The sequence below is a fragment of the Ambystoma mexicanum genome, chromosome 3p (genome assembly GCF_040938575.1).
Source record: "Ambystoma mexicanum isolate Mex_15411 chromosome 3p, UKY_AmexF1_1, whole genome shotgun sequence".
NCBI lineage: Eukaryota > Metazoa > Chordata > Amphibia > Caudata > Ambystomatidae > Ambystoma > Ambystoma mexicanum.
The window spans coordinates 80589513-80661601 of NC_090925.1; positions in this window are offsets into that span (position 1 = coordinate 80589513).

Sequence of the window (72089 nt, forward strand, 5' to 3'; positions counted from 1 at the left end):
CCGCTCCTTTTGTGTTAGAGGACCTTTCAGACCCCCTATTTGCATGGGTTCCCCGGAGTCTACTCCTTTGGAAGGAGTTGGCGACTTGGAAAATACTCGAGCATCAAACTTGGAACAGTCGGCCTTCCTGTTCTGCAGTCTATGATCTATTTGCACGACCAAGTCTATATAATCCGAACAGTCTTGTGGGGGATTCACTACTTGGGCTAAAACGTCTTTGAGCTCTCCACGTAGACCTCTATAAAACAGCGTAATCCTTTTGTCCTCAGGCCATTGAGTTTCCACTATTAGTCTATTGAAAGATGCAATATAAGCCAAAAGGTCTTGATTACCCTGTCGCAACGAAAGAAGCTCATTGTCCAAGGCCTGCCCCTGTGAATGTCTTGCGAACAGTTTTTCCATACTAAGCTGAAAGGCTTGAAAATCATGGAGAACCAGATCATCTTGATTAACTAGAGGGATCGACCAGTCTGCAGCATTGCCACTAAGGTACGAAAGTACAAAAGCTACTTTAGCTTGCTCAGTTGGAAAGGCTGCTGGCCGGCATAAGAAGTGCAACCGGCACTGATTGATAAATACTGCAAACCTCTTTGGGTCACCAGAAAATCGTTCCGGCGGAGCCAGAGGTACATTCCCAGGTAGGTTGATCTGCACTGGATTCATAGAGGATGTTGAAGGAAGATTTGCCACTGATGCGGGTAACGGGGTCTGTCCGGCTTGTGACTGTAGCAATTGTCTAGCAAGACCGTCTGTTCTCTCCTTGGAAATAATTAGTTCCCTTCTTAGAGCATTCGTTTCCTGACGAGCTGCATGCACTTCTGCCCTTAGTTCCCCAAGTAACCGGGCTAGGTGGTCAGTATCCGAGGTTTCCATAGCGCCTGGGCGAGAGTTTTGCGGTAGGCTTTGCGTTCTGTAACGCTCACCTGATTCTCGCAGAGGCGCCGGTCTTGACTGGGCAACTACCGTATCTTCAAAGGTGATGTGTAGCACCCGGTTGGCTCTTTGGGCTGGACCTCTGTGCACTGTATGCCTGACTTCAAGAGTGAGATGTCTGCAGATAGAAAATATGGGATTAATGAACTGGGGTTATTGGGGTGTCCCTATCTCTTCCCTTTTTTGCTCTCCTGTAGACCCCCAAAGGTTAACGCTCTCACCTTAGGTAAGTGAATGCCGAGCTCTCCATCTGCCTCGGGGCAGGGTGCTGTAACCAGTTTCTTCACTGGGTAGGTAGCGCAGGCCTCTTGACTTCAGAGGACTGCTGTCCGTCGTTTACTGCACGAACGGTAAGTTTCGAGTAATTCTATTGTCTTTAAAGTCTTTAGTAATGATGTCTCTTGTTTTGCAGGGTTCCGGCGATGGCGGATGACGGGCTGAAGTGAGTTGAAGATGGAGTCTGTGTGATGAATAGAAGCACCTGGAAGCACGTAAGTAAGCGCTTGTTGCCTGCTTCACGATGCGCTCTAACTGTCTTTTTATTTTGCAGGTACGAGTTCGGAGCGGCTGCAGGGTGCCGGAATACCCACTGGGTTAGATGTGGAAAGGAGTAATGGCACGTGAGTATTAAAGTTCCCCAATGTCTTTAAACGCACCTTGTTTTGTCTTTCAGATGTGGGATGCAGCGCCGAAGGCCTCCGGAGCGTGCGAAGAGTTGGTAAGCTTTTGTCTTTCAGACGCCGGAATGCAGTGTGAAGACCTCCGGAGCGCACGAAGATTAGGTAAGCCTTTGTCTTTCAGATGCCGGAATGCAGTGTGAAGACCTCCGGAGCGCACGAAGATTAGGTAAGCCTTTGTCTTTCAGATGCCGGAATGCTAACCTGTTCTTTCTTGTCTTTATAGGTGTTGCTGAAGACTGGATTCAGGATGGTAAGCCTTTTTTCCTTAGGCCCAGGATCCGATGCAGAAGACACGATGAGCGTTCTGCTGCAGAGGATGCAGAATAACGCAAAGCAAGATTCATCCACCGGGTGTGGTTTAAATAGCCTCCTGTAGTGCTTAGGTGTCTCCTTCCACAGCCACGCCTAGGTAAGAAAAGAGTTCCTGCTTTCCAGAAGAGTTCCAGTGTTCTGAATCTAGGGAGTGGCTCCTGCCCCACCCAACAGGAAAAGTAGTTCCAAACAGAAGAGGATCAGAGGCTCAACTGGCAGGCAAGTAAGCAGCATGGTCTGCTGCAGGTAAGTCCACCCAAGCATTATGAGCCCGGCGCTTCCAGGGCTGGGACTGGGCATATTTATGAGCCTGGTGCCACTGGCGCCAGGACTGGGTCCAAAAGGTCCCAATTGGGACTGGTTGGCACTCGGAACCTGGGTTATGGATCTGCTTCCAAGGGAGTTGGGAAAACCCTGACCTTTTGGAAGCAGAGATCATGACAGTGAATGAGTGGCATATGGTGTAAGCATCTTTGAAGTTACCCCACACATCATGCACACACATGTCAAGTTCCATTAGTACTGCTCACCTGGCAGTGTTTTGGATCATGCCAGCCTCTGCCTCCTCCCTTGGGATCCCTTCATCTGTGCCCCTGGCATGGGCATGAATGCCTGCCAGCTTGATCTTGGCCCACTGCTCTTTGCCACCTTCATCACCTGCATTCCTTTTCCTGAATGCCATGTTAATGAGCCAGATGACACAGGATCCAAAGTAGTGGCCTTCAAGTGCCCTCTGCACTGTATCTGTGAACCTCCAGCTTTGCTTGGGCTTTGTTGAGTATTTGTGTATATGGTGGATGCACGGTCCTGGCTCTACTGTACTTTGCACCAATGCAGGTTGCATCTGATGCAATGCACCTGTTTTTGTGTCGCACCATCATGGGTCTACCTTCATGTGTGGCAATATAGGGTTCTTCTGAAGTGATGCTCAATGAACAGGTACATTGCGTGAGATGCACCATTACCTGCATCTTTAATTGAGCTTTTTTTTAGCTTAAATGTGTCCTCGCTTGCGGCATGTGCATTCTTCTGTAAATTCAAGTGGTGCAATATGATGCGCAATAGCCCAAGCGCATCTTTGCACTATTGCGCATCTCATTGTGGGCCACCTTTTTAGCGACTCTTCCCCAAAATGTCTAAAGGACTAGTGGGTTGCACCTGGATTTTTCTTTAACCTAGAAACCAAACTTAACTCTTTCTTTGCAGCTGATTTAAAATGTGTAATCTTTGAAAATAAATTTGGCCAAAAAGTTATATAAATTGGAAATGTGCAGAGGATGCAGTATTTTATGTTCATCACTTTGAGACATGCACAGGTCACCTTATTCACAAAGGTGTACTGCACATTTCCAGGGGGCTCTGCAGCAGCACAAATGTTGCATTGGCTTGCCTCAATCCATAAATTAGTGTTGGGTGCATGTATGGCACCCACTGCACCCCTAGGAATGCTGGGAATGTATGTCATCATTATGTTAATCCTCTTTCTGAACCACACTTAAGAAATAAAACCATTAGACCCATATCGCCTCCCTAGAACCTAACCAGATCCTTGGTATTGTTTATTTATATAGCGCCTATACAGAGGCAGGTGTTTCAAAGCTCTTAATGCTTTTTTTCTAGCAATGACCTATTTATATGGGCAGCAGACTCCGTGGCCATGTTTCCCCAATTATTAAAAAAAGACAGAGGATCCACTGCCCGTGACCTTCAACTATCTCCACTGTACATGTTGCACCAATTATTTACAAAAATATCCACAATCCCCCTGGCAAGCACATCAGATCCCACTGTGTGCAGATTAAAAAGACTGTGGCTAGTCCGAAAAGTGCACAGGCTTTTCTCCCTCTTTCCCCTCTTTTTATTCCCACAATAATGTATCATGCTAACAATGGATGGCTCGATAGATGCTTTCTGTCAACATCATTCTCATCATTCATTCCAGCAGTAAGGGCAATTCCTGCGGTTACTGACCATCTGCCAATTTCCATAGTAAGGGGAAAACATTCATTGATTAATTTTCACCCTTTTTATAATGCCTTTTGTCATAATTATAGTCCCAAAGCGATGTTGGCTTAACACCCTCTGAGGCGCCAAAGTCCAAAATATGGGACATTAGAATGTGCTGTTATGCATGTGTGCATTTCGGCCACTAGAATTATGAGAGGGTGGCCAAGACCCTGCTAGTCATCCATGTCTGAATAGCATGTGGATGGGTGGAAGGAGGTACACTAGGAGTTAAGCAGAAGGGTCTGTGTGAGAGGATAGACAGTTATGTGCGCAACTACAATTTGAATTTTGTGTCATGAAAGGTAGCTGCTTTCTTATGGTAGGGGTGCTGTGCAAAGGTGTTTTAGTTGTATGTGAAAGCAGATGTCTGTGGGAGTGAGGCGGTGACTTCGGCTAAGTTCTGAAGTTGCGGAGTACAAAAGGATTCATTGGGTTAGCTATACATTTAAGATTGTTTACCCACTGGATTCCAGCTAGATGCCGGGAGCTGTACTTAATCTCACATTCGATTTAAGTGTAATAAATACCAACCCTATTTGTGGATCTTGGAGTGATATAGAGCCCATCCCCAGGTGCTTGTAGTGTGATAACGTTCCCACCTTAAGTGTCTAGGTGCAGCGACAAAACCCGCCCTCATATGCAACAGAGTATCACACATTGTCAAACTCCAAATGTATGAATCAAATGCAACTATTTGTTTATTTATTGATCCTCCTCCTTGTCGAACCAATTGCTTCCATCTAAGTGTAGCACATTTCCTAACCCCCAAATACAGCTCAGTGCCACACATTTCTTATCCCCATAATCCATCTAGGTGTAACATATTTCCCAGCCCTCAAAATTCCATTCAAATGTGGCACATTACCCGCCCCACAATTCATCTAAGTGTGGCACATGTCCTACCCCCAACAATCCGTCTAAGTGTATCACAGTTCTGAACCCATACAATCCATCTCTGTCAAATCTCTTTAAAAAAAAGTCTGGCTGGATTTACACCAAACCAGCAAAAGACACACTTGTGAAGCTTTGTGCCCAACTTGTTTCATATTTGGTGCAGTTCTGTGCAGCTGTGTTTGCACCAAGGAAAATGTGTGGGAGTAGGCCAAAAATGCATTTGTATTATTATTAAGTAATTAACCATTTAAGTGAATTATCACCAATACTTTCTGTTTGGATGAGCCTGAGCAACAGATTTTATTAGGAAATCTTCAGACAGATACAGGTTATATGTGTGTGTTTGTATGTGAATTCCAGAAGTGAATACTTATGCTGTCCTGCCATTACGATAGCATCCTTCTTCCTAAGCTTGATGGACTCATCTGGAGATTATGACATGTTGCCAGTAATTAACTAAGGTACCATCCTGTTCTCTTTTTGGAATCCACGTTTTTTATATTACCCTTGACTAACACGGCACAAGCAAACTGAACCAAAATATGGAAGATACCACAATGTGCCACATGAAAATGAAGCTGACCAAGCATTTTGAAACAGGAAGCACAGCCTGGTCGCGACCTGCTCTTTTTAAGCCAAATGCAAAAGGGAGAATATCATACTGAGTGAAACGATCATCAAATACCCTCTGTCTTTGAACTCACTATTCTCACAGATAAAATGCATTGGGAAGCCAGAGGGATTACAGAAAACCCTTATTGGTATCTGTGTAATGGAGGAAAGGTTGTTTTGCCCCCCGTACATTCAATACAAAGGAAACTTAATACTCATGCAGTAGTGGGGAGACGTCCTCCTTGCCCTTCCCTGGCTACACAGAAGAGGGGCTACTGCAAGACATATTAGAACTCCATGTTGTGTACCTCAAGACTCAATTTTTGGCATAGGCTGCATTCCGAGCCCTGAGCAGCCTTCTCTCCCCTTTGCAGTGCCACGCACCGCGAACACTGACAGCCCCCACCTCCTCCCGTGTCTGTGCCATCCAAGCTCATTTCTCACAGATGCTCCTGCGCGAATTGTTGCAAACAGAAACTGTATTGTTTTATTCTTCCTCTGAGCTCATTGCCCTGTTATGTGACCGGGGGAGAATTTCGACATGTGGCCCCACCGTCCACAAAAATCCGCTCCTGCTCCTCACACCCCCACCTTTGGAAGTTACTGCTGGTATAACCTCTTGCCCCTCCATGGTTTCTTTGATGTAACAGAAATATGACCCTTCCCAACTGACGACCCTAGAGTGCCCTCAATATAACTGGTCTCATGTCCTCATATATCCCACGAACCAACACCTATCAATCCACTCACTCAGGCACCGGAGCGCCATGGTAAATAAATCCTAGATCAAGCCCACCAATAAAGCACCTGGAGGGCAAGACCCTCATATCTGTCACTTCTACAAAGACCCAAGGCAGGGATGTGTAAATAAGTGTCTACGATTTATAGGTGCCCCCACATTCTACAGCATGGTTTATACTCTGCATTATTCATTGCATGTCTGGAGATAGTATGTAGCTTAGATTAGACAGAGTGACCTCTCCTTATGGAAAAGAGCCCAGCTGACCATGTGCCGATTGGAATAACAGCCCTGCGCCAGCCAATCATGTGGAGCCGGCCCATAAACTGCTTTACTATATCTTTGGTTTCCACCAATCCCACCAATCCCACTGCAGCTTAATGTATCTGTAGGGACGCGTCACTAGTGACGTTTCCAAAGTTTATAATGTACTGTTCTTGTATTGTATGGCATGAGCGCTCTCGAGGCAGTAGAGTCCTCTGCATGCATTATCTTTATACATCTTTGTTTTACTCACAGCCTTTCTCTTGGTCTCATTCCCTACTGGGGTGTGTCCTTTTATAATGAGTATATGTTTGTATTTTGGGGAATAACCACCTTCACTTGGTGACCCTGGCTACGTGATTGCGGGTGCCCTGAGAGAAACCCCTGTGCCATTCTGTGAGATCCTGGATGCCCCCATCAAGACCACCACCATCTACCGCTGACCAGTAGAGCATATGCACCAGAGAGGTTCCAAGAGTCCCGGCATTTGCAAATAGACGACTGTTCTCTGGTGCTGGGCACAGCTTGATTGAAGGGGGCGACACCCTGATTGTGGATAGACTGTGAACGGAGGCTCTCGGATAACCTCAGAGTATTGGTTGTGAGAAATTCAAAGAAAGGGTAATTAAAGGGGGTAAAAAAGAAAAGTGTAACAGTGAGGGAACAGTCTGGCAGTTGGATTAAGGGTGCATGGGATTGTGTGAGTGTTGACTAGTGCACTTTTCTTATTCTTTTCTTTATATGGCCATTAGGTTTTTTGTTACAGAGATAACGAAATAAGAGGAGAATACGGGAACCTAGCTCCGAAAGGGGGTGGAAGGCGGGGCCGCGTAGTACTGTCTCGACCAGACCATGGATATAAGTGAAAATAAAAAGGAAATATGTAGGAGTCTTGTATATTGAATATACTCGGGAGATATTAGAAAACTCTTTTTCTTGTATGAACAACTTTCTTAGAGATTGGCCCAGGAGGGGGTCAGGGAGAGGTGAATGTGTGGGACGAATGTGGGGGAAGAGTCTAACAAGTTTCGTAAAGGGGTAGGTTTAAAAAAACATGTTACAGACATCTGTTCTATATTCTTTGTCATTAGTGAAGTATGTCAGTTCGTTGAGTGTATCTGTGAAATGTTTTTTATGTTTCATTTGTTCTGATTATTCTCATGTTATGTCCCAAATCGAGCAAGGTGTAAGTGAAATGTTATAGATTTTTTTTTTCTTTGGCTAAGTTTGATAAGAAATCTAAGGTTAGTTGATGCACTTCTAGTGTAATCACCACCCACACGTACACAGGCAGTGAGCAAAGTAGAAACATGGGAGAAAATACACCTTTGATGCACATTTGTCAGCACCTCCTTCTGGACAGTGAAAAGATAAAAACGTATCATGACCAATGGCTCACGGAGATTAATGGGGAGGGGGCATCCCAGGTATGTCCAGAAGTGGGATCATTCGATAAAAGGGTATTGGACCTTGTGACAACATATTTACTGGCCAAATACAAAGGGAAACAACTCCAAAATAGAAGGGACGTCTTAGATCTCTGGAGGATGTTTGAAGAAAAGCCTCCTGTAAATAGCACAGAAGAGGAAGCACCACCAGAGGCGGTATCCTGCCCAGTATTAGGGGGGGGAGTGAGGGAGGGGAGCCCAACAAAACATACCCCCTGCTAACTAGGCCTGCAGAAGGTTGCAGTGAGCGATCATATTTGCCACAGCCTAGTGCGCCCTCAAAACCCACTGCAGAACATCCACCCTTATGATACCAGAGGTTTGTATCATCCCACGTGTGCACCACCAGTAAACATTGCACGCCTAACTAGGGATTTAGAAGCACAACTAACCACCACACAAGCAGAATTAACCCGGCTGAGAACACTGTGTGATAGAAGTCAAATGTTGCCAGGGGGCAGGGAGACACCATCACCATATAAAAAAAACAAATCCAGTTTGACAGAGGATGAATGGGAGTCAGAGGAATTTTCTTCCACCCTAACAATACGCCAATAAATGTACTATGAGTAGAACACGGGGGCGACCAAACAAGTGATGAACAAGGAAGTGCAGCATCTGACTGGGAAATAGAAGAATGTTGGAGCACTTTAGATGAATATGGGGAAGTAGTGGCAACAGCAGGCTTGCCACTGCCGCTTCGAACACAGCCGGAGAAAGGGGAACCTGTGAGGGAAAGATGGCAGGGCAGGCTCAGGAGCAGGGTAGAGAACATGGTACTGACAAAAAAGAAAGGATTAAAAGTAACAAAGACAAAGGGGGAGACACAATTACAGATGCCCCTCATTCACAAGGGAGCAGGAAGGCCTCATTATGTACCTTGGGCGTTGATGGACAAAACTAATCTGTTAAAAGCATTGCCTGTGCTGTCGGGAGGGGCGAGTAAGTGAAAAACACTGCAGGGGTCCCACTGGCCATAGGAGATGTTAAAAGTGTGCTAGTGTCCGCCATGGGTGACCAAGCAGACAGGGTGTGGGTGAAGGCAGGGTTCCCGGGAGTAACAATTGATTGTGACTGCCATGACGGGTCATCTTTCAATAACGTAAGGGCCCAGGTATAGGATACACTGCAAAGAACCTTCATTGACACCCCTGATTTACACTATGTGATGCAATGCACCATGGGGGACGAGGAAGATGCTGCACAGCATTCTTCGGGTGCAGGACATGTGGAGGGTGGAGACCAACACCGCTTGGGACCAGTCACCCTTCCTTTTTTATTTAATTGTCAAAAGAGGCCTCCCGAAGGAGATACAGAAAGCCCTAGATAAAATTGCCGGGATAGACGCCAAGGGTACACCACTGTATGAGGATCAAATAAAGGGCGAAAGAAATTGGTGGATGAATTGAAGCTTGTGCAAAACAAGTTGGTGAAGGTTGCGGTGGTAACAGCAGCCTTACCCTCTGGGAGGAAGGGGGAAGAGGAGCAGGGGTCAGTAGCTTTACAGGCAAGGATGGCAGCAATGTGGTCAGCAAATGGACAGGAGCAATGGGCTGGAGGGGAGCAGTACAAGGGGTCCCAATGGCAGGGAAGTCCTGGAAGAGGAAGAGGTGAGTACAGGGAACAGAGAGGAGGATTTGGAGGGCAAGGGCCTCGAGGAGGGGCACAAGGCATATGCTGGTCCTGTGGGATGTTTGGCCATTTTCAAAGAGAATGTCACACTCGACCCATGGGGTACTATCAGAATGCACAGTGATTTGGCAATGAGCAGCAGTTCGGTCATCCCCACCCAGGCAGCCCGTATGGATTGTCCATGGGAAGGTGCAGACAACGAGAGCAATGTGACAACAATTACCAACAAGGGCCTCAAGAATCACAGCAAGGACCCCAAGCCCACAACAGGGGATGCAACAACGGTTAACATGTCAAAATTGAGTGGGAAACACACACACACATGCTTTTGTCAAAACAGCCAATGGCTCACCGGCACCTTTTAACGGGACAGCCATGGTTGGGGAAAGCATTTGCTCCTGTCCAGGATGAAATACCTGTTACACTCACCTGGACCCTACAGGGGTGTCATTCGGACCCGGACAGCTGCGGTCTCCATCAACGTGATGCGTAGTACAGAGATGACTGTCTGGACTGGCCCGCCTAGTCTTCTCTGCTGGACCCGAAGAAGTATTTTCCTGTAAGTGGAGACAGGGATTAGACACCTGTGGGTTTTAGTGATGGCCTCCCAACTGTTCTCACTCACCCCCACTAATCACCTCCGATATCCCCTTAGTAACCTCACCTTATGTTTGTAAAAGATGAGCTCTCCATCCTGCGTGTCTTGCAGGGGCGCGTAGATACCAGTTACTTCACTGGTTTGAAGGCGTTGAGAGAGTTCCGGTAAGTATTGACTCTGAAGTCCCTGGCGGGATTGGTAAGTATCAAGTTCAAAGAGTTCAATGTGCCCGATGTTCACTCTTGTCCCCTTCCTTCTTTAAGTTGCAACTGAGTTTGTGAGAAGAGGGTCTCGTAGCTGCTGCTGGCATTCAGGTAAAAGTCTGTGTTACTCAACGCTGTCCGGTAACTATTGCATGAGTTGATGTGTTGTTTTTCTTCTTCTTTACAGATGCGGCATATGAAGATATGGAGAATAATACCGCCAGTGGTAAATCAGGTAAGTCTATGGTGGTAAGAGTTATTTGTTGATTCCCTTGGCTCACCTTGTTATTCTTGTGCCCCTAGGTGCCGGAGTACGGCGAAGAAATGATGGAGAGTGCCGGATCGAAAGATGCTGTGAGAACTGGTGAGTATGGCGCCGTGCTGGAGATGGCGAAGCGACGCATGCAGGACTGATGTACTTTCCAGGTTGGGAGATGAAATGGATCCGGAATCAGGTGAGGAATTTGAAATAAGTTTGTTTTCTAACCTTGTCCTTTTCTTCCTCTTTATTCTAGGAGCTCCGGATTCGAGGCGGGCGTGGCAGAAGACTGGATGCTGGCTGCAGGCACGCGGGCGTGGCAGAAGACTGGATGCTGGCTGCAGGCATGGTGAGAGTCACGCTGCTGGATGCAGAATAACACGAAGCATGTGCTGCTGTTCGGGCGTGGTTTAAATAGCCTCCAAAGTAGTCCCAGGAAAGAAGTTCCCCAGGACCACACCCAAGTAAAAAATAGTCCCTGTAGTAAAATAGTCCGATCCAGGCCTCACGTTGGCTTGGATTTATTTGCAGCATGGTCTGCATGAAGTAAGTAATGTCTATGAGCCTGGTGCCTACGGCGCCAGGACTGAACCCAGACAGCCCCTAGCTGGGGCTGCTGGGGTTTCTGTAAAATTCTGGATGCCTGCTCCCGGGGCTGATGGGCTTGATCTGGTTGCCCGGGGGTAGGCATCATGACAATACCCATACAGATGAGGACAGCCCACAGAGAGCACTTGCGTGTCCAGTCCTATCAACTACCCTAGGTCCAGACGAGGAACCACTGGTGGGTAAGAGATAGGAAACAAGCAGTTCATCTTTATGGTGGACTCAGGGGCAGAAAAATCGTGCCTCATGGAAGGACGGTTTCCGCTGTTGGGCAGAATTTTGGAAACGCAGGAATTTTCTGGGGCAATTTTAAAGGTTCCCTACACTAAAGATTTGGATGTAACGGTGGGAGGAAAAACAGTGCGAGCGCCCCTACTATACAAAGAAGACTCGCCAATAAATCTGCTAGGGAGGGACCTCCTTAGGAAACTCAATATAACCATCTTGTTTACAGAAAGGGGTGTGGTATGCTCAACTCCAAGAGTATGCCCACTCAGGGCAATGCTAATGATTAACTCCATAGCCAATGAAGTAGCAGTAAGGGGGAGCCCAAGGATACAGACATGTTTATCTATGGAATGCTGGTTCTAGCAAGAGTGGTGCCACAAATAACATGGAGAGAATGGAGAGTGCCCTCTGATTTTATTTTCTGCCTAGTGGCGGCCCCATAGATTCTACCGGGTACCGTACTCTCTTTAGATTTACAGGGAGTGCAAGTATCGGCTGAACGTATTGTGGCAATAGGACTGAACACGTATGAATGCGAATGGAGGACAGTGTTATGCATAGACCCAAATGTAGCACCACGCGATTTAACTGATGAGGAATTGTTAATTGACGATGACCATGGTGGGGAAATTATAATGGAAATCTGCATGCCATGTGACATAATGATTCAAAACAGATGAGTGACCAATCCTCTCATGGCCATTGTCAGTGCACCACCATCAATTTTTGATGACGATATGCAACAGGTGCCCGTAAACTTATGGGCCACAGGCCCCCATGATTTAGGCATCTTACAGGAAGTGACACCAGCAAAAATAAAACTCAAACCAGGTGCAGTTCTGCCTAAGGTCAAACAGTACCCCTTATCCAGGGAAGCAGAGGAAGGAATAAAAGAAACCATACATGCACTAATGCAGCAAATTATCATTGTACCATCAAATTCGTCTTGTAATACAGCAATCTATCTGATTAAGAAAGAGAGGGGCGGGGCTTGGAGGATGATACAGGACTTGCGCCCACTTAATGACATCATACAGAAGGAGTTCCCTCTTGTCCCAAACCCTGCGTACATCTTGTGCAGCATTCCAAAAGAAGCAACGTGTTTCACAGTGGTGGACTTGAAAAATGCGTTTTACTCGGTACCACTTGACCCCTTTCCCAATATCTGACAGCATTTACCCTAGGGGGGAAAAGATATGAACATTGCAGATTACCTCAGGGCTATTGTGAGAGCCTGAGTATTTTCAACAGAATATTGCATGAAGATCTTGGCAACATTGATGTTCAAAGTGCAGTAATTCAATACGTAGATGACCTTCTGATTTGTAGTGAAAGTGAAGAACCATGTAGAGCAGACTCAGTAACATTGCTGAACATATTGGCACAGAAAGGATATACGGTGGATAAAGGGAAATTGCAGTACTGCCTAGCAGAAGTACTGTATCTGGGGCAGTTAATATCCCAAGATGGAAAACAAATAATCCCAGACAGAGCTTCAGCAATACGCACAACAATAATGCCCAAAACTGTAAAAGACAAGCACAAGTTTCTAGGCATGTGTAACTATTGCTGAGCATGGATACTTGATAATGCGCCATACACACTCCCCCTACTTCAAGCACTCAAGGAGGCACAAAAAGAGAGCACAGAACTAACATGCATGATCACAGCATTTTACCAATTAAAAGATCTAATTTCAACGGCACCAGTTCTGGCAACCCCTGATTTATGACTGGGAATTCTACTTATTTTCACACTGTAATGGCACACTCATGAAAACAGTACTGATACAAAAACACATCATTAGGTCATAAGCCATTGGCCTACTACAGCTGCGCTCTGGATTCCGTGATGCAAGGACATATTGGGTTTGAACAAGCTCTAGCAGCAGATTGGGTGACAAAGGGGAATGATTGAAGACCGGTTCGGCTCCCTTACATTCTTTACTTGCTAGACAGACTGTGTATGTGCTATGTTTAGTTTGTTGTCCATCTGGACTGTTGTATATATTTCATGTTTTGTGAAAATTCTCTACTCGCTAATTGTGTTTATGTACATGAGTTGCATCAATTTAGTTGGCGGGCAGTACATTTTGAATATATGTATAAATAAATGATATATTATTTAATTTCTCTTAGTTGCTCTGTTATTAGTATGCATTTGATGATTGATTAATTATGTGTTGTAGGCAGTGTTGTCAAATCTGAGGCATTAGCTCAGTTCAGAGAATAAGTCAAATTGGCCACACATAATACTTGCTGGGAAAAACTCCCCTGGGTTGTGTTCAGATGTCACAGGGCAGCAGAAGTATTGGGGGAGGAGTTTCAGGGGTATTTGGGGTAACAAACCAAAAGCATTACGCTCTTGTATCGACAGATTGCACCAAGAGAAGATGCAGCTAGGAAATGATTGACAGATCCAGTGATTTTACCAGCCCAACAGTTGTATCCAGGGGACCAGGTCTACATTAGGAACTTCATAAGGCGATGGCTTGAAAATCTGTTGCAGGGCCCGTATACCGTTGTTTATGCCACCCCTTCCGCAATTCATGTGAAGGAGTTGCATTATTGGGTTCACTTGTCTGATGTTACGAAAGCAACTGGTACCACTCCACCTTCTTGGGAGAATGAAGAACCCATTGAGTAATGCAACAGTACACTTAGCATCCTGTTTGATCACAATGCTGCAAGTGACCACTCCCAATAACTTGATGAAATGTGTTGAGTGTTCTGTATGCTTTTCTGTTTTATCAATCCCGCTGCAGTATTGTCTCTCTATGTTTATTTTATATGGTTGGGGCATACAAAGGGGGGTATGGGAATGGCACATATGTACAGAATTTGGAAATGACACGCACCAGGAGGGACACTGAGATAGTGATAGAGTAGAATCAGCATAAGGACTTGAATTTGGATACCCTAGCAGATCTGCATAACCCAGAGACAGAATAACATGTGGTAGAATCACGTATGTGATGTGTGGAGGGCGAGGCCCAACGAGAGCTGATATGTATTCTCTTTGATTTCTCACATGATGGGCACTCCTAAGTTCTTTATACCTCAAGAAATGCTGCCTCCTATAGCCCAATGTTTAGTAAATGTTGCCCTGTGCAGTGTGTGAAGTGTGTTACACTTCAGGCTTCCCCGCGGGCCTCCTTACAGAATACGACTTCTTTACAAGCTCCTCTATGGACCAGATACAGGCTGCCATGGCGCTTGTACAAACTACAATGGACTCCGGGTCAGCTGACACATCTTGTACGTGGAAGACGTACGCCAAGACACGCCACCTTACGGCTATAAAACCACTGTCTTCCAAGGGGCTTGTTGCTGCTAATTAGCGTTACAAGCTACACGCGGTTACGTCCGTTACTTCTTCGTGTCTTCCTCCAGGATTCCTCATCTGAACTCCTGGTTTTGACCCTTGCCTGACTATTGGATTGGCTTGTCTCCTCCTTTATTCTTGTCGTGCTCGTCTGGCTTTTGACTCAGAACGTTACTGGATCCGGCTCCCTTCTGTCTCTTGCGGTACTTCATTCAAGGTGGCCGCTTCTGCATACGGAACCAAAGCTGAGAACTTGCTGTCAACTATCCGGAACTTATTCTACATCTACTCTGGATACATGTTTGCTCAGGTACATACTTAATTGGCAATTCCCATTTCTACTACTATTTCTCTCCACGACTTGTTTGGATATTTGTCTCCTGTTGGATTCTGGGACATTGAGTGCTATCCTGTGTACTTGTTTTCAAGTGCATATAAACGCTCTGCTGAAACTGCACCAACCCGGCACTAGTGCGACCCTCGTGCTGTCTGGGGCTACTTCCGTATACTAACATTCCTGTTTGTTATTTTCTCCTTTTGTTGTCTTCTGTGTCCTGGATTCCTTTCCTCAAAATATCCTTATTCAGGTTAGTTGTTTCCTTCCAATTCGATATATATATATATAAGTTGAAACTGATACTTGAAAGGCTCTTTAGACCATTCCCACTCATTTTGTGTTATATTCCTTGTAGATCCACCCCGGGGAAGCTCCACCCCAATACCTATCTAGGTAGTTTCCCATTTAATTCAACTGTTCTGATTATTTTCCTTAACTTCAACACTGTCCAATACCTTTGTATTCCTTTGCAGCATTGGTATTGGCGGTGTGTGTTCTCCCCGCCCTTTTATTCAATTGACACCTCTGTCTGTCCCAACTGAAACAGCAGAGAGGTACATTGTGGAAAAGAGCCCCTCTTTGAGGAAGCCTGAGTCTTGTAGTCAGGGGAGCTGTGATGGAAGGCTGAAATTCGATTCTTGTACCACCATCATCTCCAAGGTCACTCCTCCGCATCTTCGGCCTATTTCGGAGTGGTGAGTAACATGTGAAGTGTGGAGGGCGAGGTCCAATGAGAGCTGATATGTATTCTCTTTGATATCTTCAGAGCAAAAGGCCAGGTAGTAAGCCGAGCCACGCAGTCGCTCTTCTATTGGTCCCAATCTGGGTGAGAAATTCCCAAAAATAACCACTTGAAAAAAATAATGTTGTAGATGATTCTGTATAAAGTTAGAAGAATTCAAATGCAGTTGTGGTAAATTATCACAATGACGCCACCCACAGTTTCAAAATGACTGATTTATATCAAAAGATGACATTTTCAAAGAGATAGTCACTAATAACTTCTTATTAGCATACAGAACAATTGACTTTGTATGCCAATGCATTTCTGAGAAAAAATCTCCTTCATCAGGGCGAGTCAAATACTATATATACACAACACGTTTTCAATGCATCAAAACAGGTACGTATATCATGAATGTGAAAGAAAATATAACACATACCAATCACCAATGTTTGAAGTTGAAGTTGTGTAGAGGCCGCAAAAAAGGAAACCAAATAGCGGAAAAAGTAAAATTGTGAAAGCAAATAAGTGAGATCGAAAAATAAGTTAATGAAAGCAGAGGTTACCTGAATGTTTGTGTGACATCTCATAAAACAGGAAGACTCATGTGTTTGGAAAAGGAGCTGAAGCTAAATAAGCCACCAAAATTGGCGTTATACTCATATTCAGAAATACCTTTGGCATTAAAGCCATCCAGGATGCTCAAATCCCTTCTGCTGAATCCCTGTCTATCAAACGACCGCTATCACCTAACCACACGCCAACAATACACCTTATTTACCGACCACCAAGTCCCATTTCTTCTTTTATAGAGGACATTGCATTACTCATAACCACAGACACCAAACCCAATTCACAAACCATCCTACTTGGGGATTTTAATCTTGGTTTTAACGACCCTAAGAATATTAACGCCCATGACCTAGCCAACACCTTATCTGACTTGGGTCACACCCACATTATTCATGAGCCCACTCATTTCAAAGGCAGAACATTGGACTGGCTCACTCACCTCATTTGCTCTATTGATCTCCTATCCAATGACCCATGCATTTGGTCGGATCATCATAAAATAACCTTTTCTATCAAAGCCAACACACCCCACCCGGCCCCTATCATCGCCCCAGCCACCAGCACAAGAAATAAGAAAGACATTATACCTGACAAACTCCTACCCATATTACTCCCCATCCTGAACAATATTGACTCAGATGCTGACCCCACAGTTTTAATGAATACATTCAACCAGGCTATTCTCAAAGCACTGAACACCATCGCCTCCCTAAAATTGCGGAAACCTAAACCACGGCGTCACCTTAACACTTGGTTCACGCCGCAGTTAAGAGAATTACGCAAAACTATGAGAACCGCATGAGGCACACTGGAAAAAGTACCCTACAGCATCCAATAAGACTGAGCTAACCCTAGTTTCCACTAGTTATAAAGAAGCCATCCTTCTTGCTAAAAAAGACACCTATAACAAAAGGATTATACAAGCTGAATCCAACACAAAAGAACTCTTTAAGATTCTGAAAGAATTAGAATCCCCTATTCCCCCTATTGACAAATGTGTTACTGACGCACTATGGTGTACTAATATTCAGAAGGCCTTATTAGATAAAATAGCTTGCATACAATCTAAAATCAACTCGAAAAAATCCTTGCTACTAGCTGACCCTGACTACAAACAATTACCTAACAAATCACCTACCTTTAAGTCAACATGTAAACCTTTCAGCTTCTCACCCCTCTCAATCTGGGAAGTAGAAAACATCATCAGGAAACTTAAACCATCAAATTGCCCAGGTGATGCCTGCCCTGCCCCGATCATCAAAGCAGCCGCGCATGATTTGGCACCATTCATTACCAACCTCATCAATGCCTCCTTCAAATCTGGTGTAGTACCTGACAACCTAAAAGACACGTGGGTCATCCCACTTCTCCTACTCTTGACCCAGCCAACCCGTCTAACTACAGGCCGATAACGACCGTACCTTTCTTACTAAAAATACTGGACAGAGCAGCCTATTTACAAATGCCAATGCATTTGTAAATCAAACAATCAAACAATCTCCTGGGACTTAGGCAATCCGGTTTCCGACCGAGACACGGCACTGAAACTGCATTAATAGATCTCACTACCCAGATCCAAATCCTGAAAGACAACGGCAAACTTGCACTCCTCTTACTGCTTGACCTGTCAGCAGCTTTTGATTTGGTCAACCACCAAACACTTTGTCACCACTTGAAAACTGCAGCACACTTTTCAGACGCAGCTACGGCTTGGATCAGTTCCTTCTTGGCGAACAGAACCATGAGGGTCTTCTCTCCCACTGATTCAGCCGAACCCTCACCAGTACCTTGTGAAGTCCCGCAAGGCTTGTGTGTGTCCCCGACGCTCTATAATGTATTCACAAAGCCCCTCTTTGATATCCTTGACTATCTGGGTGTCACGTATACTAATTACGCGGACGACACCCTGATACTCATTCCTATCTCGGATAACTATGAAACAGACAGCAAAACCCTTCATGAAATATTCTCAGTAATACAAGCATGGATGGCACATCATGAACTTTGTCTCAATGACAAAAAAACTTAGTTGATCATCCTTGGCACTCACGCCAAAATCTTAATTCTGCATTCAAATCTTTCACTATAGATGGCAATCCCATCCCCGTTTCAAATAATACTAAAACCCTTGGTATCTACATTGATGCCACCTTATCCTTCTCCAAACAAACTAATGCAGTAGCATCATCAGCCGCTTACACCTGCAAGCTGATCACTGCATGTAGACCGTTCATCTCTTCACCCAATTGCATTACTCTTGCTAGAGCATTAGTCCTATCCAAAATAGACTACTGTAATGCCCTTTACCTAGGCACTAGCCAAAAAAATATCAACAAACTGCAAGTAATCAAAATAATGCCATCAGGGCTGCCCTCAACATCCCTAAAAAGGTGCATATCTCGGAGACTAGAAGCAAATTACACTGGCTCCCAGTAGAGCACAGAATATCCCTCAAAACTTTGGCCCTCACACACAAAGCCAGGGACAACCTTGCACCAGCATACCTTACCAACCAACTTACACCTCACACATCATCAAGACGACTCAGAGCAGCACAAGCTAACACTATGTCCATACCGAGATTCAAACTCCATAACTCGGGTGGAGCCAGCTTCCCCATACAAGCTTCTAAACTATGGAACACACTCCCCGCGCTTTTAAGGGCAGAACATTCATTTAACCTATTCAAACACAACACTAAGCGTTGGCTTCACAACATGGACTCTATGACAGCCTAACCATCCTGATCCCAGCATGACTGACTGCTAACAGCACACTCTTGTAATTAATGTATTTATCTTAGATTACGTTTGTATGTATTTGTAATACAATGTATGTAACTTTCGGTAACTGTAACATAACCCTTGTTTATTGCACCTAATTGTAACTGTAACCAGATCTAACTTACGCAACCGTATGCCCCCGGGCCTGGCTGCACTTTATAAATAAAAAAAAATACAAAATACAGAAGTGTCTGTGAGGCAGAAATGTAAATGTCAAAGTGTGCCCAACCAGTGTGAGACAGATATAGTGCAGGGCTACTCTAAAACACGTACCCAAAATGTTGTAGTAGCAAGCACTTGCTTGCTGCGTCCAGCCAGGTTAGGAGCGTGTGAGGAACACAGAGCTTCAGAATTGGGTCGTTGCTAGGCAACGGAACTACTTTCGACCTCACCTCGCGGAAAGGAATTTCTAATGAGAAAGTGCGATCCAGGAGCATGGAGTCTCCTATGTTACCGCGTTGCCAGGCAACAATACTAACAAGCTGCTGAGAGCCGCAGTGTGCGTGTGATACATGCACCCCGCGGAAACAATATTTCAAATGTGTGAAATCTGATGTCAGGTTAGAAATATCCAAAAATGGAGAACATAAGACAACATAAGACTATTATTGAAAATGGAAGGTGTGTTGTTTTCCAGTGATAGAAGGGAGACAGGAGCAGTGAGCTGTGAAGCAGGGGGTTTACTGGGGTTTTCAGAGGATGTAGCGCACGTGTCAATCAAAACTCTCATAAGATATGGGGAGATTATGTGCTAAAGCTGACATGGTTGAGTTTGCTTCCTAGGAAATGGTACTATACCTGTAGGGATGAACACTCTGCAAAAAAACCCTATTTATTATTGATCTAACCAAAGGCACAGCAGCGTTGATGGATGTGTATTGGTTGTGTGGACAATACGTGTGCCTCCACCTCCTGCCATCTTGCAGGGGCATCTGCTCATTAACCACTTTGAATTCAGTGGTCCTCTTATTTCCTGACTGCCATCTCAAAGATATAATCATGCCACCCCCAGGAGAAACTAAGCCCCTGCCCCACAAGCATGCCCTCCGTTCACCAAGGCCATGTCACCTGAAAAGATCTAATTATTGGTCATCTGACAAACTGAAGGCAATCCCAGACCAATTTTGTCTGTTCGCTAGGAGAGAGACATTGTTAGACTCTGTCCTGGTGCCAGGTATCCAGATAGCAGCAAACTTATTATAAGTGACTGCAGATCACCTGGTGGAAGATGCTTCAATTAGAAAACTATTCTATTGAGACTGAATTATGTGCTGTAAGACTAATGACCCTCCAGAACAGATATGTTCTGGATTTGCTCACAGCTATGGAGGGGGGCATGTGCAAAAAAAATGTCTTACCTTGCCACATGTGCATCCCCCCAAATGGTGCAGATAAGTGGTTCCTGACCCATGTGATAGGATCATTTCACAATGTGGGATGTTCTAACCCACTAGTCCACGCCCTGCAACATCACTGTGCATTGCTTGCATCAGAAACATCAGAATCGGCCGTGGAAAGCATGGTGTTCTCTAAAAATCACCCAGAAGTGCGCAGGAGAACCTGAAAAATAGGCCTCCAATCCGCTTTTGCCCATTTCAGTGGTAACACAGAAGACCACTGTCAAAACCCATCATTTGGCTACCCACAGAGTCACCTGACACTATTTGAAAAAGCAATGCTGATTGCAAAAGAAACACAGAGCTGTTTGGAAATCTGTTTTTCTTGGTTGTCAAATTTGCAAAAATCATGGTTCACAAACCACACAAAAGACCCAACCTCCTTGTTGGGTGTTAAACATCATTCTACTTCAAGAATCGACATAAATACAATGTTAGCAGGAGTACATTCATCAGCAGAAGAAAATCCACATTTAAAGATGCTTGCTTGAAAGAAATATGCTGAAAATGGTTGCAATACCGTTACTCGCCTCAGTCAGAAGCTGTCGATCTCTAAACCTGTCATTTTAAAATTGTACATTGAATCAAAATATGTCAAAGGAGAGACTTCCTATCAAAGGCAAGATGGGTTGTTATAATTCAATGCCTACATTTTAAGAAGGCTGAAATTAAGAGATTTGTGGATATTTGTTAAAAATGTAATTTGTATTTTAGGACAAAACTGTTAAACTTGGTTTTCAAAGTGAGTTAAAGCCAACTACACTGGGCTTCAAAGACATTCCACACCCTTTTACCCAACAAAGGAATCTTTCCCCCTGCTCTCTGCTAAGAAACTGGCATGCTGGTGTGAAAGGAACTGGGAGGGGGACTTTGGCCTGTTGTTCTGCTAGCAGACAAAGGACTCCCTTGAACTGAATGGAAATGCTTATTTGGGGTGTCAATAGAAACCAGCCCTGGCAGGAAGAAGCTCAAGTTACTCTCTAGCTCAGCCAAGACCTTGGAGGCGGGCCAGATTGAAAATGTGGATTTGAAACTGAAGTAACTGTATGTTTGAGAAAAAGACATAGCAGATTGTGCTGAACTGGTAAAAACATGGAATTTAGAGGTTATTAAAATGAAAAGATCGCTCATAGTTTAAGACTAATCTGGAATCTGTGCGATGTTCAGAGACTGAACCACGAAAATGTTAAGATTATAGCAATTGTGATAATGTTAGGAATATGAAAATTTACAGGAATATACTCGGATGTTATGTGCATGGATATAAGAAAAAGTGTACAGATCTGACACTTAATAACCGACCAAAAGCGTGAAAAACTGTTTTTTGTGAACCAAAGCTCTCCCGAAGATAGGACTTTGACAGACACGTGCCTTAATTAATCTGTAATGTAAATATGTAATATTAGCAAGTTTGGGATATTGTAAATATGTTTTTTTTTTTGAAAGATAAGATATATTGTACAGAAACAAAGGGGAGGTTTTCTCCCTCGGCCATAAACATGACACATCATGACACACTGTTCCCTTCTCAAATCAGGGGAGAGGGAATTCTCTGACCTATCAGATTCTTACAGGGTTGGGCATAGTATAATCAGCCTCCCCACCCACTTGAAAAATACATAAATAGGGACTGCTAAGGACAGGCAACAGACACACATTCACACATCACTGATCCACCGGTGAAGCGCTCTGCAGGAAGAAGAACCCATATCTAGACTCCAGAACCTAGGTCCAGACTCCAGAACCCTGAAGCAGAGGCTCAAACCAAAAAGCTGAACCCTTCTCAGCCGGCCTGTAAAATCTTGCAACTTGATTTAACCCCAAACTTCCACGGGGCCTAACCCATTCAACAGCCTGGCGGTGCTGTTTTGGCTGCTTCTGGCTAAGAACCCTTGCTAGAACCCCGTTATCCATATCAGTCCAGCAGAGCTGTACCCAGAACCACCCGTCATATCCAGTCCAATAGGCCATGCAGACCAGAGTGCCTTGCTGAGAGCAGAACTAAGCACCTGAGACATGTCCGGTGGCGAGCGAATTCCAGCCAAATCTTTGACCAGATCTTTGACGGGCCCATTTCATTCCAAAGCCATAGTTGTGAGTATTTAGCATAGAACTGTCCATAGCAAATCGTTTAGTATTAAGTAATCCAATCCAACCCATTCCAACCAATCCAGACTGCATTATAGAACCTCTTTTGTCTATCCTGAATCCTTCTCTAATACATCTACTTCTGTGATAATTGTAGTGATAAATAGTCTTTGTGCTATATATTTTTGAAGAAAGGCAAGCGTCTCAACAGGTCTAACCAACTGGTGGTGCCACTGGTCCGGCGGGTGCACTGTCGTGTAGCTGGCGGCTTCATAGATACTTGATATGATATGATATAGTGTAAAGAACCTGTTTGTAATTCAAAGCGCAATCTCCCATTTGTAAAATCTTGACTCTTTTTGAGAAAAATCGACCTTTACTAAAATCTCTGTAACTTTTGAACCCTACATGCGTTGGTCGTGCACTGAAAAGTTTGCCGCAATTTCGCTTTTGGCTCAATTTCACCACATGTAAAAACAGCTATTTCTTGCATCCAACCTCTGAATTTAGTTTTCAATCTGCCAATCATTCAACAATCATTGCTAGTGTCTGCCTGACCTATCCAAAGCCACTTCCACTAGTCCTGAATCCAATTTAGTGAATTAAAGTCACGTTTAGCATTTTTCCCATTCATTTCAAATCTAATTTAAAAGCATTTGACCTGTTTTAAAAATCATTCCTGTTCTCTCTAAGCTTGCTGTGGGAATTGGGACTGAACTTGTACTTGTTGATTGTTATTCCTGAAACCTGTGTGCCCTCATTCCATCTCTTCATATTGCGTATTGGGGGGTGTGAGTAGTAGCAGGGGGAAAGAGTGATTACCTTGTCTTTGATTGAATTCATATCAGGTTTTATTTCTGTGTTGCATTCATTTCATATCATTGCATTTCATTGAACCCACACAAAGTTATTCTCTGCTACATTATTCTTCCTATTCCTACTCCTAATTGATTAAAGAGATTGTTGATTATTGTCATACTACCCATTGTTGAACATGTATAGATATTTAAATATTATTCATATTCATAAAAGTGTGATCTATATAGTGTTCAATTCATCAAATAAATCTATTAATTTGCAAAACAAACCTACTTCTTGGTTCAGTGAGACCGGGGGGATTCAAAGAGGGGGCGTGATATAAGGGTACATCATCCAGAAATAAAAAAACTTTTGACATAAAAATATATAAATAAGGGTTTCCATTGGGCATCCCATACTAAGCATTGACTTAGGTGGGGCGCTGGGTTGAGCCCACTTATAACAACTTGAGCATTGCCATGGAGAAGGAAGCAGAAGTAAATGCTGATGACTGGTTTGATTTGATATTCTCATGGGCTCTGTCATGGTCAGAAATAGTAGTAAAGTTCCTGGTTCCTATCATGGATTTTCTGCTTGTGATTTTTTGCTTGTGTCAGATGATGCTGTTCGCAGACCCTTCCGAAGAGTGTGACTATGTGTCTATCACAAGGCACATGTACACCCAGACTGATAAGTGGGCTGGTGTTGTAAAGCCAAGAATGGTGAGGGTACAGTAGGATTTCAGACCCCGGGTATATTGTTCTCCCCTCCATCTGACCCTGAGAATTATGTGCAATGTTGGGCTAACTTAGCAGGGGATGGGGCTGTTGTTTTATGACTTGCATTCTGGAAGAATATGCCCAAGGGGTGTATTTTCACCATGTGTAGAGGAAGGGAAGCAGCCGGGTGAGTTAATGGAGTATTAACTAAAGGGGGGAATGTTGGGATGCATATTGGGATGAATGTACAGTGTCCCAGCCAGGCAAAAAGGTTTAGGCTGAGAAAAAGCGACTAGTAAGTGCCATAGTGTGAGCAGTTTCAGTTTTGCATGGCAGAAGGTGCATGTATCCCTTGTAGTTAGTTCAGATACATCACATAGCAACACAGAATGAGCAACAACTGTATTAATGTTGCAGTTGCAGAGGTTATATATAGGGTAGTGGGTTATAGGATCTGTTGCTAGAAAAAGTACACAAAATTACATTTTGAGTGAAGTACGAGTAGGGAGCTGAGTAGGTGGAGAGAGAGATGATGAAGTCAGAAGGGTATTGTGGTAAAAGCAATGTCATCAGGTCGACATGCCACAAGTGCCACCATATAAGACTACAAGGCCCTGATGTGGAGCTGCTGCACTGTTTAGCTCAGTCCCATGCCAGATTCCCTTTCTATCCCCCAAGAGAGAAGCTGAGGTCAGAGGCACCAGCACAGTGCAGATAAACACTAATTGTATCCAGCTGCAGAGCTAGAAGGCATTGGGAATGGAATGTCAGATGTGGGCTGTGTAGGTCGGGAAGCACGCTTTGAAGGAAAGATTCATGAGAACAAGGGACAAGGGTTTGCAATGCCAACAGGCCAGGTGAAGATTTAGAGCACTACTGCCCTCACCTAAGGAGTAGTCATTCCATTGAATTACAAGTAGACACATAACCAAAGCAAAGTTCAAGGTCGAAGGTGCAGCTTGTGTGTCTCACAGTTTCTGGTATAATGAGAAGGCCCATTGTCTTATTAAAGCAGTGTTGGCCTCACCAGTTTTTCTTTTAAAGTGCCTGGGTAGGAGGGTTGCACATCATGTGACGGTTAATATTTATAAGTGTATCAATATACCTGTTAGCTAATCAAGTACTATGACTCAATAGTGACGATGGGATTGGGCTCAGGTAAGGTGTGGCCAATCGGTCCAGGGACTATAGGGGGGTATTAGCATGTCATATAGGTGGTAGCCAAAGAGAGTGGTGGAATGACATTGTAACCTATCTATGATAGTTTGTGGTTTTCCACTACATAACCTGTAACTTCTTGGGACATGACAAGCTCTGTGTCAGTTCATTTCTACGGGACAGCCTGAGACTTTTGCATATAATAAACCTTGTTTTCCCTTGCAAAGCGGCACAGTGGCTGTGTGGCCTTCTTGGATTATTTGCATTGTGCGTGTTTTTGGTCATGTCTCTTTTCACAGTTCGAAGGACAAATTCCTTTATAAGGTTCCAGAACTCGGAGGTGTCTCGTAATATCCTATTCACGCTAGCATCCCGCGTGACACCCGAGTGGGCCGGGTATGCCCTCTCGTGGGTTCCATGCCTGTTGGGCCTAGAGACCCCAGCTTCTCCTCACTGATGCTGCTCAACAAGGCCGAAACATGTCCGGGGATGTTTGTGGTATCACACAGAACGGGCGTGACCTAGTAGTTCCGGCTGGACTGCCCGTTAGGGGGTGGGAACAAGCCTGATTTGCATATGGCCTTTCCCTTTCTGTAATGGCTGGGCAGGCGAAGAAAGATTTTCTGGAGGGTTGCCCAGAGCATTTGCCAGAGGTTTAAACCTTCCATCCATCACCGCTTCGTTTTGTTGCACCTTAAACACCTGGCCTCTTGAGTAATCTAAAGTAAGACATTACTCAATTGTTGATACATATACTCAATGTAGAATCTCTTTGGATTAAAACCATTTCGTTTTGTAATGTGTAAGAGAAATAAAGTTTAAGCAGTTGAATGAAATGCATCTATATAACATGTTGACAGATTTGTGCTCGCATTAATCTCCATGAGTGCACAGACTAAGCAAACTGTCAAAAAGAGTTGCTTATGAATGAATGGTTGAAAAGCATCTCAGAAAGATATTTCACAAGCCAGGAATGTGAACACTGTATCCTGGTGTTCATTCTGCGCTGCAGGGGCAGGTGTGATTCTGCTCTTTGCTGTCTTTATGGCATTACAGCAATCACTGATTACAGGGAGGCAGGGATGGCATGTGGTGATTGCAGGTAGTGACGTCACAGCTAGATTGTAATGAGGAACAGATTAACACGCTTTGTATAAGGGTTTCGATACCCGTTTTGTTGTGGCTGTTTTATAAAGTTATTTCAGGATACACCGTTTTATGAGACTTTTAGTGGTGTGAGGCTACATGGCTTTTACAGATGTGATAAGATCACCCACACGATTTTGCATCCTATTTTAAAGGCATGTTGCATGAATGCATCATTAATTATGTCTAAATCATAAGCAGACAATGGTGGGATGATATCATCTTTTTGGAATGGTTAGGAATGCTGTGACTATTTCCAGATGTCCCAGATGTCGCTATACCTTCAGGAATTGCTGCGAGCAGATGAGTTATCGACCAAATTCGCATGTTGCATTGCTGTATGGAACAGGATGAGTTGCATTCACATCAACAGCAAGAAAAGTAATGTAAAAAGACAGAAAAGCTCAAACAGATGGACAATGTCGCCACACAGAGTACAACTGTTAAAGTGTTATGTGCATTGATGTGAATATCCAAAGACTAAACAATTACGTTTAAAATAAAACCAGTCAAGTAGTCATCTCTGCACAATTGCTCTATAGCGACTCATCAATTTTACAAATTAATATCAGCACAGTGAAATAATATACTGCCCACGAGTAGTGCTCGGAGTAACTATAACACATGTAATTCCAACACTTAAAAACATGAGTAATCAGGCACATCACACTACATACGACTACAAACGAAGCAGCTAGTGGGTACTAGGCAGGGTTTCGCAGACAAACTCATAGTTTATTGCATGTACGATTGGCCAGGGTACAATCATGTTCTCTTGTCAGTTTTGACTGCAAAGCCACCTTTACGCCAAAACAATTGCATTGGAGTACAGCCCGGAGGGAGATAACATGTGATGAAGAGCACACAGCTTGTGTGTGTTGTTGGGTGTTTACCCACCCATTCACTGTCCAGGACCATGCTGACCCGCATGGCAATTCCCACTTACTTTCTGCCTCTCCCCTCCAAAAACACATCCTCCTGCGATCTGTTTGAGCTAGCTCTATCAAACAATAACATCAAACGCTGGTCTGTCTGAGCAGTCTGCCGAGAGTTACTGGTTTAAGGTTCAATTGCAGCTGTAATTGTGCTTGTGGTGCACTAAATATGTCTTCACCAGGTGCATCTTCAGCCACTTAATTTATGTGTTTCTTGCACTGAAGTCCTCTTAAAAGCAAACATCAACACAGCCAACCCTTCTGGCTTTTGTATAGGTATGAGATAAGATTATGCTGGGCACTGTTATCCACACCCTGTTAATCACACAATATTGCAGTGGTTATCTTCTTATGGCCTGGTAGTGCCATTATGCAATATCTGGTTGGTATGCGATAATGTGGCACTCGTGTGTATGTAGGATTGGTACAAGCGCATAGGAAAATTAGACTGTTTAGTTTTCATCAGTCATTACATGTCCTTTGAAATGTTTCTTTTACCCAATAAGTACATTTTAAACATACACAGCGGCTTAAAATCCACAGATGAAAAATATATTGAAATACAATCAATGTAGTGCATGAAGGGAGAACAAACAGACTGCCTTTTATGATTGTTCATATATTTCATCTCATGTTGACCACATAGTCTTTGTGTGATTTGGCCAGAATTCCTTAGCAATGTGTACCTGAGCAGGAAAACACAGAATGGAGTATATATATATATCCTCGGGGTAGAGCAGTGGTCTTCAAACTATGGGGATGGCCTTCATAGGGGGGACAGTGGGATGTTCAGAAGGAGGGTGGGGGTGTCGCATGAGGCTTTTTGGGAAGTGATTACGGGGACTGTTTTTATTAGAAAATGTAAGTTGTTTATCTTGTGGGGGACCAGAGACACTATCTTACAGAAGGGGGTGTCTCATGTGACGAATCTGGGATATTCGTCCCTTCTCCTGAAAGGGCCAGCCACCCTCCCTTTCAGGCTAGAGAGGTGAGCTTGCTAAGCAAGACCCTCCCTATGGGTCTGGGCAAGCGGGACCTCACTGGGAATGACACCCCTCTTGGGCACAAGGACTCCCATTCCGATTAAGAACTCCCAGGCCACGGCAACATTCTGCCTATATCGGAGTTGGGAAGACTGTGATAGCTCCCGTTATGACTATAACAATCAATGACACTTCTTTCACTCCTTTGGCTTCGGGTATTGCTGAACTTCATCCAAATGCCATAATAAAAGAAGACAGACACCTTTCTTTTGTTTCTGATGATGTACATAAGAGCAGAAAGCACAATGAGTCAAGAAGAGACTCCTACGGTAGGAGGAGAGTTTTGTCTGTGCAGAGGCGTGCCTCTGTAGAGACGATGTCATGGAGAGGTGGAGCCGTGCAAGGCTGCAGAACCAGCGGTGCCATGGAGGAAAAGGGAAACGCTAGCTGGAGGCTGAAAAGCGGGTGTCGTGACCGAGCCAGCAGCTCAGATGGAGATGAAGGGACAGCCGTCTCAACCGGTGGTGCAACCACAGGAGAGCAGTGGTGGGCCCAGCACAAGGCAACTGACAACGAGACTAGAGAGAAGGGTGCCCAGATTGCTGCACTCCACACACCAAATTTTGTGCTGAGATGACCAACAGCAGGGAAGCAAACGCTACCGAAGCGAGAACGCCATGTGAACTTTGATTTCCTCGAGAGGATAAACTGAAGAAGTAACATGAACCAAAAACGCCTGAACACAGAGAACCACAGCTGTGAAAGCTGACAAAGGTAGGAGAGTGGAGGGAGCTGAACAGGCATACATACTACGTAAAACAGTTTGAAAGAGATTTGAACACGTTATACCAAGGCTGAAAAAGCCGACGAGAGTACTAGAGCCTGAGTGAATTGAATGGGCACATCCCCATGTGAAACAGAGAGAAATAGAAACAGATACTTTATACCAAGGATGGGAAAGCCGACCAAGGTGCAAGGACATGATAACGCTGAACTGGCACAAACCATGTGTGGAACAGGGTGAAAGAGATACAAATGCTTTATACCAAGGCTGAGAAAGCCGAAAAAGTTACCAGGCCCTGATAAAGTCAAACCGGAGTATGGCCTTTGTAAAACATTTTGAAAAGAAGATGGAACCTTTGCAGCCAGGCTGGAAAAGCTGAGTAGGTTATGGGGACCTGACAAACCTGAGGGGGCAGACATCAAATGTCTGTTAAGTCAATTGAGCACAAGTATGCCTACCAAAGAGTCATAGGACTTTAGGGGAGTCCAAGCACCACACATGTATGTCATGAAGAACTGTTTTACAAGTGAACCTTGCGTGATTTGAACACTTGTCTGAATCTGAGAATAGTGACCTGATAAGAATCCTTTTCTTATGATGAAGAAAAAACCGTAAGAAGGATGTTTTGGCTTTTGATCACTAGAGCCACCTGGAAAACTTTGAACTCTATCATTATACTCTAAAGGAACGTTGAGACTGAAAAGAAGTCACTTAAGTGATTGAGCCAGGCAGATGTCAGAGGATCTTTAATGAAAAATGCCTGTCTGGCTCCACTGCAACGAGGGATGTTCCCTGGCTTCTAAAACAAAACTAAGGGTCTATCTAAAAAGAAAAAGGAGGCTGGAACAATAGCCTCTGTTATTGTTCCAGCCTCCTTTTTCTTTTTAGTTAAACCCTCAGTTTTGTTTTAGAAGCCAGGGAACATCCCTCATAGCAGTGGAGCCAGATAGGCATTCTTCTTTAAAGACCCGTGAACATGACCCATTGAGGTCAGAGTCGATATTCTGGTTCATCACGCACAGTCTAAAAAAGTAGAATACCACTGCAGTAGAAGAACGAGAGGGTCTCTTGTCGAAGGCATAATAGTTACATTCCTGGAAGATGTAGTATCTACAAACCAGATGCTTCCACTAAAGTTGGAGCTAGTGTTTTTAAAGATTCAATACATTCAATGCGTGTTTAGATTTTGTGAACTCCATCCTCGACTTCTGGTTTTACTTTTTATGACTTGAAAATGCCACAGCATAATAGGAATAGCTGGGACCTTTTTTAATACCATGACGGTTATGGAATCAGGCAATTTCCAGTTCCCAAATGTGCCCTTAGGCATTGAGGGGCTGAAAACTAACCAACTGCATTCTCTTTTATTATGCTATTTCTGAAAACACAAAACAAGACTGAATTTTTCAAAAGGTCCACACTTCCATTTCAAAGCGTGGCACCCTATACTAGAAGATCATAAGAATGTCCATAGCCTGAGATTGTAGCAAATCTCAATTCTTTCCCTGGAAGAAATTCTTGAAGTTTTTCTTTACCACCAATTGCCTCCAGTGTCATCTCCCCCTTCTCATCCTGTTTAAATGCCTTTTACATACTGTCCCAGATGTCAACTATCGGTAATTCACTGTTTCATTCCAGTATCTACTCTCAGTTTGACACTGGCATGCCTCCACAGTTCCCTCACACCGGTTCATTCATAAATATAATAAGAATTTCCAACCATTTAATGATAACACAGAATGTCAGGGATGCTCAATTACATTATACATCCCCATCCCTTTTTCTGGAGCCCCTTTCATCACCACTTCACTCCTTCCATATGCAATGTCTCAGTATGCATATTGTATTAAATAACACTTCACACTGCCCTGTATAGCAAATTGTGACATAACCCAAAAGGTTTAGCACAGTATGCATGATCTTATTACACAAGACATAAATAACTGTGCAGTGACATCTCTATTATAGCAACAGGATGGCTATCCCCTTCTTCGTGGACATGGGGAGAGTGAAAGATCAAAAGACCAAGGGAAGTAATCACAGAGAACAACAAACACATTTAATGTATATATAATAAACTCTTGGGGGTGGACGAGAGGGTAAGCTTGGTCAGTGATAATAGTTATATATTCATATTTTATTGATATAATACGTACAATTGTGCAAAAATAGACAAAGTATCCATCCTAAAATGTATACAGACATCGGGTAGTTCTAAAAACATTCCAATTTGATATTGCATGAGTAAGCAATGTATAGTTTATATATAAGAGAGGTTCTCCTATGTAAGTGGCCCTCAAGAATGGGTACTAAATTGCCATTAGTAAAGCTAGCCCGCTGCCGTATTATACCTATTCTTCAAATAGGGATGTGGCTATATTTCTCTCGGATTATTAATTTCATGCTAACTCAATGCATAGATGCTAACAGAAAAAGTGCTCAGTGTCATAAAGTGCTGACAAAGTCATTAAATGATGACAAAAAAGGTGCTGAGTGTCAACTACAAGTATCTTGCATGAATAGATAGACTACATGTCCTAAAATATCGTGTTTACTGTAGTTTCGACGAGTACTTATATCTAGTTCAATAATGAACTGATGTTCGTCTTCCTCAGGACAGAAACACCACAAGCCAGCAGTATTTTTCAATCTGTGTACAGACATATATATATATATATATATATATATATATATATATATATATATATATATATATATATATATAGAATTGTATCCAGGCTTGCCCATCTTAAATAAATTAGGAAATATATATTCTGCAAAAAATAAAAAAACAGTACAATTACACCATGTTAAAACTTGACCGAGCCTACAACTCGAATCAACCCAAATGAGTTGAATATTTTAAACATTGATGAATGAAACAAATTATTAACCTTGTTTCTTCCAATATTGATGTGGAGGTCAATCACTTCATTCTAGCACCCCAACAAAAAAGAGATAATGGGGAATTTATTTGTGTACACAAAAGTAGAAGACTTGGATTAAAACTATCCCCAGTTCAACCTGATTTGCGGAATTCTGAAAGACAAAATACTGTGCATGCGACCACGGGCCAAAATAACCCACCTCCATTCATGTGTCCATGTGTCATGGAAGCGTCCCGCTCTTGTCTGGAAGCCAATATGATGTAAATGCCAAGAAAACCCCATTAAAGACCATTTGTTTTCTATTTAGCTGTTTTCCAGTAGCGAAAGCGTGGTCCAACCTGATGGAAAAAAGAAAATGTTTTTTTTAATTTATATACTAAATCAAAGAATAGAAGATCAAATTTCAATAGTATATAGTTTAATTGAAATTCAAAAGTAATTCAATGCAGCCTTAACATAGATGTTGTATGTATGGGTTTTTCCTCAAAACGACACGGTCGCCGTGATGCCAAGAACCTAAATGTTGTACTCATTACGAGTCACCCGGTATGGAAATAACGGTGGCGTTAAACCCGCCACCAGCGTTGTTTCCATACCAGTGATTCGGAGTCCTGCAGGCGGAGGTGTCATTCCCGCCAGGTCTGACCTGGTGGATTTAACACCACCCGCCTGCAGGAGGACATGGAAATACCAGCACCATCACAAGATGGTGCCGGTGTTTCCATGGTCCCCATTCCCATTGAGTACTATGGGTTCCATGGGAATGGAGATTAACCAAATTCCGCCTCTGGAATTCCAGGGACACCGGGGTTGTAATGCCCCAGTAATTCCGGGAATCACAGAGGCGGAATGATAATACGAGTCCGAAGGTAACCTGCCGGTTTTTCTGGCCGGGTTACCGCCGGAAGCGTAATGAGGCCCCATGTCTGCCTCATATATCCTAATCAGATGAATGTGGCGCAACATCTGCCTTAATCAAGCAATGAAAAACGGCATGCTAATGCATTCCAGAGTTTGTATGTTAGCTGAGCTAACGCCTGTGAAACCAGCCTCCCTGTGCTGCAATTAGAAAGGGTTAAAAATACTTAAACCCTATGGCATAAAATCGTGCTGTGATTGTTCTAATAGCAAGGCTTAAAATGCCTCAGTACAGAGGGCTAGCACTGGGAAACAAGCATGCCACTTACCCATCCAATGTCGGTAGAAGAGACTAGCGTTCCAACTGATGCAGCATTGGAACTGCTCTAGTTTGAATTATATAAACAATGAGAATGGAGTTCCACTTGAGCCATTTCGTGTCAGGGTAGCATAGTCATAGAAACAGGACTGCAGAATCACATCGGCTGTCTAAGTACCCGCACTGATGAAGCTAAAGTGGTATCTGATTGTAATCCCAATGCGGGAATACGAGAAGGACAAAACATAGACAAACATTTAATTTTAATGTTTGTCCAAAAGCACATGATCTACAGATGTAAAAAAAAAGCTGTGCTAAAGTATTCATAATTTCCGTGATGTATCTTGAAGAGCCAACACAGCAAGTGAAATATGATATATTATCTGTGCACAGATGGGATTAAAGATATTTTGAATCGGGTAGTAATCGATTCTCAAAGCCTGACATCATTATGGTACGCAATGAAGCCATTCCTCCTGCTGATTGAGCCCCATATGGTAGCTTAGGGTATTATACATCCACCATTCTTTGAGCTGTCCTAGTCTACTGTGGGAATCAACGCCTTCGACCTACTCTAATGCCCACCATTTGAAATCGACACAACTATGATTATGTTTTAGGAAATGGGCTACTAACGGAGATGATACAGCTTTCTTTGAATCTTAGATTTATGTTCCGTTATCCTTAATTTAATTGGTCTTGTTGTTTTCCCAAATGTTTTGGAACAGGGGCAAATCATGACATAGGTAACATTTTTAGTATTGCAAGTCTTGTGATGTTTTAAATACCAAGACTTGCCATTCATAATGACCAATGTACATGCAGTCGTTGATTTGCATTGGCAACAAAAGCTGCATGGAAACTGTCCGCTTATCGGCTCGGATCCCCAGAGAGCCGGAATGGTTGTCAGATAATTAGCCATGATGGCTCTATCAGCTCATGAAATTCAATTCTTCAGGTTTTTGCCTTTTTTAAATTCATAAATGGGGCGTTCCAAACCTGAATTGTTCAATTGCATCAAATGCCAATGTTTGGAAATGGATTTCTTGATGTAATTATGATGCGTGTTGTATGTCATAGTGCAAACTATACGTACCTTGATAATATTGTCCTTATTGTTCTTGGTCAGCAATATCTCTTAAGTTGATTTTTAGCCCTTTTCTGAAACTGTCTTAACAGATGGGAAGGATAGCCCCTTTCCTGGAGCCTATCCTGTACTATGTCGGCCTGAGTCATGTAATCCTCTATTCTGGTACAATTCCGTCTGTCTCTTAAAAATATGGTATTTTTTCATGCAAGGCTTGAGAATGAAAATTGGTGAACCGAAGAAAGGTGTTTCTGTCGGTCTCTTTGAAATAGAGATCAACTATAATCTGTGCATCATTAATCTTGATTAGAGGATGGTAGAAAGGTATGGAGGATTGCTGGTGGTGATCGTGAACTTTAGATTAGTATACATATAAGAGAGATTATCCAATGTAAGTGGCACTCAAGAATGGGTGCTAAATTGCCATCATCATTGCTAGCATATTGCCCGTATTATACCTATTCGTCATATATATAAACTATACATTGCTTACTCATGCAATATCAAAATGGAATGTTTTTTGAACTACCAGATGTCTGTATACATTTTAGGATGAATATGTTGTCTATTATTACGGAATTGTATGTGTAATATCAATAAAATATGAATATATAACGATTATCATTGACCAAGCTCACCCTCTCCTTCACCTACAAGAGTTTTCACCTACAAGAGTTTATTGTTTATACATTAAACTTGTTTGTTGTTCCATGTGACTACTTCCTTTGGTCTTTTGTGCAGTGACATCTCTATGCAGTTGACCTCCTACGGTACATTAAACCCCTCTTTTTCTTTTCCACTCTGACCATGGCCTGGATACCGCAGGAAGAGGATCAATATGTCACTTTCCAGACAACCTGAACCACTGTGAGACTACTACACTGGTAACATCTGCAGAATAAATGTGTAATACATTACTTTGCATTCAAATCCATTCAATTACTTCGAAGTGTCCTTAAAGACTCTGTTGTAGCAGAGGCCTGCACAATCCCAGCAAGAGGGGGGTGGGGGGTGGTACCCTGTTGCTGCTGGCCATTGACACTGCTGAAAATCAATTTTTTTTGGAAACATCAATGGCCCAAATACTCCTGGAGACAACTCTTGCATCGCCAGTGATAGCATTTTGAAGCTTAAAAAGAAAAGGTTTAGCACTGAAATGCACGCCCATTTGTTGACTGAGTATTTGAAAAAGAACATAATCCCTCAGGGACAGCTAGTTCGAAATGAACATTGTCTATTCGTAGATGATGAGGAACATAAAATATAATTTTCAGGCAGAGCGACTAAAAGCAGTGGTGACTGGATTACCTTGACTATCAATATGGCCCTTAAAAAGAGCACGGCAAGAGGTGAAGAAATAGAGAAGGCAGAAACAGCCTTTTCTTTGGATAACACCATTATTCACATCAAAGAAAAGCTCGAGTTAATCGAGAAATATACCAACAAATGTATTAAATTAACCACTAATAAGAAAATGGACAAACTAAAATTAGACATCCAGACCTTCTCTAGAGAAGTTGCCTATCCTTATTTCAGTGTAGATTATCAAGGTCCAGGCTACTGGAATGACCTATGTGGCCAGAATTCATATAAGAAAAGAGTCACATTTTCTGACACTTCATCAGATGGGAGCGGGACTAACGCCGATAGAAACTCACAGGCCTTTAGGGGGCGCAATTGGAATAGGAGACAAAATAAAGGAAGAAGGGGAAGACTATATTGGCAGTGCCAGAATTATATCCAGCCTTCTAATTTCGGTCCTCATGGACCCCATTCTTCGTTTCCTCCACCAGACCAAGCGTCGCCAACAATAGCAAACTTCTTTGAAACCAGGAGACAAGCCTATCAAAGATAGCAAAACACTCTGTGGTATACAACATTTCAAAAAAGCCTCGGGTTAATATGAAACATCTATTTTTGGAAAAGGGATTTTCTTTTGTTCTCGTGAAGAACCCCACCAAAATGGAGGATGAAATTGAACTACGTAGTCTTTTTCGCAAAATCAGTTTAAGGGATTTTTTTCGGGGCGGAGAATACAGAGAATGGGGACACCAATATTCAAAGTAGATCAAAGTAGATCTTCTTTTTCTCCTACTCTCCAAATGGTCTCCAATGAAACTTCGATCTTCGAGAGAGCAATATTAAGGGACTTCAATTCCATTTACGACTCTCCTGAAGGAACTAAACATGGGCCGAGTTATAACTTCACTAAAGAGGAAAGGGAATGTTTCCGTAAATTGAAAGATGATCAATCTATCATAATAAAACAAGCAGATAAAGTGGGAGGAGTTGTTGTATGCGACGCAGGCAAATATGATGAAATAATGAGGCAACTCAATAATCCAGAGTTCAATCTTAAACTGAGGGGAGACCCTACTGAGAGTATGACCAAAGAAATACATCAAATTCTTGTAAAGCTTGTGATGCTGGAGTAATAAATGAAAAGGAGTTCCTATTATTGACAGCGAAAAGCACAAGGACTCCATTAATATACATATTGCCTAAAATACACACAAATCTTTTGAACCCTGTAGGCCAACCAATCATGTCCTTTTGTAGTTCCATTTTGGAACTGATCGGACAATTTCTCAATTCTTTCCTTAAACCATTGGCTGCTAGTTCAGACACATATCTGGCTGATAAATACTGATGCGATCATAAGTGCTCCCGAGTAAATTCTTGATAGAATTGTTAGAAGTAGCTCTCACCAAAAATTACTTTCGTTTCAAGACAGCCTTTTACTTGCAGAGTAAGGGAACAGCTATGGGGGCAGCCTATTCCCCTATTATGGTACATGTGGAAATGTGAGAACACATTTATCCTAGATGATACCAACCCGATCAGGCCTGCCCTCAAACTTTATAAATGGTGCATTGATGATATTATCATCATATGGGACAAAGCGCAGGGCGATTATACAAATTTCCTATTTTGGATAAATGTGCGGAATACCAATCTTCTTTACTGTCCCCGTACAGATATTTGACTCCTCATCTTATCTCTACTCTCTCTGTACACACATCCTCAACCAATAATGGTGGCAGTAGATGGGAAGTACTTTTGGTGGGCTTCTCATCATCCAGGTGTATCATTAATGTCTATCACAATGGCACTATCATGGCTCAGGGTCCTCAGCAAAACCATACTGTATCAACTTTCTTCCTACACCTGCTACTCCTTCTTCATCTCTCTCTGGCCCCTCTCCTTTGACTGGTGTACCACACCTCTTTACCCTCATTGCAAAACCTTCAAAGGCAGTGACTGGATAAATCTGTCCAAACTTAATGGTCGCACTGCTATTTATTGTATTTACATATTTATTCATATTTTTATAGCACACAAAAGCCCAAGGGCATCGTAGCGCTGTTACATATATAGATTGCTATCAAAACACTCTGCGGACATCTGCCTCCTCCTGCATACTGAACTTGTTGGTTGCCTACATAACGATCAATCTGGATTCCGAGCCTGCAGAGGCACGAAAACTGCTCTCTTGAACACCCTTAAAGAACTACTTGCATCTCTTGACTCGTAAAGCTGTTCTCATTCTCCATGAACACTCCTCTGCATTTGATATGGTCAACTGTCCCAACCTAATAAAATGACTCCACCATAGCCATGGTATCTTGGTGCCGGCACTGGACTGGCTGACCTCCTTCCTCACTGACTATCCCTCCCAGGTTATCCTGGGCTCTTTCTCCTCTCCCACCTCTATCTCCACCTATGACATTCCCCAGGGATAAAACCTTTCTCCCTGGCTCTTTAACATCTATATTGTTCCACTTGCACACCTAATTTCCACTTTCTCCCATTACTTAAAGTGTTGTGCAAATGACACACAACTCCTCTTCAAACGTCCCTTTGATCCCCTCCTTACTTTCTCCATTGTTCCTGACTGTCTATCTGCCATCCAGTCCTGGTATGCCTCGAATGACCTCTGCCTTATAGCCAGCAAGACTGAGAGCCTTCTCATTGGGACTCCTGCTCCTAAACTCTGAACACTGAATATGGGCTCCCCCCTTGTCCTTCATCTGAAACCTTGGAGTCATCTTCAACGTCTCTCTTTCCTCCCTCCCACACATCCAGGACCTTGTCAAGAAGGCCCACTTTCAAGTCTACCGCCTCAAAGCTATCCTTCCTTTCTTCATTTTTCCCAGAAACTCCGTCTCTATAGCTCTGGTACTCTCTAGGCTGGACTATTGCGGCAGCCTCTTCCTTATTCTACACTTTTCCTCTCGACAGTCCCTCCAGTTTATCCAGAATAGGGTTGGAAGACTTACCCTTGGCCTCAAGCCCCCGGAGCGCATCTCTCCAGCTCTAAAATCTCTGCACTGGCTCCCGGTTGCAGGACAGATCAAAGTCAAATGTCTCTGCATCATCCATAAGGCTTTCTGGGCCTGGGGACCACGCTATCTCCAATTGGCTCTCTCTAAATACTCTTCCTCCAGATATCTACGCTCCTCCAGCACCAACTCTCTGCTTGTCAAGCGCTTCTCTAAACAGCAAGCTGGTGTCTGATCACTTTCTTCAGCTGGCTCCCTCTTCTCAATCAGCCTCCTCCTTCCTCTCTGTCTTGAGCCAGATCTCCTCAAAATTCTGGAAGCTCCTCAAGACTTTCCTTTTAATCTCCTCCTTCCCCCTCTGCCTCCCTTGCTAAACCCCGCAGTCACTGTGGCTAGGGCCCTTATGTGTCCTTCACTGTCCTGCCCCCCTCTTACCTTTGGCACCCAGTGGCCTGTGCTGTCTCACAGGCCTGCACTTTCTCTTCACTGTTGTTATATTTTCCTCTCATTTCCATGTCCCTTCCATGTTGCCCTGTTGGCACTTTGAAACAGAATGTACTGTAAGTACAAGCGCCTTACAGATAAGAAAGAAAGAAAGAAAGAAAGAAAGAAAGAAAGAAAGAAAGAAAGAAAGAAAGAAAGAAAGAAAGAAAGAAAGAAAGAAAGAAAGAAAGAAAGAAAGAAAATACATTGCTGTTCGTTATGTTTCACCATGATGCAAACTAAATCTATTTTCATCTGTCTCTTTGCGAAAATCATCCTTGGGGACCCAAATATTATGAACGTTATTCATACTTTCCACAAGACAATCATCCTCCTCTTGGGTACAAGACAAAAACAACCACCCCTCATCCCCTGCACAATCTACCCAAAACTCCATATAAATACCCAAATAAAGTAAGGGGTAAGAGAGAGGAGGATCAATCAAACTCGTATCCATTCCAAAACAATTTATGTGCCTGCATGTTTTAAGATGGGAAGGGCCTTAACTGTGGTCAAAATAACCAACATAATTGTGGCTGTTCTAGGAAACCTTACAGAACAGAACCTCAAAAGTACCTGGCAGGTATAAAAATCACAAGCAGAAAGACAACAATGGGCACTAATATGATGGACCCAACCAAGAAGGTACCCATGAAAACAAAGAGTCCAGCCAAGTTTGGCTTTGTATTCCAGCATCTGTCTCTGTGGAAATATATGAATTATGCAAAGTTCCAATAGCATGGGTCAATGAGCCATTGTCCAGATCATTAGGAGGAATATACATGCAGCAAGAGCTGCCCATTTTCTGGCACTCCCACCCCTTCCATCGTGGTAAGGAGGTCCAGAATATACATAGTTTGGCACATCATTAGCCTAATGCTCTCGTTTCATATTTAATGGCATTGTACCCATGCTCTTTGTGATTAGCCATTTGGAGCAGTTCGTAATGAGTCACTGCAGCCACTTGACGTTCGCAACAGCTTGAACATCTGGAGCCAGGAGGGAGGCAAAGAACAGTTCTGTGGCACTGAATAATTTAAACAGCTCTGAAATGTTCTGAAGTGTCTCTGATGTTGTTGATGATATAGTTTGAACGTTTATGTGTCTTATATGTCACGTTTATGTGTCTGCAAGGTCCCTACAAAATGGTGTCCTTCAGTAGTCAGGCACTTTGAGTACTGGCGAATGCAAAGTGGACATACTACACACACGGTTCCATGCTGGTGGCAGCTGAAGACACGGAAAATTCCCACAGTTCCAGTAAGTAGCCATAATAGCGGCTGTCGCACCAGCAAGGTCTGCAACTTGTATAATTTTTGATGCTATTCTGATTAATGCCCACTGGCACATTGCCATTGTTCCTGACACATAAGGACACATCTGTCAGCAACTGGATTTTAGCAGGTTTCTCTTTTTTGCTTCAGATGAGTTAACTTTCTAATATACAAGTTCCATATCTCAAAACCCTTTTTGTTTCCATGTGCCACTTCTTTTTCTGAGAAATCCAGCAATACTCCTGCTCTGCAACTCATCATCCCCCTCTCCCATCGATTGTGAGAAAACACAGAAGCTACACATTTTAATTGAGTGTGTAAGCTGCACATCACTTCCTGTTCTCTGCCATTTCTTGTAGCATATTCAGTTTTATCGATAGGTGCTATGGAAGCCTGTACTGTCTACCTTTGAAATAAGCAAAGTACTCTACGCAGGGCCAGATACACTAAATTTGTGGTATTTGAAGTGGCATTTATCTGGGAATTAACACTCTGGGAGGGCCCTCAGTGTGTGGGATGATTGAACAGATGTAACAGGAATCTCTAGACATCTCCCTTCCCACCACCCTCATGTACTTGTACCACATATTACCTGAATCAGGGTAATGTACATCAGCAACACTATCTGAAACAACACCTTCATTTTCAAGAAACCCTCATTGTTCAGCAGCCTTTTTTTCAATGACCATTGGTTTATCAACTTTTCCATACCTATCGTCTCCAAACCCACTCGCACAATTCCCTTTACACATGGACAAAAACTAAGAAATTAGAGAGAACAACAGACAAATACTCATTATGACATTTGTGTTTCTGCTTGCAGCTGCTTGAGTAATCATAGAATGGTCACTGTCCATTTGTCCAAAAAGATGCCCTAATCTAAAAAAAAGTCCCAAGCTTCATAAGTATGCTAATTGCATGTGTTCTCTGGTTCCTCTTTACAGCAGTCTTGCTCTTGTGGATGTTGATTGGTACTGTCTCATCTAACATCCGAAAGATGTATCCAACACTTTTGACTTTCGACCTTCGACCTTCACCACATTCAGAGTCACGAAGATTATTGACTGTGGTGAACAAAAGTATGAATAAATACTACCCCACTCGGGGAAGGGCTGAGATTTCTGTAGGGTCTCTGGGTTGACACTTTCTAATGCAGCCAGATGTTGGCAAGAAGATGCAATCTGTGAAGATATAACTTGTGCAGTTTTAGTGAGAACCCGAAGATAGCCATGAAACTCTTCCATAGGATGTTCGCAGACCTGTGTGCATCGGAGGCTATGCAGGCCGATGAAAGTGGTGTCTGCACCCTCCTCCCTGTCATGATATTGCAAGGGGGCATATGATGACCTTTACCTGGCTGAATCCTAAGGCTAAACAGTGCGAACAAGAGACATAACATAACATTTTGGGACAGAGAATGACATCATCTTGCAAGCTTTAAATTCAACAAAAAATTAATTATTCCCAAGAAGGAAGAGCTCTCGCTAAAGAGCGTGTTAAGTGCCGTTGTTGGATTTTAGGACATCATATATTTGCCATTGAGGAAATACCTAAAGTACCAACAATGTTGCAGCTGATTTAGCATCTGGGTGAGTACAGGGCCAGACTCAATCCAATGCGAAAATGGCCAAACAACAATTAAATAACAATAATTACTGCACCTGTTAATCATATCGACATAGTGGATATGGAGCTTCCTGAAGGGCCCCGACAGGCGGGGCAACGTTCCCTGGTATGTCTGGTGCTGTACAGGTGGCAAGTTGTACAGTTTGCCATACAACTATCTACATATTCTTGGAGGTTGGGGATCAACCAATCCTCATGGATATTGGCAGCAATACATTGCTTTGAAACATGCATAGGGTAATGCAGCTGCTCAAGTGCAACCTTGAGCAACTCTTGGGCCATCACTATCGTACCTGTGACATCCTGTCTCCAAACCCAATCAGTAGGTGATAAAGAAAAAACATCTCTTACTCCAAAAATCCTTTTCTTGTTGCAAAGCCTTACTTTGCAATTCAATAATCTGAGTTAAGGGTATGGAATTTGATGTCATTGGTAACTGTACCTGTTGCATCACTAATTCAGGGGGTGCTGCGGAATCTCAAATTTCCAACTACGTGGCTAAATTCCCTGCATTGTCTGCTGCATCATTACTGAGAGAAAGTAGGTCAGTACTGTTAGTATGCACAGCACAATTTACTTCCTTCCATGATTGTTGCTCATGTGGTTAGTGATTTGATTAGTTGGGAAAGTAACACAGCATGCTGGATTGGTGAACAGTCAGAACACACAAATCCTCTCCTATACCATCTGGACAACCCTGCATGCACCGTGGTTGTAATTTAGGACGATTCAGAATGTATGGTGACTGCACTTTTACTGCTTATTTTTAGTGCCTCTATGAGAGACACTAATTCTGCTGCTTGTATGGAAAAAATGCCAAGGCAATCTCTTCCTCACTTTGACCTTATACTCACCATCCACAAGGCGCACAACTGCTGCACCAGTATGCATGACCTGATCTTTCATAAAGTTGCCATCAACAAAGATCACTTCTGCCTCTTTGAGTTCATCCTCCCTGACATTCAAACTCTGGTACACTTCTCCCTCGTAGGCCACACAGTCATGCACAATCTCATCTTGTTGCACTGCTCAGCTAAGTATGTTGCAGGGTTAGTATTGTGACAACTTACTGGGTGAATGGAAGCATTGATAATATTACTTCATACCCCAAGGCTGTCTGCGTAGTAAGGGTTGATTTATATTTTTCCAAGATTCCATAAAAGGCATGCTCCACGTGTAGGATTACTGGGCAGCCCATAGTAATATTCAGAGATTTCTGGATTGCAGAAACTACTGCCGCTAAAGCTTGCTGAAAAGGAAAATGGCCCTGCACCACTGGATCTTAGAGTTCTCTAAAATAGGCCAAGAGTTTGTGACCCATGGATGTGTGTTGTGTGAGGACAGCCATCATCACTTGCCCATTCAAGTGCAAAAATAGGAAAAAATATTTCTTATAATCTGGTGTTGCTAAGACTGGAGCATTAATGATCACAGCTTTAAGCTGCTCCATACATGTGATAATTTCTCTGTCTAGCTGATTGGACCCTTCACTTGTTGTGCTTCCTTAAATCCTTGCAATAGGGGTCTTTTGTAGCTGGAGTAATCAAAAATCTATGACCTACAATAGTTGCACAGCCCTAGGAATTGTTGCATTTGCTTAACGGAAACTGGCTGAGAGATGTTTTTCAATGTGACTGCTCTCTTGGCATTGCTTTCCATCCTGCCAGTGATATTACTTGCCCTAGGTATACTACCTCTTGATGACAATATTGTAGTTTCTCTTCATCCACCTTGTACCCCTCGTTGGTGAGCAGAGTGAAATGCATTATTGAGTCTTCTTGACACTGTTCCTCCGAGGTGCTACACACTAACAAATCATCAACATACTGGATCACCGTTCTTGGCACTTGTAGGTTCCCTAAATCAATTTGTACCATCATATTGAAGACACTAGTGAACTCATAATACTCCTATGGTAAACATGTATGCTTAAATCTCTCCACACAGTATGATATTGGGAAGCAGGGTGCAAGGCAACTGAGAAAATGCATTTTTTAAATAATTCACATTAAAATTAGTCACTCCAATAAGAATATTAAAGAAAATGGAAGCATGATTCGGACCCAGTGGAAATTCTGCCACAGTGATATTATTCAAAGGGTGTAAATCCTGTACCATCTTCGAACTTGACCCCTTCACTTCTTTACTGTATATATCGCTGTATTGCAATGTGACACTGACAGTTATATGACAGCTTGTTGGCACAACGCCTCAATATCATAGATTCCTTCATCGGCCACCCTTGGGGTATTGCCTCACTCGGGGCATTATCGTACCTGGCTTTAACTTTATATGTACTTCCACAATGCTTTTTAATACCCCCACATCATGGAGATTAATGGTACATAAATGGCTAGGTACTTTCTCCAAATCTTCCTGCAAATGTGGCGATGTGAGTCTAACAATAGACATAGTCTGAGGTACCTCTCCTTGTGAGACTGCTGGTCAATTTAAAAACTCAGCAGGCATGCACAACACTTTCTCTCGAATCCCAGGCACCTGTCTAAGTGCTATCGTTACTACATAAAGGAACAGATCTGGATGTATAGGCACACTGTCACACTAAAATGCGAGCATAAATGCTGTTGTCCTAGCGGAATACAAACCTGGTGTTGAGCATACTATACCTTCCTCTGAGCCCAAGAACGTCATATTCAGCTATCTCATGAGATCTCTGCCCAAAAGATTCACTGTGGTATCTGCACAATACAACAAATGAGCTGAAAATCCTGTGTACCTACCGTAATTGGGAGATCTTCAGTAAAGGTAACCGACAGAATACCCACAGAGAATCCCTGCATGTCCTTCATTCTTCCCGACAGGGAAAATTACCATCCTTGATGCAAGATTTTGTTTCCCCTGTATCAACCATAAAAGTAAATGTATGGTCTCCTATCTACTCATCTACCCGAGGTTCCTCTTCTGAACCGGTGGTGACGGACAGGACTGGACACATCAGAGTTCCCTGTGGGCTGTCCTCATGAGGTTTTGTACTTGGAGTGGGAAAGGAATGCCTCCTAAGACACTTGTTCAGTACAGTGCCTTACCTTACCGTGGGGGTAAGCATTCTTATCCCACAATTCTATTGGAAACTGTGCTGGTACATATGGCTGTTGTGCATAGATTTGTGTGCCCTCAGGCACTGGTTACTGAACTATCCGTGCTTATTATGGTTGCACAGATCCTGGGGCATATGGTATAGCTGGGGGCTGCCTTTTTGATGAAGGGTGATATGCAAACCTACCTGCTGATCCAATTGAGTTAGCGTGAGAATCATACAAATATGGCTATCTACTCCTGCAATCCCACATTAAATGCCTGAACCTTCCAGAAGACCAACACTGACCTCCAAATGGTCATCTAAACTGACCTCCAAATTGTCCCCCAAACATAGTCATCCCTTCCAATCCAACCCCTCCTCCTTTCTAAAAAAAACTCCTCTGCACCTCTGCAAATGTCCCTTCTATCCATAGCGTATCCATCTGCCCATCCCTGTGCCATATTCTGTTCATACTGCCCTTGTTGTCTATGCTACCCTTCGGTGGATCTCATTATTACTGCCCCTTCTAGATTTAGCTTACCTAGTTTCTTCTGTTCTAACTTCACTTCACCTTTCTACGCCTGTTCTGTGGCTTCTTTTTCATTTTCCTGCCTTCTTCTACAATGATGGACTATGTTGGCTGTGATGCCAGCCTCTACTTTTCCCTATACTCCTGCTTCTATTCCCACTATTTTACCTAAACCATTCTGTACATATGATAAAATATTGCAATGTTTTCATCCCATGACTCCCCTTTCTAGGTTCATCACATTTCCTGGATTTGCCGAACATAAAAGGCTGGATCACTGTCCGTCTTCATATTAGGAACCATAATTGAGTTGATGTCTGGCATGTCTGGGTATGCATTTCTTAAAGCTGCCATACACACTACAAATATTAAAGGTTGCACTGTCATAGTCATTAGTGTCCAGCCGTACCCCTGGATACCATGCTTTTCTCCAAATGTCATCCGCCTGCTCCCCCAGAGCGGCAAAAACACTTTTCATATCCCCAATGGCCAACATTATCCCTGCAATCTGATTTTCCAGGGCATAAATCCACTTTCCTGCTCGTGCAGTGAGCAAGCACAGTGTTTTCATTAAATTATTTTGATCCTTGTGTGGCCATTTTACATTATGTGCTCTTCCTTGTCCCTTCTGTAATAGCAGGAACTGCATTTCTTTCACTTTTGACTGAGCCATCCCTCCTGCCTTTTTATATTTCACGACCTAAACTGTGGTCCTCATGGTGTAATCTCCCTCGTACCTCTTGCTGCTTCCCCCGATCCTCATCTGTTAGCCATTCTTCCTCTTCTACTACTTTTGCTTCTCTTTCAGTATTCACTAAATCATAGCCTACATTTCCACGTCACACCTTTCTAGGTGCCAAAACTTCAAGTAGCCCATCTAAACCAAGAACTTCCTGGTCTGGGTCCACCTTGACATCTCTAATATCTGTGCTATCAATTTTAAACAGCTCCTTTCCCGATCTCCAGTAATCCAGGCATGTCTCCACACTCTGCCCCTCTCTGTGTTCCTGCATTGCTTGTGTTAAATCCTCATCTGCCCTTCTCCATGCTTCTCAATGCTTCATCTAAATCCGTATGCGCTTTCTCTCTATCTCCATCCTTATTCATGCCCTTGGTCTTCTGGTCGGAACCACTGTTGATTCCCTCTTAGGCCCAAAGGGAGCAGAATACATGGGATTAGTATTTTCCACAGCTGGCTTTAAGGGAAAGCAACCGTATGGAGGCAGGCCCGGGGGGTGTTCAGTGTATGTATGTACATGCCTCACTGACTCAATACTACTATCAGAGGCTTTTCCTGAATCCTAAAATACCTTCCATAAATTCGGGATCTCACTAATACCTTCCACAACTTGAGAATGCTCTGCCTATTTTCAATTTTTTCTCTTTGTATTTTGCCACCAGATATGTATACATATCCTCCAAGATTGGTCATGCATACCCTCTTCGGACCAAGATTTAAACACCCTACCTTTCATTCTCTGAACCCATGCTTCGTGGTACTTTAGGATCTTTGCCTTAGAACATGCCTAGTGGAGTCACCATACTCCTTCTTAATTGCCATCATTATTCTTAACCCCAAAAATAAAAATAAAAAAGTAACTTTGGCCGATCCTATGGCAGTCCAATAAATACTATAGCCCTTTACAAAACCAACCCCTACCTTTTTACCCTTCAATAATCACTCACCTCTTCTTCACTCACACCTCAATCACCTCACTTTAAGCTTTCATCAGTTCACACCAACACTCCAAAAAATATATGAGTGACATGACTGCAATAAAAACACAAGGGGGTCATTCCGAGTAGGGCGGTAAGGGTTAACGGTCACCGTTAACGAGACCGGTGCCGTTAAACCCTTACCGCCCTATTCCGAGTTCCCTTTGCGGGTTGGTACTTAACGCCTGTTTTTTTCAGGCGTTAAAAAACCAACCCGCAAAGGGACCTAGGAGCTAATTACAGCACCGTAATTTACGGTGCCGTAATTAGCGCCTTCCCCATTCCCATGGAGCCCTATGGGGCAAAAATGGGAATGGGGAAGGGCCCTTGGTGAATGGGGAATTACCGACCCCGCCAACCTTGGAATGGGGCGGTAATTCTGCCATTCACCATGGCGGAATCGGAAAGATAACAGCGTCAACCAAGGCGCTAATAGCGCCTTGGTTAACGCCAGGGTCGGAATGAGGCCCAATAACTTGTGTACTCATTTATCATGCCTCCTCCTCTCCAGACAGGAGTGTACCCCTGCATGTACCACTTGTCGAAGATGAGAAGTACGACATGTCCTTCATATAACGAGCTGCAGCTAGCTACAGTGCTTTCTACTTCAAGGCTATCTTTGCGTAACTACGAGAAGATCCCCTTTACTACTGGACTACCAAAAAAGAAAAGAAAATAATAAACAAAGTAATATTTGTTTTATTGTGATTTAGTTTATTACAACCCTTTTATACATAAATAAGCAAATATCTCAAAATGTCATCATTTTTAGACTTCCTGAATGTTTTACACTCTTGATTTTCAGTATTGGTACATTAAAATCATATCAAGTATCCTATTCACTTGTTGTGCCCATATAGTTTTGGTCTAATACTTTATCTAATAAATTAACTCTTTTTCATAGCTGTGCTGGATTTTCTCCTAATATAAACATGATCCACCATTCTTCTAGTGACAATGTCTTGACATTTATGACATGTTCCAACAAGTACTTTGTTCTTTCAGCTGTCAGCGCTGGACCCACTGTAATGAGATGTTTGATTGTTTCAATACAGCCCAGATGGCTACAGAAATGGCAGATGGTGTCATACCAGTTCTGTTGTTTCTGAACATATAGTTGTTCCTTCATTGCACATAGGTTCAGCCTCAAGCATATGAACTGGTTTCTGTGATATTGACCAGGAAATGTACGCAAATATGTCAAAGTCGTATTTAGCGTGTGAGTTTCGTGTGACAGATTTAGCACTAATTTATATTGCGCACTCTGTTCATTGGTTTCATTGGTTTCAATCCAATCTTGTTTTCTTAGTTTTTGTTTTACAGCACAAGGGTTAGTCATCAATGTCTCTAATGATGTCTCCAAGTGGAGCCAATGCAGCATACATTTTTCATACCACTTCTTTAAAAGCCAACGATAGGGTCCAATTTGCGGAGGTCTTAGTAGTCTGTTTGGGATTGCCGCATCAGATACAATTATTTTCTGATGAAGGGTGATGATTTCCAGACGATGATTGATTGTAGGGATTGTAACTCTACTTCCGCCCTGATGGCAATGACTGGTAGACTTCTTTTACAGAATTGTCCATCGACAACATTCCAAATCTTCCATGAGAGATTTATACTCAGTTCACCTGCGTATGTTAGGATGGGCACCACTTTTTGTTTGTAAAATATAGGTAGATGTAGCATGGTGAATTTTCCAATTGCCCATTACCGGGTGGCGGTAATTATTCATCCCCATTTGAGCCCTATAGGGCTCAATGGGAATGGGGAGCACGGTAGCACCGGCACCATTAATCACGGTGGCGGTGCTACCGTGCATGTCTCGGGCAGGAGAGCACGCGCCCACAGAATTCGTAGTTTACCGGTCTGAGTTGTAATGGTGCTGGTAGCTTACTAGCACTGTTACTACCGGACCGGCAAACTTATAATGATGACCAATGTCTTTGAGATTGGTCACCTCACACAATTTTCAGGTGCTGTCCTTGGATTGATGTTCATTTCCTTATTTGGGCTTTGATTGCATTATTAGTGCAATATTAACTTAAGTAGAGTAGTCAGGTGCTTTAGGTCTGCACATATTTCTGTTTTGTTGGTTGGTATCATCAAAGTGGCAGCAAGCCGGCGGTGCAGTGTTCTAAAGTTCCTAAGGAATGCACAAGAGCCATTTGATTTAGGCTTGGCACCACTTTTGACATTCTTTGGTTTCTTTTGTGCAACTGCAAGAGAGGTACTTTTGCCGGGACGTGATGGTTCTGCTCAAATGACTGAGGATCTTTTTTAAATATTGAGAACACTTGATCCTCGTTTTCGCAAGGGTCATGTTGTCCACTGATGTTGAATGTGGTATTTCTTGTGGTGCATTCTAGGAAATTCTGCGTATCACCATTGTTTTGCAACAATCCGGTTCTTGAATATACGTTCATCACATTTGTTACTTCTATTGCAGATATAGACTCATCAACCTGGAGGCGCTCACGAGCGGTGGGTACAACTGTGTGGTTTATCTCAGATCGCTTTGGATTTGTGAGTTGTTCTTTATGTGAGATGGGTGTCTTTGTCAGCTCAATCGACTTATCTCTAGTAGGTCTGCTAAGAGATTTCTCCAGAATTTCAACATAGAAAACTGGCCCTCCTTTCTTAGTTGGGTTCAACGATCTAAGTGTTGTAGCTCTGCTGAGCTGTTTTCTAATCCATTTTGTGGACTCCATCAGGTCTGCACTCATAATGGCTTTTCCGTATGGCCACCACTGGCCAATTCACATAGACAGTCTTGCCACGTCGCTGATGTTTCTGCCTCATGGTCAAGCCTGAGTTAGACTTTGGTAGTAAACGTCTACTAATAGAGCAGTTTTGTATGCATCATGACAAGCAATGTTGAGTGGTCTTTAATGGTGTCATTAACTGTATCATAAAGCTTTAAGAATGGAGCCGGCGAGATGGATAGGGCCGCAGTTATGTTGTTATGGATTTGTATGTCCACAGCCACTGACAATTGCACCTTATCTTTATTAATTTCCTTATGATTTTGGTAGTGCCGCTCACTTGCTTCAGTCAAGTTGCTCTAATCACTTGGTGGAGAGCAATTATGTTCAGGTGATCGTTGTGGCTCGGGCAATTGGGCTCCCAATACAAGTGCTGTGTCTGCAAAAGATTTGTGTGTGGAGAGCGCTTTCTCACTTGATAGCTCAAGGTTGAGGTTATCTCTTTCGTGAGCTTCCAGGAAATAAACTGTTCTGGGCCCACAATAATTTCCGGCAAGGCATTTTGAGTCGGTGTGTTATTGTCTGGTAGCATCAGAAACGTTCTATAAACAGTTTGTTCTTTATGTTTTTCCATAGTTTCAATGGTTAGAGCCAAGTTAGGCAGTTCTGCAGCACCTGGCATGCCTGTTTTTACCATTGTGTGCTCATCACAATCGTCAAACTCTACTATGAGAGATTTTTCATTTGTGGCATTGAATTCTTTTTTATACTTGAGCGGGGTGGTTTAGGGGGGAAAAGATACTGGTTGTTGCCATGTACTCAGTGAGATAATAGCAGAATTCAAAACAGGAACTCTCAAAGATGTACGTGCTACTGGTCGCTGCTCTTGACCTTTAGCATTTTTGACAGTTGGGCCTGAGATGGTGTCTGTACTTGATGTTGGTGAAGACTGTACGGTCGTGAAGTGGGTCCTTAACTTTATGGATTTCACAGGGGGGTTACGGGCCTCTTGGGTTTCTTGTAGTTCTGTAAGTGTTTCAGACGACCGTATCACTTAGGTGTCCATGAGTGATTGCAGTGCCTAGCCATTAATTAAATATTGTGTGCAACACTGACTGTCTATTCCACGCAGGTGGGGCTTGATATATTTGTGGAAGTAATGGCAGAGAATTTAGGGTATGCAGAGGCTTTAATTGGTCCATTTTAACCTCTTTTTTTCGGCAGGGACGTAGGAAACACATCTTCAGTGATGTCATGTTGGTTGTCACTGTATGTGTGTCGAAGATGCAAATAATGTGCGTTAGTTGAATTTTTAGAGCAGGCCCTCACCTCCACAGGAGCAACACACTCACCCGTATTCTCCTCCAGTGTGCCTCTTTGTAGCCGCTGTTGCTGGTGCATTCGAGGACGTCTGTGCACAGTGGTAGGGGAAGTTTATAGAGCCAGCATCTTTGATTTATTTTCTCTGTTCTGGCTGGGTTTTCCCAAGTGAAAAGAAAACAAAGTGTTCTGGGATTCTCAGCCTCCAGTCATGTCCTTGAAATTACTGGGAGAGACTGGACTCGCGCAGGATTCATGCGCCAGCGCTACGCGCCTCCTGGCCCAATTATAGGAGTTTCCTGTTTCCTTAAAGGAGCAGGAGCAAATTTCAGCAGGCAGCAACAGAGAGAAAAAGGGACATACAACATATAACAATTCACAATTCCATTTGTTTCCTTTCGTGTTCACCACTGCCTCTCTGACTCCTATCAACCTCAAAAACCCCTTAGACTCCATTCAATCTCACATATCCCTATAATCCCAAATAATCACTTTTCCCTCACCCCCTCCTTTTCCCCCTCAAATGCATTTACGTAATATGCGTCCTCTGAAGCTCCCCAAAGCTGCATTACTTCCAATGGCCTGAACAGCTGGGCCCTGGCACCTTGCCCCAGGGAATCAGGCAGTCTTCAAACGGTGCCTGCAAACCCCTCTTTATGTGCACGTAGACAAATTACCTGCATATAAGCAACACAGCCGAGTGTGCATCAAGGAAAACCCCACGTGTCTCGGAGGGCCTGTTGATCACATTGGGGTCATCAAATGTAGAAGGCTAGATTCAAAACCTGATACAATAAAAACTCAGAAGAGTGCAAGTGACTGGAAGGGTTAGTCAGCTTCATGAAACTGAAAACTAACATCTCCTTGTTGTGTTCAACAAAGTTACAGCTTTTATTTCAAGATTAGAGAATGTATATAATCAATAGATAACAGCATAATCCCCACATTTCCATTGGCCAACCCTTATACAAGAAACTAAACATCAACTATATTCTCTAACCCCATTGGATACAAATATCTAAATGCAATCCCCTTTTCACATGGTCTCCTTACGCAGTCAGCCATGATGTTTTGAAATATAATTGGTTTGTCGTTCCAAACAATTTACAATAGTTGATTTGCCTCATTTGGCATAGAAATGTTAACTCAATTCGTGATGTGCATAACCTCAGCAAGATTCCTTTCAAAGAGAAGGAGGAGTGAAAACAATGGATATTTCTTGGATGTAAAATGGTCTCATTATTGTAGACCAGATGGTGCCCCAAACTGCTCATACACATTCCTTCATAACGCCTCAAGCAACTTACATCGTAAATCATGTGGCATCCCTTGAGCATATTCTGCTTATCTTGCTGGGAAGCCAGCTGGCATCGTAAAACTCTGGTCAAGCTCTGCCCTCGAGCATCCCTTCTATGTATTTATTGACTAACGTCAATCCGACCCTCACAACCTAAGTGAACTCAATGGCCATTCAAATACAAGGCTTTACATTCCCAGGAAAAACATACATCTAACCATGTTGGCACTCATTCCATGCTCGCCTCCAGGCGACATTTGCCCTGCATTTGCCACATGTCCGATGTGCTTTGCTTCCTCCCCCTCTCTTGATCTCGATCATTCAATGACTCACAGAGGGAGGACACTCAACCGCTGCAAACCAGAAAAATCTGCGGCCTAAAGCTCTAACTACGCTGAGCCTGCAATCTTTGAGAAGGCTTTCTGTGAGATGGCAGAGCTCTTGCGACCATAGAAATGTAACCAAACATTTACATATAAGTGCCCATGTATCTACTTCACAAGTTTACCTCAACCCACTTCTATGCACTACACAGTCTTACCCCATGTCAGGACATTGCAGTTACATTGTTGCTTGTTATGTTGCTACATGATGCAAACTAAAATGTATTCGAACCAGCCACAAAATAGCACGTGTAATACATTTCCAAACTACATAGAACATGCGCAGCATGAACCTCGTTTTCCTGTTGGGGCGCTGTACATGCCTCCCAACAAACTGCACAGTTTTAATAAGGGGATCAGGGTAAGCAAATCTGAAATCCTTGCACAAGGGCCAAACAAATAAAAAGTGAAACCAAGTTTCAATGACTGCCCAGCAAAACAAACAACAATCATAGTCTATTGCATTCAGAGACTTCTTTGCACCCTCTAGTGGTAACGTTCCAAATCTAAACCTCACATATAGGGTCTACGGATATATTTGGTCCATATATGGCTCAATCTAGATGCTCTTTTAGTCGCCAATATGCAGGTGTAAGTCCACTCCGTTGACAATCTGAAAATATGCAGGTATTGACCAACTGCTTGTAAAGAGATCAAGGATTTAGTTTAGTCATTGATACAGGTCAATTAAGCCGTAACTGCTCAATATGCTCCTAATGTGTTTATCCCAGAGCAGCGATGGTCCCCCTTCATGACCCAACACATCCATCATGCCATCCCAACATTTAGTTTGAAAACAAAACAATACGTTCCAGATCACTGGTTCACTGGCTACATCTGCTCACCCCTACTCATCTCATTAGATGTGGGTCGGCTTGGGAGCTTTTTGAGCAATACATTCTTTATTTTTTTATTGATATCGTTGAATTTAATCAACTTTTCAATTTAAAAGCTTTGGTTTTGTTTCATATTTTAAAAAATCGTCGTAAAACTTGAATTACAATTTAAAATAATTCCATTTACACAAATAAACAAGATTTTTTTCCTTTTCTTTTTTTTAACAATTATGCAATTAGTACCTAGCACAGTTAATTTCTAAAGAAAAAAGAAATAGGAAAATTAAGTTTTTTTACAATTTCAAAACACAAGAAAATTGCACAACAACAACTCAACAGGTTAAATTCACTGCATAAAGAAAATTAAGTGTGGCTACTTGCAAAGAAACATTTGATGTACATAGCAGTATAGTCCACCTTTCGGCTGGATCCAAGATTTTCAGATGATTGCAGTGACCAGAGAAATATTTCAATCGTGCTTGAGTTACAGCTGGGCATAGGGACACAATATGTTCTAGTGTTTCGAGCATCTCCGTGTCTAAGCAGAATCGGCAGAAGGATGACTTCAACTCGAGGCACTTGCGTTTGCACATAAGTTTGCGAGTGTGCCACAAGTTGAAGTGCAATCTAATGATTGCAGAGCGTGTTTTCTTACAAGGAAATCTAGGAAGATATGGCTCCATAAGCCCCAGACTTTTATGTCTGAATTTCTCCGGAGCGGCAGATTTATATTGGAGACATCGGGATCTCGCCCTAATCCAATCACAACGATAAATATTACCTTTCGCCTTGTCTGGGTTGTTAAGAAGCGTGTTAAGAGTAACGTCCGCATGTGCTAAAATGGTATAAGAGGCACGTAGCCAACATTTGACAAAGCGATGATTCGTTTTAAAGATGTAATCGGACAGGAATTTTAGAAGATTAATCTCTTTGGTTGAAATCAAACATTTGCACAATAAAGCACACACTTTCCACTGATACTGCGCATATAAGGAGACTAAACCCAGTTCGAAACGCACCCAAGCTACTGGGATGCATTGGGGAAGTTGGAGAATTGCTGTCCAGAATTTACCTTCAAGTTTGTCTAACACCACTGGGGACCATGATTGTTGTGTTTCTAGACCATAAAGTATGCACGGGGTGGCTTTTTGCTTCCAATAGATCAAGGCTGGTTTCATTGTGAAGGTACCAAAATGATGCATTATAATTTTGGTTTGTGAGTTGGCTGTGTCTAGTTTATGTTGTACCACATCCAGGTGGCAAGCATTTGAGCCGCTACCATCAAACACCATACCCAGGTGCATGTAGGTTGGAACTATTGTCAGGTTAATACAATTAATCATCCATTGGAATTTGCACTTTGAGACATTTGTAGGTCTAAACATTACAATCTGTGTCTTTAGGGTGTTGACTCGCAATTCATTCTGTGTTATGTATCCGTTGAACACATCGAGTAGACTTTGAAGGCCACTCGGAGTTTTCGAAATTAAAACTAAATCATCGGCATACATGAGGGACTGAATCAAATGATTGTTTATTTTGGGTGAGTCAGAAGGTATCGCTTCAAAAACTTGCCGAACATCGTGCATAAAGTAATTGAAAAGTGCAGAAGCCAAAAGACAACCCTGTTTTAAACCTCAGGCAGTTGGAATAGCCGTAGATAATAGTCCTCCTAAAGTCAGTCTAATGCGGACTGAAGTTTCGCAGTGTAGTGCGTGGATAATTTGTTGTAATGTGGGAGGGCATTTGTCTCTTGTTAATTTGGCGAAAAGCAAAGGTCGAGAGATGGCATCAAAAGCTGTATGCAAGTCTACAAAAGCAAAGTAAAGGGCTTGTTTAGCTGCTTGTGCTTGAGACTTGACTGCATTCAGGCAGAGCATATTAATATTTGTGCCCATGCCTGCTAGGAACCCTGTTTGAAAGGGGTCCCCAGTGTTGGTGGTTTTAGTCCAAAAGTTGAAATCTCGAAGATGAGTTTCGAGAAAAATTTCCCAGGCGCATCTCATAATGCAATTGACCTATAATTGCAAGGAAGTGTACGGTCGCCCTTCTTATGAATTGGCACAATGATAGAGGTTTTCCAAGATTCTGGGATGCTACCAAGCAGCATGATCTGTTGAAATAGATCGTTAAGAATTATTGCCCAGGTAGTAGAATTGGATTTAAACATTGAGTTACTGAGACCATTAGGTCCCATAGCTCTTGAGGGGCTAATCTGCTTAATGTAATCTTCCAAGTTCAAAGGGGGAACATTCAAGAAACCAGGGTTGGAGGCCTTCCGCTCGAAGGGGAAGATTCGAGAAATTTGGATCTGCATATAAAGAGGTATAATGCTCGATCCACTGGACTTCTGTCACATTTAGAACTTGCACAACAGCTTGAGAAGGGTGAGCACACTGGTTGAATAATGTCCATGTTTCAGCAGGATTTTTAGTTGCAATTAATTTGAGCATGTGTTCACCATCTCACTGAAGAATGTGAGCTTTATGTTGAAGCATCCAGTTACGATATCTGCATTTAGCAGATTTTAGCTGTTGAAAGCAATTTGGCTCATTTAGTTTGCGGATAGATCTACGTTCCCGCTGGTATTCATTCTTTCTAGAATGAACTAGTGGGTTGAAAGAATGTTTATGGGACGTCTCCCGCTGGGGCCAGTTACCCACTGGTTTCTTGAAAGTAACTAGAAGATCAATATACTAGTTAGGGTGATCTGAATAATTATTACAAATGATCAATTGTGACAGAGTTGCAAGGTTATAAGCAGACCAACGAAAGCGTGATTTAGCATTGTTAACAATCACATTGTGATGATAAAAGGACTTATTAGGTAGTGTGCCGTTCCAGCTTGCTGTTAATAGCAGTAGATGATGATCGCTATGTGTTTGAGGAATAACATGGAACATATTTATCCGGCCTGTAAAGTTGGAGAGCAAGTACATATAATCAATGATTGAAGAAGAATTGTTTCAGTGCCATGTAGGCTGAGGAGGAATGTCACCTCGTATCGACCCATTGGTCATATGAAAGTTGCGCTCTGACATAAAGGCGGACCATCGCTTGACCTTGGCCATAGATGATTTTCCTTTTGGTTGCAAACAATCTAAATTGAGGTCTCCCACAATAATTGTGTCCGTAATTCCCAGAGTAATAAGAATGAGGTCAAGGACACTGGTGAGACCTTCATAAAAGGCAGGGTCAGTTAGTCCGAGAGGATTGCGGTAAATATTGAGCAGGGCAACAGTGTGGAATGGGCATGAGATTTTTACAAGCTGTATGAAGGCAGAAATTGTGGTCCACGGCTGAACAGTAAAACCCTTTGTCATATTCACTCCTACTAGAAGACCAGAAGATGGATGACCCTTAAGGCCAGGAATTGCAGGAAGTAGTGTGATTTCATAATTATTCCAGGCAGGGGGGTGCAAGAGCCAAGATTCTTGCAAGGCGATTATGTCATACTCGGCCTGGAAACTAGCAATGGACACCTGTAAATGGGTATGGCCTCGGGTATTCCAACTAGCAATGGTAAGGTGAGAATCTGCAGATGTTAATAATGGTTTTGACAAGTAGGGCTGATCTTGACCAGCATGTTTCACTGATGGTGGATACGAAGAGATTTTTGGTAGAAGTTGTTTTACATCCTTTCCTACAGGTGTGCGCACAGGATCTTGTGCTAATAAGAAGCCCACATTGAACAGTTGCATTTTGACTCTCCAGATTGTATTTAGGACAGTGCCCGATGGAATCCATAAGCGCACAATCGAGCAGGTGGAGTCGGAAATAAACTCACTTTGATCAATGTCGCTCGAACAGATGTCTTCCAGTTCTATGAGTTCTGAGAAGATGTTTAATACGCTCTGTCTATTAAGATCATAGGTGCCAAAAGTATCTCCTTGACATTTCAAGATTAAAGAGTGACAGTTTTGTGTCTCTGGAACAAGAGACCTAGTAGACTTAGAATTAGTATTGCAAAAGTTGGCTTTTGCAGTCAGGACATTCTTTGAAACTGCCTGGGCAAAGGTTACTGTGGAACGTGGTGTTTGGAATTGCGCCATGTCAGGAGGACAAGATGTTGGACATGGAGCATCTGCGTCTGCATAGATGGTATTGGGAAGAAGCCATTGACGCAGATTAGAGTTCATTTCTCTGGGGTTTTGAATGGAAGTGGGAACAGAAGGCTGGATTGGAATGGGAATAGGAGGCTGAGTGCAAGATGCTAAATAAGAGTCAACTGCATCACGAATCTGATTCATTGCAATGGTTTCGACCTCCTTTTCAATCACAGGGATGGCAGGATGAATAATTTGTCTCTGTTCAACTTAGCCAACAGCACTATGAACAGGAATGAAAGATTATGGAATATTTGCTCGATCAAGTTCCTGGATGAGAGCGTCCAGGGGAGGATAAAAGGTAACTGGAAATGTAGTAGACGGATCAGGTGTCACTGCTTTCTGTGATTTCAACGTGGGATTTGTAAGGGCTTGATTTATTGTAAAGGAAGGAAGTTTGGACTAATTACTGGTACTTGAATGGATGGAACAGGCACTTGAGTATTGAATATGGCAGGTGAAGCAGATGAAAGTGTAACACAAGGAAATACCGGCGGTACTTGTATAGATGGAACAGGCACGTGTGTATTCGATATGGCAGGTGGAACAGATAGAGGTGCAACAGTGGGCAACATTTCACCCTTCACTAGGGACATGTGTTCGAGTGCTTGGATTCAAGGTTTGGAAAAAGGATTTCATCGTTTGTTTAGGAAGTCGTAGTGTGATATGATTTGACTTCTTTTTAGATGGAGGGCGAAGTGCTTTCAAAGTTTCTTTTTTTTCGAGTAGCATTAGGACTAGACCTGGGTTCATCCACTTTACTCAAACTCATAGGAAGTGGAGGAACTGGGATTATATCTTGCTGGGCATCGACCAGTGATCTAGGACGGCTAACCCATGATACATTCCGCGGTACCGAGAATGGGGGAGGGCTAGTGTCAGCCTAAGGGGTGATGATGTTCGCAATAAGAGGCAAGACAGAAGCAGACAGGGGGCACAAAGCTGGAGAGCTAACAGAGCCTACTGTAATGATTGAAATATCATCGCTAGGCATGGCATTTGTAACCAAGTCTTCAGGAAAGATAGATTTAGAACCTTTTGCTATTACTTCTAAGAGGGAGAGCACTTTGAGAATTAGAATAGACTGATCTGACATTTTTGTTTCTAAGCTTTCATATAGTTTAGATAGACTTTGTAGATTCAGTTGCATAGCTCCTAAGGTAATACCAAGCAGTGGTAATGTGGAAGGCAAAGCGGGTGCAGCTCAGCTGCTAGAATCCAGTTGGAGGGATTGGGGCTGAATGTGAGTCGAAGTTAAGTCCTGATCTTAAATAGCTGGGCATGTAAAATGGCCAGTCAGACCTTGCGCTCTTCGTGGGGTCGGGTACACGAATGAGATCGATGGGGAGCTTGTAGATGAAATTGAGTCAGATGTGATCTCCACTACACTGTTAGGAACCGATTGCATGGAAGTTGGAGATTTACATTGGCTGGCGTAGATAGAAAATTCAGGGTCAAGACAGGGCGAAGAAGTTCTAGGCAACGCTGTATTCACCCCTCCTTTTTTTGATGGAGAGAGCGGGGAAGAGGTGTATGAAGCATTGTGTTGTCTGAAAAAGGAAGTGCTGAGAAAATCACACAAGACTTCGGGGAGGCAGGGACTATGGGAGTACATGGAAGGAAGGCCTGTGAAGAAGGCACGGACTCAGAGCGAGCAAGGGGTGTTGTAGGAGAGGCCATTCCCTTTGTTACAACCATCGCATTTATGGGAGACAACGTGATTGACTTGTGAGAAAAACAAGAAGCTCATGTAGACAAAGAGAAAGGGCCTTTCTGCTGCAATGCAGCCAGCATGCCAGTTTTTAAGGAATAGGCCATTAGACCGTAAGGAGCGGTCGCGAAGAAACACCCCATGAGAAAAAAAAAGAAAAAAAAACAACAACACGCAACTATAAAGTATGCGTTAAATGGAGTGAACACAGATCAAAAATTAGAATTCAAACAAATAAATATAACAAATGTGAAAGCAGCAAAACCTTGACTCAAATAAAAAAATAAAAAAACACAAACAAAAAAAAAAGAAATCAGGAGTGCCTCACCCGCTGACTGCGCAGCGAAGCAGCAAAGCAGTACTTAGTCAATTACTTGCGTCGAGTATGCACGCACAGGTGCGCATGCACAAGTGTTATAATGATGGTAACAAACGAGGGACTCTTGTTAAAGGAGCCGCAGTCACATTCACAGTCGCCGTTCGCCTGGTAGGAGGCTGGGACAGCAGAGTAGGGCACCATAGCAGCAAAGCAGTACTTAGTCAAGTACTTGCGTCGAGTGCAATACATTCTCTATGGGGATAACTTATTCCATGTGCCATAGCCCCACAGTTCAGCACCATAGAGAGTAGCTGACTTTGCCTTTGTGTGGGATGTTTACAGTGCAGGTGTTGCAGCTCCATGACCATGTGTACTCGCAAACTTGCATCCTGTGTTACTGGCGCTGCACACTCAATCTGGGTGGCCCAATTCATGATTCTCAGTCCAATGTGTTCATATACATTTACCCATTCCAGCTGGGTTTCCACGTTTGCGATTGATAACCTGGGCATTTGCTTTCTGCGGCAGAGTAACACCTATGGTTTGGGATTTAGTCAAATTGATTTCTAAACCATTAGCCTGGCAGAACACATTAAAATGTTTGCACTGCTTGTAGAGACCATTTGGTGTCATTGAAATGAGCACAGCATCATCTGTGGACAGTAAAAGCAAAATCCTGTCAGTGCTGTGTTTAGCTTTGTGTCTTTGGAATATCTAATGCATTGTGGGCCCACCTCCTGTCTATGGGACTAATTATGAGTTTGGCGGAGTGGCCAAAGACGGTGTGAATGCAGGTGATGGAAAAATTCTGCCACTGCACAGCTGAAAAACTGCCATTTCGGCATAATTACCACCAGTGGTAATTCTGCTGAAATCCCCATGGACTCCATAAATGGGGACTAACACTGCCATACTGCCACATATAATCCAGCGGTAATTCTGCTGGACTAAGCCGTGGAAATGTTAAATCTGCTAACATCTCTGCGGATGTACCACTGAGATTCCTGCACACTCATAATAAGGCTGATGTTTCCCTTGTCTGTCTTACCAGTCCGTGCATGCCCTAGTTGCCCATGTTTCCTACTGGATTGATTTTGCCTCCATAAACTGAAGTCTTTAAAATACCGGCTTCAATCTTTGAATCAAGAAAGAGAATCAAAGCAATGTGTTGGCCCCTTCGCCTTGTTCTCTGGGCTTCCAGTTATCATGTTCCCACCCTAGCACCTCTACTGCACTCCATAAATGTAGCTGGCTCATTTGCCCATGTTCGCAATCACCTGCTTTCCTCTGGGCTCTGGTGCATAATCCATCCCAGAGCTTTTCTGCCTTTGGTGTGAAGAGCAGAGTATCCTCCTGCTCTGGTAATGTGCTCACCGGCTAACTTTGGGTTGAGTGGCACACTCACCGCACTTACCGTAGCTCCTACAAAACCATACCTATACTGGAGTGTCATGTGTTCCACCCCCTGATGCTACTTCCTACTGGATGCTGTTCTGTGTAGGCCTTTCTTGCTTCCTATATAACTAATCTCTTGCGTATCTATAATGTGAGAGCTTCCTTGATGGGGTGGCTACAGAGCTCATTTCGGGATGAGCGTGGGAAACCTGGGTGTTCTCTGTTTGACCCCCCCAACTTCCACCTCCAGAGGTTGCATTGTGTTACAACTGGCTTCACCATCACCTTCAGAGTGCCCCAGGATTTATCCATGAAGTCACTTTGCCACACCCACCACTGCACCTAGTGGAGATGAACCTATACATATTACCTAATATCCAACTATACCTCGTGTTATCTTTTATCTCTGGTTGATGTTCTGTACTGCCCCCCCCGTCACCATCTGTTATCAGCTGGGCGTGGTCTGAACATCTTTTGCAAAGTATCCACATGCATGGCTGCCCAATCTACTGTAAAGTGTGCTGGACTGCTTTCTTATTGAAACACCAATTCTTCCTCAATAAACACTTAATAATAAATACTGCTGCTGAAGTCTGGGGGGGGGAGACAAAATGAACTGTGTGTCAGGACATTACTGACGGCTGCGAAATACAGTTTTAGGCTGACTCCTTCCCCAAAATAAACATTGGATAAAGAGCATTGGTTGACTGCAGGGTACTGACTATAAGAAATCTATAAGAATTATGAATGATAATGTTGCCTACTACCACTAGTAATTTAAAAGTGATTGGACAGGGAAATCTTAGACATTTTTCATTCCTGGCTTTGGATCACCTTTTCAGGACTCAAAGAGTTCCCCTATGCTAGCCATGCCCTGCCACATATGCAAACCTTTTTTTATATGTACTTACTAGGAGGTGGTTACTTATGATGACATGAATCTAGCGGCATGAACCAGTAAGTGGATCAGATTCAAAAACACCATTCAATATTCCTGAACATGGTGCGCCAGTATGGGTTGTAGACAGGGTGATGTGACCTAGGTCAGTAGCCAATACTCAAAGAGGCGGGCAGATTGGCATATATGCACTACAACATATATATGTTTGCACAATTACTATGTTGGCCAGTTGCATGTATAAAATACACATGAAATAAATAAATATATACCAACTGTTCACATGTAGGGGTGTTAATAATCCATAAAAACACTGGTGCAGAGGATGTAACACACAGGTCCTGGTGGTTCTTGGGGATGGCATTGATGCTTGCACGAATACTGATGCGCTTGTTTCTCCACCATGTTTGGCTTGTCTCTGCTGCCCCCACCTGAGCATGCAACAGTTCCTTTGTGGCTCTTATCAAGGGGTCTAGTCCCCTGTTGGAATATGATACAATAGATGGAGTCTGCGGCAGCGGGGATGGGACAGAGCAGCAGCTTCTAGAAGTTGAGTGAGACACACAATTAAGTATCTGTTGAATAAGTCTTTATGACACAAAATATTATTTAGTGCATATTTTATTTACTGATGATTAAATAACTGTATGCAGTCTGAACCAGTTAATTGACCAGACTAAAGTAAAGTGATTAAAGAAGAGCATCACTGATGTAGAGTTTAATCCTTGGAAGTAACATTTCAAACACCCTCTTATTAAGGTTCATTATTAATCAAAAACAAATCCAGTGTGTATTAATTGGCTGAAAAAAATGAAAAAATATAAAGAAACCACTGTTCATTACACTCCTTGCTATATGGCAGTTAGAGGGAGATGTATTGAGCCTTCCATTGTAAGCTCCTCGTCAGAACACATTGACACCTTAAGACAAATTCCCAATGGAAGTCCAAGAAAAATACCTACATTCGGGCAAAGGAAGCCTGTTCAGGCTGTGTCAATACCTCAGACAGAAGAGCAACAAACAGAAAATCATGATATGAGGTCTGAGCACACAGCAGAAAATTAAGTGAAGAATGTGTCTTTTTTCTTTGGGGCGGCTAAAGTTGCCAACAACACTTTTAAGAACATTGAATCTCATCAGGAGGAACTATTTAGGAATCAAGTTTCCCACAATCCATCATCGCTATTGTTGGGTTTTGATCATTTATCCACATCCCCAAATCAGTTTGTATCTACAAATAATAGTCCAAGTTCCTACAAACCCTCTTTGTCTCAGCGGCATTCTCTTCAGCTCATCGAGTCATTGGTGGAGCAAACCATGGTGGACCTACTTTCGTCATTAGCCCTTAACTTTGTTCCCATGTCAGACTTCATGAGAACATGGATGAGGAATTCAAGTACCAGAAAGAAAGCTATATATTCTAAAATCCTTTTTTTAGGACATGTTTGTGCCAAATCTAGTTTAAGAGCTAACAGGTCATCATCACGGTCTGAACCCCCACAGACAGTGCCTCCTTCAACACAAATCCTGAAGGTTCCTGCTATTATACAGACATAGTTGGCTGTTAACACACACATTCAACCCCAGATCTTATACAACAGGATTAGTGTCAGGGGAAAGGGGATGAAGACTGCAGTGGACAGGTGGACTGGGTTAGGATGGTCTGGGAAAAGGAGCCTGAGGGCAAGTGCAGGCAAAGGATGCTGAGAAGGACTGGAAGGGATGTGGTCTTGCTCCTCTATTACTCTGAAGGGACCAGGTCCCACGTCAAAGTGTTCCAATGTCACAGAGTGGCCAAACATCTTTGAAAGCATCAAACACTATTTAAAACCCATTCTTGAAGAATTGGAATATTTACATCTGACTATACTCACCACATATTCAGCAGATGAAGGAAGAAGCAAAGCTGAGGGGAACAGTTCAGTAGTAAACACACTATTGCTTCTTAACTCATCCACATCTATACATCAGTGCCTCCACCAGCTCTGCAGAATGTAAGTTTATACATCCTGTCCAGCCGGCAGTCATAAGATCAACCGCAATCTTGTCATTAAGGAACCTCTATTCTAACTTTGAAAGATACAAGAATACAGATCCAAGTCTGAACAGCTTGTCGGGGGGAAATTCTGCCGGGGTCGGCCGGCCCGTCCGCAGACTTCCGGGCAGGGAGGCCCCAACTCCTCCCGTATATCCCAAAACCAACAGAGTATGAGACACACGCAAGAAGCAAGGTGGTTCTGCTGTTTATTAGACAAAACGGCAGGGATGGTCAAGGATCGTACGCGTCCGTCCTGACACACACACAATCGTGGGGCTCGCAGGCCCTTTTTACCTACTTGCGTCACCTTAGAAAGTTTAGCAAAAAACCTATCTCCACTCTGGATTGGATACTCGAGTGGTAGGGTTAGTATAGCATACGTATAGAGAACGGTGTTAGTGGTTGAGGGTCAGTCAGGTGATATACTTGGGTTGTCCCCTCAATTTGATACATGAAAATTGTTACATGAAGACCCCTGAGGATTGGTCAATGCTAATGGCGTCAGTGATAAGAGCCCCATGTTCTGATTGGTCCGCTCGCGAGCCTCCCAGTCTGGGACCATCGCTGTTCCCAGCTCGCGGTGTACCTGTCATTTGCAACAATGTTTCACTATGGGTACGTGCAGACAAAGTGCGGATTTATTCATATGCTGGAAGGCCGACTACTCCCACTGTCGCAGATGTCCATTGAGTCTTTTAATTGTATCTGCCTGTGTCTTGTAACGTGGGATTCAGGCGTCTCCTTCCTCCTGGCCTTGGCATCCTGTCAGGTTTGGCTTGGTCACGTGAGGTGGGACCGTGGTTGAGGCAGAATTCTGCACAATTAATATTGTTTTTCCCACTGTGTGCCTTGTTTAATTTGCAGGTGCGACCTTGACGTTGGTTTGCGGCGTGCGAGATTGCAACATTGTGACTTGGCTGTCTGCTTTCGCCGGGCTCATTCTGCAGGGTCAGCAACCGGACTCTTGTTCATTTAATGTTCATGGAAGCTCTTGCTTGCGGCCTACTTGAGTCTGGTGTTATGGGTGGAACCGTTTAGTGCACAGGCGCTTTAGGTTGTGGTATCATATTGTATATTTCTTACTATGGCACCTGGGTTTAGCATAAGCGTGAGCAAGCTCTTTAGATGATTTCATTGTGTGTCTTGCGTTTCTGCATTTTGAAAAGCCTATGTGAAAAATAATAAAGATGCACGTCCGTGGGTGTGTTTGTCACCTATGTCGTAGCACTGAGTATGTTCTTCGTGTGGATTGGTGTGGGAGTGTCCAGTGTGCATGTTTGCACAGGTGTGCTGACCGTTGGCTAGGTTGTCATGGCATCTCTAACGATGTGTTGGTTTAGTCGAGTTGATCCATGCCGCAGGTGTCGGCATGGGCAGGGCGGGCTGCTGGGCAGGAAGGTGGGCACATCCGTAGGTTCCTGTACCAGGGTATTTGGTCGTCTGGTAGATAGGCAAACTCCTCTCGTGGCGAGTGTCTAGGCCGTGATCCTCTAGGCCAAGCGCGAGAGGGGATTGGCGGGAGCCTGTTATTCCATTCTCCCACTTCAAGCTTATGACGCAGTTAAACATGGAAACCAAACAGAAACATTTTGGGTTGCAGCTATAGCTATTTGCCTTGAATCGCTTTTTTATTCTGACCACTCATTTAATTTCAACAGACAAACCATCTTGCGTCTGTTACAAGACATGCCCATACTTCACATGATTGCCTGCTCAGATATTAAACAAGTGAAATGTATTCTTCGTGACTGAACCAATCATGTCATCATTCACCTCTTTTTGCAGCTGACTATATCTGGAAGAAGCACCTTTCTTCCTAACACTGGGTTATGATATCTACCCGCCTGGAATCCTCAATAAAGAATCATTTCTGAATTGTAATCCTTATTAAAAAAAAGTCAACGTTATAGCCCCTAATGAGAGGAAACGACCTATATCTCTAAACAGCAATACAACCTCTCCCAAAAGCACTGTTGGAAGCCATACTGTTTTGACATCATGATCATGCCTAAAAAAGGATTGTTCAATCGCTACAAATTTATTTCTGTATTTATTATACCATAAAAGCCAACATATTAGTCTTCTCAGCCTAAAATATGTTTTTTTCAGTAACATCAGCATTGCATGGGCCTAAAGTACCAGCATGAGCAGATAAGCATTGGTTCTGTTTGGTAATGTTGATTGCTAATTATATAATCCACATGTTAATCCCTTAAATGTACCATTGGGATGTCATCTTTGATGTCCTGGGTGTTAGTCTTAGGAGTGCACAGTGGTGGCAGAGTTATGGTTGCTTAGCTTACCATAACTGGCGAATTGCAGGTTTTTTTTTGGTTTTACTTGGAACCGTAAAGTCCCTTTAACAATGTGTTTTTACTGAATTTCATAGATTTTTAGTAGAGCAACTTAACCATAACGTCCCTTTAACAAAGTTTTTTACTGAATATAGATATAGATAATGTAAATGTTATAAATGTTTACCAAGACTCCTTCAGCTTACATACATATAAAATCGAAAATACTGAACCTCCTGCCCCGCTAGTGATTTTGATGTCCGCGGACCGTGCGCATGTCCGTTGATGGACAGAATTACCTCACAGAAACTGTGCAGCAAAAAGCAAGAGCATACCTGCACAGCATTAAAACCATAGTTTGTAAGAAACTAGTAAGTACACAATATGTATTTCATATATTTATACATTTTCTGTATTACATACACGAAAACTAATATTATTTTTTATTTTTACACAGAAATGTCCAGTACTTTGGAATGGCTGGATGAAAATTTCCCACGAGATGAAATGAGTGAAGACAGTGATACTAATGGTAGACACAACATTTCTCTATACAAGCCAATTAATAACCATTACTTTATGTGTAGTTAACATATATTTTTTTTAACAGACCATACAAACAATATGTATAAAATACCAAAAGAGACATTAGAAGATCCTCTGAAACGAATGGAACTAAAAATTGATATGTTAATGAAAAATGTCAATCTTCTAAAACAGTTTATTGAGGACCACATTAAAGAAAAGATTAAATATTACTGTCCCACATGTACCTGTTCCCCCTCTCCATGTCCCAGCCAACTATCCCCAAACCCTCCCCAGCAAGAAAAAGTTACATTGAGACTTCCATCCCTTCCTCCCCTTCATACATCATGTCCAAACCCCTAATTCCCCTTTATTTGTTTCAGTTTCTGCTTCCCCCTCTTTCGTAATTTGTATACTGTTAAACAATAATACAATTTTAAGTGTGTTCTTGGTATATGTCTGTGTCTTATATATTTTTTTTAAAGGCAGTTAAGGTGTCCACAGACAGCACGGGTGTTCGTTATGTACACAATTAACCAAAATGGGTGTGTCCTAACGACACCATACCTGTCCGTACTGTCCGTAATTAAAATGGAGGTTTCCTTAGAACACACAAGATGTCTGCCTGTCCGCAATTAACCCAAATGGGGGTGTCCTAAGGGCAATATACCTGATCATACTGTTTGTAATTAAAATGGAGGTGCCCTTAGAACACACAAGATGTCCACCTCTATGCACTGGATGCTTTGAACATCCCCCACTTCGTAGACCTGAGTTTTAGTCAGGTATGGACTGGGGATACCTCTGAAGAATAGTATATAAGTTGAAGAGTCGAATGGCAAAATCTAGCCATAATGGCTCATAACTATATAGTGCTCGATCAATCGAGCATCCAAATCACACAGGAGATCCCCTGCTCAGTTGTGCATGGGATCTCACGTGTGATTTGGACGCTCGATTGATCAAGCACTATAATAGTTATGAGCCATTATGGCTAGATTCGACTCTTCAACTTATATACCATTCTTCAGAGGTATCCCCAGTCCACACCTGACTAAAACTCAGGTCTACGAAGTGGGGGATGTTCCAAGCATCCAGGGCCTTGAAAATGGCTGGTGTGTCGAAACACGTGTCGGCTGCTTTCTACTAAATTAAAAGACAATATTCAACTCACCAAATTCTAGTGACCTACAGTTTCTTCTTTGGTGCTGAGCGCATCATCATCCCTCACCATTTAATCTGTTCTTATACTGTAGCAGCCCTGTGGATGGGTTGGTGGGATTAGATTGATTTGCTGGCAGCACACATCTATTTGATTAACGTTACTTACATTAGAAGTTGAAGGTGATCACTAGCGCACAGATACACAGTCTCGAATCCACTAGCCAACCCACTTGAAAATGTAAATAGTTTGCCCCATTTACCCTTTGAAGTTGGCTCTGAAAAGAGCCTTTTTTAGTTTGTTTTGAAAATGCTTCAGAAACACCTTTTATTTTGTATTTTTTTCTTTTTAATTTCTTTCTTATTTTCCTCCAAAAATCTTCACATTAGCTTCTCCAAAGCAACCATTATGTTCCAAAACAGCATGGCCTTTTCCCATAAAAGATAAAGAAATGCCATCTTCTTTAAAATAAACAACATTACCAGAATCAATGTTCTCATTATTTGCAAAAGAACATACCAGCTCTAAGCATGAAAGCAAACATGCTTCGACTGATTGTACACCTAGCAATATTTTGCTGAGGACAAAAAAGAACTATTGTCCCATATTGTCCTAGGTACTAAACCAGAAAAAATAACCTTGGCACTTGGAAGTATTGTCATTACTGCCTGAACCAAGTGTTCCAAATCTGCCAACAAAGTAGGGGCACTGACATAGCCCAAATGCAAAGCACCACAGTACAAAACAACTACATGTGGACCGTTCACCCTGCCATATCTCCACAAACCTGTAGAATTACCTGCACATTGAAACCAGGCACAGTGCTCCACACCACCTCCGCTCCTTTAACATCAAAATTGCTTGCTACATTCCTGCATTTAGCATACTGTTCCAAACTATCCACAAACGTAATGTATCTCCAACCACCAACACCCTGACTTTCTCCACCTCTGCCATCTTCACTACACACAGCTTCTTTCAACACAAACCACAACCTCAACATCTGATTGGCTGAGCCCTACAGTCCCTGTTCCATGCTGGATTTGCTGAGAAACCCTGGATGTGGCACACCCTATCCATGGAAAACCACAGTGACCGCGGATTGCGTAACACTAGGGCAGCCCTTCTACTCTTTCCACTTCACCCTCTGCATCATTTCCTCATTGGCTACTGTTAAGCAGTCGCACAGTCATCCACCAATCACATCCAAGAACTCTACATCTAACTCTATCATCAAAGATCAGCACTTCAGAGGTACTATTGATCACTCTCAGAACAATTTGGCTGTGACTGCAAAGGACCTACAGCAACAACTACTATAAAACTCCCCAAGATTTCTACTTGCAGATTCATGCACATCCACAAGCATGAACACAGACTACAGGTATGAATATTTTCTGCACAGTACATGTACAGCTCTTCTAGGAATACAATACATACAATTTCAGTGAAGACCACTCTCCTCAAAAGCAGCAGCGTCTGAAGTATGAACAAGGACTTAGAGGAAACCTACTCTATCCATACAAAAAAGTAAGTACAAAACTAACATAATGTTCTAACTGTTACTCAAACACACTAGCATTTTAGTATTGTAGAACAAACAAGTGTATTAACCCTTTACCATTTGATGGAGTAGTAGTGCTTCCCCTTACCAGTTGCATAATTTATATTGTCATTTGAAGCCCAATATAGTAACACACAAATACAAGAATAGCCTTCCCACCTCGATGTAGCTGCCCATTGCACAATCACACACCTCCACAATCATCCTTATCATCATACTAAGACACTCATGCACAAAGCACGCATACACTGCAAAACAGCCCAACCCACACTTTCTTTTTTTTCTCCAACAGACCCCAAAGAATGGCTACCAAAAAGCAACTCCATAGAAAGCAAAACAGAAGTAGAGCAAATCAAAATAAAAGTGTCCAAAATAAGCATCCACCTCTAGCAGATTGTACAAAAAGTTCAAACAAAACAGCTAATACAGTCATTAATCGAAACAAAACAAGATTCCAGTACAGAAGCTTTCCCTAATCTATCAAAATGTTAAACGAAACAGAAAGTGATTAACAAGACTTCATCTACCACTACTGCTAAAGCGGCACGTATAAATCTTGATGTAGTGGCAAGTAACTATACCAAAAAAAATATTTTCCAAACAATGTTCCGCACAGAGTCCTTCAAAACCTTATAAAAACAGGAGATAAATCATGCACAGCCCTTAAACCCTACTGTAGAAAATGGATCTTAGAAGCTCTCATAGACAGGGCAATCCTTCTCAAAAGGAAGTTATTTATTTTAGTTTTAAACAGAATGAAACCACTAACAAAACGAACTACTAAACTACAAAAAAGACTTCTCAATAAACGGAATATCAACAAAAATAGCTTCTTAAACATCTGTGGAGGTGAATGGAGTCACACCACAAGCACAGAAACATATTTTAATGAAGAAGCATATAAACAAAAGCAAACAAACCCATTTGCCACACATACCAGTGGACGAGGGTATGAAAAACGTAATAACACCATTATGGACCAAAAAACTCTGCTCACAAAAATATCACCAGAAAACTCAGTATCACCTCTCCATTCTAATGAACCAAAACATCCATTCTACAAATGGCCGTACACATCAATGTGTCACATTGCCAAAAAAAATTCAAATCTTTACACCAGTTCCTCAATCAGTATGTAAAAAGCAAAGACACATTCAAAATGAAACTACTACAAAATATGGATGCCTGCCAGTGCCCAAATACACAGGACTACAAGGACATTCATTAGCCTGCATTTCAGGACCTATTTGCAAAAGCACCTTCCATCATATCAAAATGATATCAACACATCATTAAGAAATCTGGTCCATAAACTCTACTATGCTAAATGTCCTGCTTTAGCACTAGCCAATTTAAATAACAATCTTCTACATGGTACAGCCAGACAACTACTCGAAGAAATAGAGCATATCCATAGAAAATATTTTGGAAGTGAAAGCCACTTACAAAATGCAATAGTTTTACAACAAATTAGCAACTACTGTACATATAGCAACCTTCTAATGAACACATACAAAAAAGAAATACTAAAGTTTAAAAGTACCTCTGCTGAAGTACCAAACCATGTGTGTGTGTGTGTTGCAGCAGGACCTTTTTATAAAAGTAGCACAAAAACTGTAGACATAACGTACAAAATAGAAGACAATCAAGACTCCAAATGGTTCCAATTAGCTCTCTACCTTATAGCAGAAAACAAATACAACATTACTGACCCCTTAATACTTTTCAAGTACTGCACTGCAAAACTTGACAACAACCAAACACCTTCACATGCTATCACAAATAACTTGGAATGATTCCCACTACCAAAACCCCTGCAACAACTAAATTTATATGTGAGCATCATAATTCAAACAGTGCACCCATATGCCTTCAACCAAAAACAGCAAAATTACCTCCCTCTGAATTATTGATGAAAGGGATTTGTGGCAAAGTAGTTTATTTACCATTAGATCTCAAAGAAAATGTACACACTCTACGAGTGCAACAGCCAATATATCAATCTTTAATTGATTTGTGTTTTGAATATCACGGCGGCGAGATACGCACTCGCTGCACGACATTTTGCAAATGTAGCACATAACAACGCTAAGTCACGATAATACCAATAGCTTGCTGCACTTACATTTTGAACTAACTGTTAGCATGATAAATGCTGATTTGAGGCTTATGTATAATAGTGTATTTGACATTTATGGCACCGCGAAACACCCCCTAAAATCATGCATTTTTGTTTAGCTGGAATGACAGCCCAAACAATATGCTGCGG